Consider the following 53,465-nt stretch of genomic DNA (forward strand, 5'->3'; position numbering starts at 1 on the left):
TTCACCCTTTCTACATGTGCGTAGAAGATGACTCCAATGCCCACGGCGTTCTCCTTCTGAACTCCAATGCACAAGGTAGGAGGACATACAAATTCCCTAAATTTATTGCATATAGAAAGGCAGTAAATTAGTAAATATATAAAAAAAAACTGTTTTACTGATTACTTTTTCAGTGCAGTAAAAATGTAACTGACTGTTGCATAAGTGAGTGTTCAGTAATTGCTATAAAGTTTTCAAAAAGATTTCAACAGAATGACTGTTAAACAAGGTAAGGTATTTTCAGGGAAAATATATGATTAATTTTTTAAAAAATAGATGCGTGTACAGGGAAAGGAGAAGGTGGAAGAAATTTCCTCTGGGATTGGCATAACTGAATCAAATCAATTTAGGTTAGTCCTATATTCTGTCTGTGGAGAGTAGTTTTGTGCGTTGCCATGGCCACCTTACTGTGTTAATCCAATAGTATAATTTCAGAAAAGGGGAATCTTCACTCAGTCTATAAAATCAGTTTCCCCTGGCAGGCAATGACTTCCAATAAGAAGATTAAAATAGCATCTAGGAACCCTAAACACAAGCTTGTGGTTCCTTTTTATATAAATGAAACTGAGACAAATGAATCTGGGCACTCTAATCTGTGTGGGTTTCTGTGATTTATTGCTGCACTGTGCCAATCGGAAGATGCAGATTACAGAAGGACTGGCCAACTGGCCTGTGTGCTCATCTGATCACATGGCAAGGCACCAGGTAGTGACTTGCACGTGTGTCTACCTCTGCCTGGGGACACATTGAGGCACGGAGGAGCTCAGCATGCTTACACCTCATGATGCAGAGTTAATTTGTCCTGAGAATCTGTTTTTCTCTTTCAGATGTTTCTCTGAGCCCAAACCCATCCTTAACTTTCCGCACCATTGGAGGGGTCCTTGACTTCTATGTCTTCCTTGGGCCAACTCCCGAAAACGTGGTTCAGCAGTACACAGAGGTTAGTAGAAAGTGCTTATGGCACGTAGGGCAGTGCGGTGGAACAAATCCCATCGGTATCGGGTAGTACCAGCAGGTAGCTTGGCCAAAGCTTGGTCTCATTCTGGTTATACAAAGCAATAGCTGATGTGGTGAGGCAGGTGGGGACAAACCGCAGGAAAAAATCCTGTGAATACATTGACAATAAGAGGAAGACCAAGGTGAGCACAGCCTATTATCAAAAAGAAAATAACAGAGGATGTATAAAGATTGAAATACTTTTGCTGAAGCCCTCTCCCACATGGCTGTGCTCAGCTACTTAGCACAAATCATTTTAAACAAGGGGATAGCAGCTGACTTCTTGCGATGGGAATGGTAACTGCGTGTTCTTTGTATCTGCTGGGAATAGAGCACTGACTTAGTTTGCAGGAGATGAAAATTCAGTAGTAGGAATTACTTTCTTACTATAAGAGGAATCAAACACTTGAATGAACTGTTCGGGGAGGCTAGGGAATGTCCCCTGTCAGAAGTTGGTAAAAACAGGTTGGACAAACGGTAATATAGATTTGCCAGGAGTAATCTAGATTTGTCTAAGAGCCAGATGCTGATCTTGTGGTTATCTTTAGGTGCTTTCCAAACCTTCCTTTCGTTGGCACAATCATAGTATTATATAAACACTTACTCTATAATTCGAACTGAGCATTATTTTGAGGAAAAAAATAGAAATGCTGATAGGCATAAGGTTGCTAGGAACTTATCAAAAAACATTGAATGCTGTAGACAAGGGACATTCCTATCAGCACCTGGGCCACACTGTGCATTACTACAGCAGCTTCCCTATTGCTATGTCTTTTGTATTTTTCCAATGGGAGAGAGCTGTCTGTATCTATATATTTGGATTCTTATTGTGTGGCCCATTCTCAAACCATACGAACACCACCTATGACATAATCATCCAAAAATCCAGTATGGCTGATAGTTTTCTCCTTGCTTTTCATTTGGCATTCAGCTGAGGGAGCCAGACGGAGTTTCCAGCCCTTTTCCCCTTGTCGTCGCCTTGATTTGCATGAGTCAGAGAGTTTGTGAGGGGAGGAAACAATGACGAAGGGCCTAGTTAACATAATTAAAGCAGCTATTTTTTCCTCTTAACAATCTAAATCAGCAGTCATTTTTTGCTTCATTTGCATACCTAGAAAGAGCCCTCATGGTTGTTTTTGAGCTGGTCCAGCTTCTTCATTCTGGGTAGTTTGGGGCTACCAGGATCTTCTCACTGCCAGTGACAGGAGCAGGCAGGTGCTGGTTTGGAGGGAAGGCCACTAGATTTGGTGGGAAGGCCACCTGGTTCAGGTGCTGCGTGGTTTGCTCAGGGGTGTGGGCCTGAAGAATGAGAATGAGGGAAAAAACCAGGGATTATTTTAAATGCTTCTGTACCAGCGTACAGAAGCAGTCTCAGTCCATATGAAGAGACAGAAAAATGTTCTTGATCGTAGGTACCACATCTGTATTTTGGGTGCTCTTTTTTGTCATCCTGCTCCAGAAACCTGTAGCGATTGATGCAAAGCTCTGGTGTCTTTTTATAAACCCATTATTTACACTATAGGTGGTGAGTGCAAAAATTTTGTACATAGAAATGCATTTATGTATGTATGCGCATAAAGGGAGAGAGAGAGGTGACTAGGTGTCACATAAGAAACAGGATTGGAGCTTGGCTTTCTGTGGTTTTGTGTCCTGATGCCCCCTTCTGCCATCTCCACCCTAGGACCCTGTTCACAGGACCTGTGACAGAGCTAGGGATGCTGTCTGGCAGCAGGCTGCGTCTTGGCAGAGGATGGGGTGATGGATATTGGTGTGATTTGTGTCTCTTCTCTGCTCTGACACTGGTTTTTACAAAACTTGTGTGTGCCTCATGGTTTGGAGGTCTTGGATGAAAGTGCCCAAAGGTTTCAAAACCTGCTCAGAGTGGCTGCTACGCCAAGAGGTGATTTGTATTGTTCATGCTCTGCTTCAGTAGTGAGAGCAGGAGGGCATTAATGGGATGCAATGACTAGAAAGAGGTCCGTCCAAGCTCTGCTGGTCTCCCTTTTCCAAGCAGAGCTTCAGGTGGGAGGCTGCTGCTGGCCCTCCGTGTCCTGCAGCAGGAGCCATGGAGCTGTGACCCTCAAAGGTCCCGGTCCCTCTGCACGCCTTCCCCACCTGTCCAACCCTCAGCCCTGGTGCCACAGATCAACCAGCAAACGGGTTTTTGAACTTCCACATTGGCAACCAAGCCCAGAAAAGCCAAGCGACCCATCCACCTAGGCAGGGCTGTGATCTCTGCGATGAAAGCACTTATTTCAGGGAAGTCATTGCAGCAGCACAACGTAGGTGAGAGCCATCCCCATTTCTTTTCAAAGTCTTTCACTGGTGTTTGAAGGCAGCGTTTCTGCGGCTTAGCAGGTGGCCAGCAGCTGAAAATAAAATGAGAGAGTTCTCACTCCCCAGCTGATGAGTGCTGGCAGCTCGCTTTCCACCCCTGCCTCTCTGGAAATGGAGCTGGAGCAGAGAAAACAAGGTAAAGGGGAGCCAGTGGGCGTCTCCAAGCTAGACATGTCACATGCCGGGACAAAAAAATCCCCTGCTCTGTATTCTTCAAGCTTGTGCTCCACTCTCTAGGGAATCTTAAAGAATGCATGGTAGCAATTTCACGGTGAAATAATAACTTCTTCAGTAAACATCCTGAAATTCCCGGATCGCAAATGTTACAATTACCATATTATTAGTCTCTAGGGTAATGATTTGGCTTTTATGTACAAGATATGTGGGAAGGTGAAGCAGGCAGAAAAGGCTCTGTTTTTCAATTGTATTTTCTGTCACGCTGAGAAGACTCGCAGTGAGGTCACTGTCACCCCCAGGGGAAGGAGAGGGGCTGGCAGGGAGGAGTGTGACCCGTGCCTGGAAGGCAGCGCTCAGCAGCATCCCTCAGCTCTCCCAGCTGTTTGCATGGGTTTCCTCTGGGAAGCGGCATGTCAGGAGCTCCCAGCTCAGGGGCCTGCAGCTGGTGGGGCCAGGCTGCTCCCCGGGGACATGGTGCCTGTCTCCTACCCACACAAGCAGATGCACAAAGCCACTGCATGGGGCTTTTTGCAGGAACTACCCATTGCATCCCCTCCGGGGTGTCCCCACTGGCACCGTGGGGTGGACAGACACCAGCTTGGCAAGAGAGCTGTGCCTGGAGCAAAGTATTTTGCTCCAGGCACCTTCTCATGTATTTTATTCTCTTGCTTCAATACCATTTCCAGACCTGAGTGACCCTTCCCTGCCCCCCCATAATGCTTGTTTCTGCACAAGGTTTAACTGCTTAGCTCGACCTGGTGCTTTTATGCAGCTCTCTCCAAGGCAGTGAGTTAGGAAAGCCTTGTAATGAAGCTCCCTGCAGGGTCTCTGAAGGATGCGGACTTTCTCTGTGCACCTCTGTGGCTTGCTGCCAGCACCCAGGGGTGGCCCATGCACAGAGATGGGCCAGCCCCAATATCAGACCATCATTGCCAAATCTGGCGGCAGTTCAGGGCAGGGTAACAGTGCACAGCAGTAGAATATGAGCTCCGTAACAAGACACTCAGGAAAGTTCTAGTTTAATGAAAAGAACAAATACCAAGTTTAACAGCTTCTGGGTAGAGTGAAGACCATGAATTTGTTGTTTTATTGAAAATTATCCAATGACAAGTTTTAACAGAGCATACCGCATGACTCCCAGTTCTGTTTTGAGAGCAAATTGCTGCTTTACTTCCTCCTCACTGTCCTCATAGGGCAGTTCTGGGTGGAGGGGACCTCAGGAGGTCAATAGTCCAGCCTCCTACTTGAGAGCTAAATGGGGAGCCTGCTTGTTCAGCAGTCTCACAGCTGAATCCACGGGTCCCCCAGGAAAGACGAAGCAGCTGGTAGGTGTCCAGCAAAGAAAGAGGTTTGAAGACCTTGATGTCTAAAGCCCGTAAAATTTTTAGACTCTTGAGACTGTGAGCATCTTTGCAATTGTTCAGCTGTTGCAGTGCCTTTCTTCTTGCTTTCCTAAAACAGAGTTCAGCTTCTCTGCACAGGCTTTGGGTTCAGGTTACCTCTGCCTGACTGGGCACCCACAGCACTCACCTGCCTCCTCAGCTATGGGAGACGAGCTGGAGACAGACATCCAGGCCATAGGAGTACCTGTATGTAGCCATGTGTCACTATCCAAACACACCATTTCTGTGACTAAATCCAAAACATTAACCCAGCGTGGATTTTTATATTTTCCTCCTACGGTTTTCCCCCCAAAAATAAAATTAAAAAAAGAGGAAGTTTAAGCAAGTATCAGTCTCCAAGAGACATTTTATATGGCTAACTAGGGTGAAAGGGTTTAAAGTGCAACCTTCTGTGTTGCTCTTTGCCTGCACTGCTGCAGATCTCAGCTCCCTTGTAAGCATGGGAAGGAATACCTCCCTCTCTGGCCTCTGTGACAGACAGGGCACAACCCTTCAGCCATCCCTTTCACACCAGTCTTTGGTCATAATGTTAATGGGATCCTGGTTTGCTATTTAGCATTTATGACTTGGTTCACATCCTTGACTTGAGACGCCCGTGGTAGTAATGTTGTTTGGCCAATAACCCAAAGCAGGGTGTGCGAGCACAGGGAGAGTGTGTGTGGATCACCTGCCTTTAGCTGTTCACTGAGCTTTGCTCTCACTGAGGAGCACTTCCAGGGTACTTCCTAGATGTGTCTGCTCTCAGGTGCACCTGAAAAAAAAAAGTGCAAAAATTACATAAAGCCAAGTTATGCAAACCTGGAAAAAGTAACAGTGAATCTATTAAACAACACTTGGAGTTATTTGTGAACCAAGTGCAGGAGGAATCGAGGTAGGAAAAATACCATCTATTTTTTTTTCTCCTTCTGCACTACTGCATCTTTTTTTTTTCTCAGTTTGTATACTCCATATGTTTGCTGTTTCTGCATTTCTCATGTTTTCCTCCCTCAGTTCCCCCACCATACCTCATTTACCTTTTCTGATTCTATGTGAGCCAGTTTTGCCGAGCAGGCTTTCTCTGTGTACTGCATTTTATGATCATTTGTATGCAGACTGCAATCTATATGAATTAACTAGATCCTAAATATATATCAAATCCAACATGAGATTCAGGTTTGCAGAATTGCAGCTCTGCCTCTGCTGATCCATCTGCAAGGAGGTACCATATGCCAGTTACTTTATCAGGAAGCTTCAGGGGGATCCATTAGAGAGAGTCCACAGCATAATTGGAAAAAAGAACATTTGTTTTCCCAGCTGCCCTGTTTTCATCCTTCCTCTTCAAATGTTCTGTTCACTTCAATTATGCTCACCATAGCTGCGCCAGCCCTGCCAACCTGGGGAACTAATTGCTTTAAAAGTTAATATCTTGCTTGCAAGGTGGATTTTCTTCCATTTGTTCAACCGTAATCCCAAATTCCTCAGGGGATGCTGTCACAAAATGCTGCCTCGCCTCAGGGCAGCTCTGAGCCTGCAGGACCAGGGAATAGAGCACAGCCAAGCTGCAGCATCCCCCAGCGCTGGGGACAGGGCTGTGACCTCTGGAGGCACCTGCCTGCTGCCTTGGTGGCCACAGCTTCACCTCCAGCCCTGTCACCATCCACCTGGGCACTCAACACAGCACACGGGGTGGAAGTAAATCCCTGTCCAGCTCTTGAACTGGAAAACAGTGATGTCCCAAGCTCATTGGAGTGCATCCTAGGGGTATCCCCTCTCCAGAAGCAGCATGGGGCATTGCAAGGCTCCCGCTGCCTCTGAACCATCCCAGCCAGCTCAGGGGACAACTGGGATGCTGGTCTCTGTGCCATGCAGGCATCTTGCCAGGGCTCCGGGCTCTGCATCCAGCAGCAGGATTAATATTTATCAGCTGTTTTTCCCTCTTCCTCTTATCCAAAGGAAGAAGCCTGTGTGCAAAAGGTTTTATTTCATTAGGGAGTTCTTTTGTTTCGGTCTGTTTTTTTAACCTTGTTTCGAGAGGTCACCCTTTTTACAGTAGAGAAAGCGTGGGCAGAATGTGCATCTGCTTTTGGAGCACGAAGTGGTGGGGTTCATGGATCTCATCTGGCATCCTAACTGGGCTAAAACAAGCTTTGTTACCTCCATAGATAAATTTGTCCTTCATAAGACGAGTGCTGTCATGACAGAGGATCAGACTTCTTGCCCCGAGTCTTGCTGTGCTGTGCTGGACACCACGGTGCCAGACCACAGGGCATCCTGGAGATTGTCCCAAGCCATCACTCCCTGTCCAGCTCTCCACAGGAAACCCCAGCAGAGCTGGAAGGATGGTCTTGGGGATCAGATGCATATGCACACGCTGGAAATAACTAACAACAGGTGTAACCAGAGGAGACTGTACCATAATAGCACGTGGCTCTGCCACCGGTGTCCCCCGTGCATGGTTTGGGACCACCTTCATCTGCCGAGGGCCTCTCCTGGCAAGGGCACAGCAGCTGATACCTGCCCTTGCTTCTTTTCAAGGGCTTTCTCTCCAGCTGCATGTAGGTGTTGAGGAGGGTGACAGCAGGTAAATCCAGTGGAATAGGACGAGGAACAGGCAGACGGGGGAGATGCAGTGCTCAGCCACCACATCCCTGCTGGGAGGACTCAAACCGTTAACGGGTGGTTTAAAACACCCTCTGCTTTTCCAGGCATTTCTCCTCCACCTGTTTTTCTGTCCATTGCAGTATGCACATCCCACCGCTATGATCTGTGGCATCTTTTAGAGCAATCTAAAGACCAGCATTGCTGTCCCAGTACAGACTTTCTGGAGAAAACCCCATAGCAAGAGGCATCTCTACACATCGTGATGGCTGGAGAGCTTAGCCATGCAACTGACAGGGAGTGCCAGCACTGCTTCCTTTTAGTTAACTAAAGAAGATGGATTTTAGCTGCCAATATTCAAATTTTGTTCTTTTTCACTTCTTAGCATAATTACCTAACTATGGAGATTCACCAGGAAATAAGGGAGGAACGGTTATTTAGCCAAAGGGAGTCAATAGCTGTGACTGATAAATAACCATGGGTGCTTGCTAGCTACTTGATTTCCATGTGTTGCCTGCAACAATGTTGGAATTACTGAACAAAGTCTAATGTCATGGGTTCTAACTGTCTAAAATGGGAATAAGGACTTGGGGATATCGCCCCCACGAAACGCCGGTGTGTACCAATGAGGCAAGGGAAGGTTTCGGCATGTTTCTGGAACAGAACCGCGGGGTTTGTTCTCCGGCTGCCTGAGCAGCTCTCCCCAGGGAGCAGAGCAGGATGCCTCGTGCCCCTCTGCTCAAGTTTCCTCGTGCAATTTGCATCTGGATTATGTGGAGCCGGAAATCAAATATTTATAAAATCACAGTTAACTCATTACTTTGTGCTTCAGACGAGAATGTTGATGGAGTGAATGGTAACTCTGACCTTGGAGGGGTTTGGTGATGCCTGGCAACGCATCGCTGTGGGCCAGCAATATCAGCAGGCAGTCATAAGCAACTGGATTTCACCGGGGAGGTGTGCAAATAAAACTAAAACTTCAGAGAGCTCCAATAAACATTAGATGAGTTAGTTCAGCTGGATGTGACAACAGAAATTAGCCAAGCTGACATTGCTGCACAGCGTCAGAGATTTGCCATTTATTGACTGAAGAGTTGGGTCCACCAGAAGAAGCTTTATTTTAAAGCTCATTTTAAAGCAAAGTACATTGCACATTTTACAATAAAGTATATTCTACGGTGAGCTGTTTGAGAAAGTAAGGGGTATTTCAAGGCTGTGTGATATACGTGCTCTGATCTTTGTGGCTTAAATGAGCTGGGAGCCTCTCCTGGTATTTCAGGTTAATTTCTCTCCCCAGAATCTTCACCTCCCCCTTTGAACCTGTATTTTCCTCATTCCTGCCCTAGGCCATTGGACGCCCGCACATGCCCGCCTACTGGTCCCTGGGATTTCAGCTCTCCCGGTGGGGTTACGGCAACATTGATGTCTTAAAGGAAACCGTCAACCGCATGCACCGCTATGATATCCCCTATGTACGTATGAATTTTTCACTGTGTATGTTCATTTTAAAATCTGAAGTGGGATGAATACCATTATATTAGGGGAAATGTGGCTATCCTGTGAAGAGAATTGTAGAGTAAAAGGATGTTCATAGTCTTATGTAGTGGTTCCACAAGTCATATCTTTACAATAGTCAGAAGAATGTTTAAAATTGGCCTGAAACATGGGGTTTAAAGTGCTGCTCTTGGCTGCATTGCAGGTGATTTGGGTACAGGTTTGCTTTCCTGCTGAAACAACAATCAATTGGCAGTACCAGGTGCTGGCATTTTAAACATGAACTGTGGCAGTAATGACGCATACCACTGCCAAACAGTTGCTAACCTAGGTCTTCCACGTGTCCACTTTGTCCACTGCTGTCACATAAATTTATAGGAGCTGAATTTGGCCTCAGTTCTTTACAGTTATTATAGCCAAACACTTAGCTCTTGCTTCATAGGTTAGTTCCTTCCTAGGAACACAGTTACACATATTGATTTTCTGTATAAAATAAGTCAACGTTTGCTTTTAAAATGTTTAGGATGTCCAGCATCTTGACATCGACTACATGGAACGTCGCCTAGATTTTACCTATGACAAAGAGAATTTTGCAGGTCTGCCAGAGTACCTCCAAGAGCTGAAGAAAGCAGGAATGCACAACATCATTATTCTGGTAAATTAAATATGGTGTTAATTATTTCCCCATTTATAAGAACTATTTGCATCATAATGCTCATAGCAGTATCTAGGCACTAATGCATGCATGCTGTTGTAGCACATTTTCCATTTTTGTCATTTGTTGAGAAGAGCCAAACAATTTCTCAGACTTCACTTTTAAATGTGTTATGTTTATAAGATACCTGTGTGTACCAGTACCATCTCTATACCATAACATCAATTTGCTTTCACATTTTTCCACTTATTTATGATAAATTTTGCTTCTGCCCAGGACTGAGTTCAGGCAGAATTGCTTTAATGCAATTCTTTTTCTGAAAATGGGCAAATGAGTTTAGCATGCACACAGAAATAGCTGAACGGTGGAAAAAAAATCTCATAATCAATCTGGAGAGATGGTAATTATAAATCATGTTGCCTTATATTTACTTTTCATCTAAATTAATGTAAGAGAAGTTTGTTTGCATGAACATTTGTGGAAAATGTATGCTGAACCTGTAACCAGGTTCTGAAGTACAGAATCACAGAGAGGTTGTTGTTGCAAGGGGCCTCTGGAGGCCATCTGGTCTCCAGGACCAGCTCAAGCAGGGCCACCTGGAGCAGGTTGCCCAGGACCATGTCCAAGCAGCTTTGGAAGACCTCCAAAGAGGGAAACTCAAAGGAATTAATTTAGGCAGAAGTGAAAATCAGAGATTTCTATCTTCTTTTGTCATTTTTTCCAACAAAGATTGCTATTTTTCTCCAGCGAGTCCCCATAAATATCCTTTCACCGAAATTACTTTTTCTCACAGTAGATACAGTGAATGGCAGTAGTGGTGAGGAAACTGGAAGCCAGTAAATTAAATAGTAGTCCTTGATAGGTCCATAAGTTGTTGCTGTCATCATCATTGTAAATAACTAACCCATCTGTAGGTGAGCACATGTGCAGTCAGGACTAACTGCTCTTTCCAACTGCTATGCAGTTTGGGCTCCCTATATCCTCAACACCTCTCTAAAAATCATCTAATCCTGTAGAGGTCTAACATTAAATACCACCTGCTTATTTACTGATTTGCCTAAACAAGTCTGTGAGACATGAATACATGAGCAAAATACCTTGAATTTGAGGGGTAGCTTTTCCTGTGCACACTCTTGCCCTTCAGTAAATACACAGTAGTCACCTCTTTTTCATCACAGCCAGGATGTCTCCAGTTGTTTTGCAGATTAGGAAGCTACAGGCAAGCAGTCACAGTATAGTGGGTAAGGAATGTTATCTTCTTACTCGTGAATTTAACTTCAATGACACTTTTAAAACTCTTTCGGTTTCTCAGGTGGAGCATGCTAGAGCAGGGCAAGGAGCTGTTGCTGTATAAATCTAAGTTCAGTAATTATCCATTTGTGCAATAAGCCAACGGAAATCCTAATAGGAGTTCTTTCTTTCCCCTAAACTGTAAATAAAGACTGTATTGCACTCTAGGACTTTAGATAAGCTTGCAAGAAAAAAACAAAGGCAAATCCAGTTTGCCTTTCATTTTTGAAAAGCTAATGGGAACTACAGGTTGTATTGGTAGCGAAGATTTCTCTCTTTACTTTATTACAATTGCTGATGTTTCTGTCACATTATGACTGTTAGCTTTGGTTAGTGATGTCCATCATTCCTGTAAGTTGAGTCCGGGGCTGGAATGATATGAAGGGTTTCATTCCCAAGTGAGAGCAAAGCCGTGCTACCTGCAATCAAGGCAAGTGTAATCCAGTTTGATAAGGGAAGAGCAATTTTCTATTTAGATTCCCTTTGGGTAGTGACAGTAATGAGCGAGTTGCCCAAGTGCAGCAGATTGTTGCCTCCCTCTTGATGATTTCAGGAAATGTGCTCTGATTGCAGACACTTCATGTCATGTAAAAGCTCTAGTGAATGGATTGTGAATGGATTTGTGGGAGATGGGTGCAGTCCCTCAGCTTGGTATGGAGCATTACAGACCATTGTGGTCACAAGCAAAATGCAGATCATAGAGTCATCGAATGGCTTGGGTTGGAAGGGAACCTTAAAGATCATCTAGTCCAACCCCCTGCCATGGACAGGGATACCTCCCGCTAGACCAGGTTTCCCAAAGCCCTGTCCAACCCATCTGGAGAGTCAGCAGTACTAGCAATTACTGGTGGTCTGCCTGAGGCCGGGACCCCAAACTTAGCTGTGCCACCACCACCAGGGTGGCTGGTGCCTCGCCATCAGGAAGTCCGGTCCCCACACTAATGCTGAGAGCCCTCCATGCCCCTGTGGTCACCTTGATAGCAGCATGGCCCCATTATTGGAGTCTCTCAATGCAGTCTCAGCACTCCTCTCTCCTGGTGTCTTTTAGAGGCTGCCTCCATGTAAGGGAGATTTTGCCTCAGTGTGGCAGTACTTGGTTATCATTATTGAGCTGAGTAACATGCATACTTCAGCTGTGACTTATTCTGAGTCAGAACAAATGTATTGTTTAGAAACAAAGAAGGAATTTCTGAAAGTAAAAATGACTAGAATGTAAAATTATAAACATTATTCCTGAAGAGGAAATTTAATGAAAGACCTTGTATACCTTCCATTAAATCAAACTAAAAATGGAAACAGTTAGGAATGGTGAGTGTCAAATTTCTTAATAGTAATAATAAAAAAAGTCAATAGCAACATGCTTATGATTCAAAATATGGCATGAGTGCTTTAACATTTTCAAGTCCATCTCTGTGAGCTGTAGAAGCTAAAATTTCCACAGATAGATGAGATTTCTGGATGCGCATCAAAATCTATTTTTGAAGCTATAGGTGGAATTGCGCTGGTTTGGTTTAGTGCTGGGTGTCGCAGGTTTCAGAGCAGTCAGTCAGAAGTACGGATGATCTGCATCTCTTCTACAAGAGATGCTAAAAGATGAGCTAGGGAAGATTTAGCAGCAATACAGTTCCTTCCCCCATAGATTTGCCTGTGGATTGCAAAACCAGGGCTGGGAGGGTTTTGTTCCCTTTAGGACATTGCTAAACCTGCATAATAGATTAGATTTATGCACTGGAATAACCTTTCAGCTGAAGGAAACAAGAAGTTTGGATCAGGAGTAGCTAATTAAGTTGACTTCTTCCAGCCTTCAAGTCCCTTGAGAGCCATCTTTTCCACAATTATAAGATAATTACTGAAGATGGACAGTTTTCTCTTTTCCAAAGCTGAACTATTCAACAAGTTAAAAACATAATGGACACTTACACTCTTTAATTATGAAGCTGATGTTGGAGCTACGTAGTTAAAGCTGAACTGAATTTTGCATTTAAGGTGGGAATTAAGCAGAGGCTTTTATTTGGAAGAATACACTTTCTTCACCAGGGCTATAGCTGCCATAGGGCTTACAAGTAAATCAGCAATTAATTTAGGTGTTAAAATGAGCTTTAAAACATGCCCTTAAAGGAATTACCATTTGTGATTGTATATTTTTTGTCCTTATATATAGCAGTTACACTTCTATCAGCTATTAATTAAAATTCATTTTAATTATTGCACGTGATATAATGGAAGAATTATTTCAGTGGCATTACTCTCCATTGTGTGTCATAACTGAGAGTTTCTTTGCCTTAAGCAGAACCTGAGGGGATAACATTTTCTAAGAGAAAACGGAAGAATTCCCTTCTTCTAAAATGGCTGCAACCTTTCTTTGTTCTAAACAGCACAAGGCAGAGAGCTGCTCCCAATTAGGGGCATACTGCCAAGCACACTAACCTCCTTCAGTCCCAGTTGGCTGCTGAGCAGAGTTGAATAGAACCTCTTCACTGACATCTCAAAGTATTCCTGCCTTCAGGGCTTACTGGCATGGTGGGCCACCATCTTCCCCAGGAGCAGTTTAGGCTCCCTTTCAGTGAGCTCAGTGGTCACTGGTGGCTGACCTGGGGCAGGAAAGCTGGTGGTGTCCATGCCACTGGCAGCGATGGGAGGTGGTGAGTACCCCTGAGTGGTGACGGGGACAGGCGGGGTGAGCTGCAGGATGCACCTGCAGGGAACAGAGGAGTTTGGCCACTCTGGCTTCATGACTTGGGTTATTCTGCACCAGGCTGACATAAATACTCCTCGTCCAACATCAGATCTGAAGAGAGGGCTAACAAGGTTGGATGTGTCCCAGCTTCAAGCCCCTTGAGATGTTTTAGTTATACCAGAGGTGAGCTGCTGAAGCTAATGAAGCTGAAATGAAGATTGTCTTGGAGGGAATCCAGAGCTGCCCAAGTTTAGTGGCTTCAGAAGGGAGGAAAACAAAATCTGATGCCTCTTCAAAATCAGTTGAATATAGAAAGTCTCATAAAAAATAAACATGAGGGTATTTATTAATTTCACTTAATTTTGCCTTAAACAAAAAATATTCACATCTCTTTAACGACTTTTCCTAAATTATTATGTGCTCTCAACTCTTACTAAATTTTAGTGTTGTTTTCTTCCAATGTTACTGCAATCTGCATTAAGAACATCAAAATGTTCTCAAATGTAGAAATAGAAAAATTAACTGTTACTTCTGAGATCTTGATAAAGGAAGTGTAATCACTGCTTTCAGGATCCTTTCATAACTAAGGACGAAGAACCAGGTACTTACAGGCCATACGACCTTGGAGAGGAAATGGGAGTCTGGGTGAACAACTCTGATGGTGTAACTCCTGCTGTTGGACAGGTTGGTTTACTAAATTCTCTTATGCTTTTGATTAAATGGAGCTCCGAAGTGTTAAAGAAGCTGTGTAGCAGAAATAAGACAATAACCAGACATTTATACCTGTGAACTCTAGGCCTGGCCTCCCGGAGATTCAGTGTTTCCTGACTACACCAACCCCAGGACAGTCGAGTGGTGGACCCAGTTGTGTCTGGAGTTTAAGAATGTCCTTGACTATGATGGGATCTGGATTGTAAGTCTGATTACATATGCCTTCCCTTCTTTTCAAAACAGAAAATAAGGCTTTTGACGTGTCTTACTCTCTTTATTAAAGGATATGAATGAACCTTCCAATTTCTTACAAGGCCAGTTTCCTGGATGTGCTGATAATGATATCAATAACCCTCCTTACATTCCTAGTAAGTAAAGTTTTCTTGACAATCTTTTTTTGAAAAAGGCTAATTCTTAGGTACATTTTCCATCTTCTCATTTTTCAAGTGTACGGTTACAGATTCATTCAGGACGCAAATGTCTCAGCTTCAGTGGAGTACCAAGCATAAGAAACCTTCTGTCTCTGGGGCAGCCTTGTAACAAGGCAAGAAAAATGGCCTTCCCTGCTGTTCTCTGAGCAATGGGCCTGCACCGTAGAACGGGCAAGGTACCTGTAGACTATAACTCAGATGCAGATTTATGGAAAGAGTAACTCTTCTGCTTTAGCACCATCACTGCTAGTCTCAGCGCTGGGCAGTCCCTGCCTTTTCTACAACTGATAACAAGGAAGATTGCCTCTTCCTGATCCCTTAATTCAAAATATTTTCTTTCTCATAGGAAATAAATTTCCAGTCCCCTATTAGAAATTAGTTATAAGCTAAAAATAAGCTTTAAAGGCCCAAGCCTATGGGAGGCTGTTAGGAATGGGAACACCTCTTCTAGTAGCTCCGTTAATGGCATGCTCATTCTCCCCCATGAAGCCGTGAGTACTTACAATTAGTGCCAGTGCTCCTGGCAATTAATCCAGCCAACATTTCCCCAGGAAAGCCCTGCTGCCCAAGTAAGGCTAATATACGGCAGGAAGTTGAGACATAAATGAGTTATTGACAGTGAAATATTGGAAATGTCCCCTTTTTCTCTTCAGGCTGTTGTACTGTCATGTCAATTATTCATTTTATTTATTGAACCTAATTTCTCTTCAGTTTGAATACATGAGAAACTCAAACATAACAGAAGCATGACAAAATTATAAAAAGATTGTTAATTATTGAAACCAGAAGCAGAGCTTTAAATTAAGATTTAGATGTTCACTCTCATTATGGGAAAACTGTTGTAACTACAGTACACTAGCACTGTGGGTCTCGATCAAGTTGTCATTGACTGAGGTCCAGACACTCATGAGACTTTTTGGGACAAGAGGGAATAGCCTCAAGTTGCACCAGGGGAGGTTCAGGTTGGCAATTAGGATAAATTTCTTCTCAGAAAGAGTAGCTAGATATTGGAACATTGGAACGGGTTGCCCAGGGAGGTGGTGGAGTCACCGTCCCTGGGGGTGTTCAAGGAAAGGTTGGATGTGGTGCTTAGGGACATGGTTTAGTGGGCGACATTGGTGGTAGGGGGATGGTTGGACCAGATGATCTTGGAGGTCTTTCCAACCTTAATGACTCTATGATTCCATGATTTCCACCCCTGTCTAAAGTTCCCTATTTTTGCCAGCATTCAGAACTGCAAAAGGAGGTGTAAGCCTTTGGGGAAGAGGACCAGAAAAGCAGAGCTCCCTTCACCCTCAAAAATAAAGGAGTAAGGGATGGACCCACACAGAGTCTCCTGAGCTGTGAAAGTGAGCTTTGTGACACCTAGCATTGAAGTTTGAGCTGTTTTAGAGGAACTAATCAGACCTAGAGACCTAGATATCTAAGTGATGTGTAAGGACAATGGGAGATGCAGAAGACAGGGTTGTGTTTTGAGCCCAGTTTCTCTTTGGCTTGCCCATTCTTGTGCAACGATTCTCCTTCTACTTGCAGCTTGCGGTGTTGGTCTCTCTTGCAGGCAGGATTCTAAGGCATCTCTTCCAAAGTGCAGGAGAGCTGGTACCCAATGTTTTCACCCAGTGTTTAAGAGCTTTCTATTATATTCCACGTTATGCCAACACTGCACATGCCCTTGCTTGTCTGAGCCCCTAGCTGGTGTAGGTGTGAGGTCGGACCTAAGCAGCTCAGTCCAACAAGTCAGGACCTCCCGGGGGTCAGCACAGTTTTGGGGACTCACTCTTTCTCATGGGCAGCTGAGTCTGTACGAGTTCCACTCTCAGTGCCTCAGGTGTTTGGCAATGTAGCCTTCAGCCACCTTATCTAAATCATAACCGTGATTATCTGTACCTGCGGTTTGACCTTCTAAAAACAGATATCCTTCAAATCAATTTTCTATAAACCACTTAACAGTGGAGATTACTATGTACACTGTAAAATAATCAGTATTACTGAGGCAGAATGCAAAATATTCAGAATATGAAAGGAGCATGAAAGTATGATTCATGTGGCTGCATTTGCTTTCATATTCCACCTTAATTTTACAGGGCTAATAATTAAGTGTCACTGGGACATTAAGTGTAACTTTTCCCAGAACCGTAGTGTCTTCTTTAAAGCTGTACCAGTCAGGGTTGCTTGGAAATTGCCTATAAATGAAGCTATTTCTGAAGCAGATCAACAGCACTGGAGTCTTTGTGTCTAAAGATCCAAAGACAGGGATGCCAGCTTTGGTGGCTTGGCAGAGCAGACAGGTTAATGGGGTTTCAGGTACAGAGAAATGCACTTTGTAGTCATGAACTGCAAACATACAGCAAAGCGTGATTAGGCATTGAGGTTGCTTGCTCATGAAGAAGTATTTATCATAGTGCATGCACCCAATTAAGCATGCAAAAGAGAAATATTTGACAGTCTGTCTTTTTCTTTTTTTGGGGGGGTGGGAGGATTTTATAACATTCATCTCCACCTCTAAAAATAAATCCATTGTATAACCCAAATACCTGACCTGTCCAATTCCTGCTGAATTGCATATAGCAATTTCATGAAAGCTAGCTGCAGAGAACAAGAAACACATTTTTCCCACACCAAATGGGTCTTGCCAGCATCTCCTTAATGGGGGATCAAAAACCAGGCAGTATCTGTGCAGGCAATTCTTACTGCTTCCCCTTGGCTCAGCTGAACCAGAGCTGTGCCAGCAAGGTCAGGGCTGCCCCTGACCATTACTGAAGGCAAAAATATGCCACTGCCTCTGCTGCCTGTGACCTGCTCATGGAAGGAGTTTTTGTATAACCCATCTAGGTGCGAATATACCCATTATGATCTGTCCTTGCTCTCTTCTGCACAGCGTATCGGGCCATAGCAGATGGCCTGCTAAGGACTGCTGCATCTGATGCATTTTCCTCCCCTGTGCACCTCTGATGCTCCCCGCTCACTGCTGGTGATGCTGCCTGGGGCTGTGCCACTGGCCCTGCTGCCTTTTAAGTCTCAGGTTCCTCAGGGGAAGAAAGAGATCAGGCTTGATTAAGTATGAATTTTGCCACTGTGGGGCAGGGTCATGCTGCCTACCTGTGTCTGCATCTCAGTGGTCCACGAACCCAGGTCTTGTGATTTCACACAAACATAAAAGTTGCCTGGGCATCCGAATTTCTGGTGTTTGTTTGTTTGTTTTTGTTTTTTTCTGCTTTCGTTTGTTTGGTTTGTTTGTTTGGTTTGTTTGTTTGCTTTTCTTGCAACATTTTCACTCTTAAGTAAAATTTGTCACTACGTAGAAGAATGTGTGTGTATATTCTTAATTTAGCATGCAGAAGTTTTCTCTGTGGCTATTGCTGAATACACGATAGCTTTACAGATGTTCTGCATTACTGGACAGAAAACTTGAACCTCATTAACAGGGTTTACTCAGTTCCCTCACCCTCCTGAGGACATGTGTGCCTGTCTACAGGAAAGTATTCACAACTACATGCTAACGTCTAATCAGTGCAGATCCTGCAGTTCTTCAGCCTTTCCTCTTTCCAAATCCTTTGGTGTTTTCCCTCCTAAATGAGTAAAAACATGAAGAGATTTGAAATCTGATGCATATAATTTTACAACTTTTTTTTTGTCCTTCTCAGGCATTTCTGATCGTTCCCTGGCTCAAAAGACATTGTGCCCCGACTCCAAGACTTACCTGGGAGAGCACTACAACACACACTCTCTCTTTGGCTGGTCACAGACTGCACCAACTTTCCAGTGAGTTCTCTAAGTATTTCTACATGCAGATTTCAGGTGACTGGAATGCATTTTAAAAGCAGCTGAGGTACTTGGGAAACCTGCAATGGTATTTCATAAGAAACAGCCACGTTTCACTTTGCTGTTTGTCATTGAGTAAGAACAACTTCAAGAAAAGAGACTCTTGGCAGAGGAAGCAAAACCTTTTCCAATTTTCTTTTTCTCAGCTAAAATCAGGGTCTGCTTGTAGGGCTTAACTCTTCAACTGGTGCTTTTGTACAGCCAGAGCAAGTTGTTCCCATCCTGCGTTAGAGCTGCTCTCATACCAAAGCAGCCTTGTGTGGCACCAGGGGAATTTCTCCATCCCCTCACTACTGGAGGAGCTTGCGTGATTGCCAGGGAAGGATCTGTACCCAGCTCCCTGGCTGCTGCTGGAGCTGTCTCTGGTTGCTGGCAGGCAGCGTTTTGGCCTAGGGCTCTGTGGGTGCAGGAGGGCTGAGCTGCATTGCAGTAGGTTTGCTGTCGGCTACTGGAAAGCTGTCCCTTAGCAGCTGGGAAGCACTCAAAATGAGCTTACGCAGGCAGGCGTTGCTGCTGTCAGGCTAGAGTGACAGTGGAAAGCTAGCTGTTTGATTAAATCAAATGGGCAAATCACGCGTCTTCCAGCAGAGAGCAAAGACATGGATATGTTTAATGCCACAATGTAAGTGCCAAAGCAGGGGTCCTTGTGCTGGCTTATTTTAGCATTAAGCATGCATTTTCACCAGTTGTACATCCAGGGGAGTTGGCTAAGTGAGCCTATTTAAGGTGTCGATGCACTTGCAGCTCTGTGCCAAGCCTGGGGGAAGGGAGGCACCGGGAAAAAGCCAGCAGCAGTCTGCTAGCTCTTGTGTGCTGGGCTGAAGAGCAGCCCAGCTTTTCAGTGCTGGGCAGAAAGCCCTTGAGCCCTCAACCTTGCTGACTGCCCAGCCCAGCCAGGATGCATGGGACACAGAAAGATTTTGGGGCTTCTGCACCCTGACTTCCACTAAGATTCTCTCACCACAGGAGCCTCCACCAAGGTTACATTTCGTCCTCCCCCAAGGTGGTGAACCTTCCCTGTCCCTGTGCTGCTTATTTTGCTCAGCCAAACTTGCAGAGTCCTTCAAGGCTGGAGAACACCACCAAAAACACTAGCAGAGGCAGGATTTCCTGCAGAGCTGGGGAATTTGATGAAGAATTTTTCATACATATTCATTTGGGTTTCTTAAACGCATTTCTTTTCAAGGCTCTTTGTATACCATTTCTGCATCTGCTCTTCACAAATAATATAATAAATTAAATTACTGATGGGAATATTTAGCAAACCAGCATCAATTGTAGGGTATTGGCTGAAAACAAATGACAAGTTCATAATCGCATAAAAAACAATTCCAAGAATTATGCTAATGAAGCTAGAGAATAGGAAATGTGTCATCTGACCCATGTATGCAGTCAAATGGCTTGAATTTGGGTATGGTGAACTAGCAACAATCAGCTTGTGCATAGCTTGAGGCCAAGAACTATTCACACATAATATTCTGTAAATAATTTCAGTCAACAAATACATTTGAGAACATTAGGACCAGTTCAGCAAAGATTCATAATAGACTGAAATTTATTCAATAAATTATTTGTTGCAAATTGTTTGTGCAGCTCTGGATCACAGTTGAATTGATCCAATATTGCCCTCATTAGCACCTCCATTTGCAAACAGGGCCAAACTTGTGGTGCACAGCCAGAGGAAAGAACTTGTATGCAGGACACCAACGAAAAGGTTCAGGAAAAAGAGATTTCTGTCCCTGCAGTGCTCAAAAATGTCATTTAAACACACAACAGGGAGTCTTGTGCAGTTATTGGGCTCAATGGTGCCCCCACGTTACAGCACCAAGGAGGTCCTGTGTGAATTGCACCTCTTGCTGCATACAACCCATATGTTTACGCACGTATGAAAGACATTGAGTTGTTGTTGGTGGTGGTTGGTTGTTTTGTTGGGTTGGTGGTTTGGTTGGTTGTTATTTTGGTTGAAAGCAAGTGTTGAAGCATTTTAAAGGCTCTGTGCCATTACAGAACCAATGCCGAATGTTGGCCATTACAAGTATGAGTGAAAGAGCTCTTGCACAGATCTCATTAAGGGAGAAGGAGGTGGATGGTGGACAGCATGGTTTATATTTCAGGCTAAGATTTCCTAGAGAATCTATGGAGTTTTATTGCCCAAATCCTATTAAAGTAAAATTGAACCTGTGCTTGTGCAATCTATAGTGCTGCAATATGTAATCCCTCACAGAGATTATTCTATGTTGAGGAACTTTGTAATAGATTTGTTAATAAGGCATATTGCATCTCCTTGATTTTCTGGTGGTGCAGCAAAATTATTTCCAAAAAGAAAGGAAAAATTCATTACACCACTAATTCTGTAATGAAACCTCATAAATCAAACAATGACAGGAAATCAGAGGAAATACTATGGGAAAGGGGTGACATTTTGAAAGATTACGTTTGCTTTCTGTATTGATTTTTTTTTTAAAGATTTTAAAATGTTGATGTTATTTCTTTCTTTGTCTTTCTTTCTTTCTTTCTTTCTTTCTTTCTCTTTCTTTTTCTTTCTTTCCTTTCTTTCTTTCCTTTCTTTCTTTCCTTTCTTTCTTTTTCTTTCTCTCTCTCCCTCTTTCTCTTTCTCTCTCTCTCTCTCTTTCTCTCTCATTTTTCTCTTTCTTTTTCCCTTTCTCCCTTTCTCTCTTTCTTTCTTCTTTTCCCTAACTTTAAGTCCAGGATATTAGGACTTTATTTGCCAATAAAAATGTCTAGACAAATCTAACATAATATATATATATATAATTCTTGTTTTTAGGAAATGATAGGACACTAAATTAAATGAACTAATATAGAAAGGATTTTCTATTTTGAATGTTTACTTTGAGACAATGTTAATAATAAAATAAAAGCAAATTATGTTTTTGGAAAACTAGAAATACCTGAAACAGACTGTTTTGGGGATCATATAGATTTTAGTTGTTTACTTTGGCCACTGAGTAAAACTTTTCATTATTTATAGTTTTGGAGCCACATTTTCACATGGCCCAGACCACAGTAATAATTGTTTCAAGGATAACACTATCCAAGATAAAGCTGTGTTGGAAAGCTCAGTCTGATCGTATGACTCTTTTGTTTACCACTCCTATTTTTAATGATCTTGTTGCAATTTTTTGCAGTGCTGCCCAGCAGGCAACTGGCAAGCGGGCGTTTGTCCTGAGTCGGTCTACCTTCGTCGGCAGCGGGAAGCACGGGGGTCACTGGCTGGGTGACAACTTCTCCCAGTGGAAGGACATGCACTACTCTATCATTGGCATGCTGGAATTCAACCTCTTTGGCATCCCCTATGTGAGTCTGAAGTCCTTCGGGCAATTGCTGGCTCATACCTGATATCACTTTAAATTAAGTGAAATGTTTTCTGCAATAAGCTGCTTGAGATGGCTAGCAGTAATGGCCTGTATGGAGTAGGGAACTGCAGATTAAAAAAAACTAAATGTCATCAATCTTGGCTGGCTAAAGAGAAACAAAAATAGCACTGCCAACTTCAGATTAAATCACTGCGTGCCACCCCAAACAGATCTCTTTATATTACATGTTTTATGATTTGAGGTCCCTCTGTAAGTTTCAGATTTTGCAAGCTGGGATGCAGGATTTCTGTAATTATTGAAATATGTTCAGATCTTCCACACTGATTTTAATGCTCCAGGAGCCAATAAAATCTCCACCCCAGCAAAATTAGTGTCACTATATCCTGGAACATTCTTATGAAGTCATCAGAAACTGGTATCTCTTTCCAAAATTTATATTTATTAACAATCTTCTGTGGTTTCTCATTTTTGGGCCCCAGCAACAATTGCAAACACTTATGCTATGATATTTTCTCTCCAGATTGGTGCTGACATCTGTGGGTTTAACTACAACACTACCTACGAACTCTGCTTGCGCTGGATGCAGCTTGGCTCTTTCTACCCATTTTCCAGAAACCACAACGCAGAGGGAAACATGGTAAGTAAATGAAGTTATGCAGAGCTGTACTCTATGATTACTGTAGTGACGATGTTGATTTGTATTACTTCCTCATAAATTAACCTGCCATTCTCAGGAAAGCTTGAGCAGGTGATAGGGAATGATGTACTGAGAGCAGGAATTACGCTGTGAAGTGTAAATTTTTCCCATCCGTAAGGGAAAAATGGCTTAGAAACTGAAAAACATATAGTATCTAACATCTGAAAGTCCTGTAGAGGTAAGACTTATCCTCTCCATCTTTTACCTATTGAAGCCCAGGTTTTATATAAGGGTCAGTGAGTGCCAGTACATCTTCTTGCTCACTGGCTAACTTCAATTTTTGTTTCAGTACCCCTGCAACTTTAATGGTTATTACACAGAAGGGGAGAGAGGGCATCATACACCACACTTGCTATCTAAAAGTGAGTTTCAGACAAACGCCACAGTTAGAAACTCCAGACAAGCACGTGAGGACTCCAAGGACAGCCAGCAACAGCAACAGCGCTGTCAGCCAAGGAGAAACAGAGCCAATGAGCCCATGAGCAAGATGAAAAAGCGCGGCCCCAGATCAGAGCCGTGCGTTGGCTTCAACTTATCATATAGTCCTTTCAAGACTTATCCTAGATAGAAGGATCACGTTGTTTCTAACTACAATCAGTGTGAAGGTCTTGCAGCCTTTGTAAGCACACTGTGTTATCTGCAGCAATGATGAAAAGGTTCTGCTAGTTCAATAACTGCCTTTTTTGTTTCTCTTTGCTTTGTTTTGTTTCTTCTGTAAAGTGATCTGTGCAATGCTTGAGATCAGGTTGTTAGCTAACCTTCAATTTTCTTTACAGTTATGTCATCAAAATGTTGCAACATTTACATTCCTCAAAGAGACCTCTTCCTCTGCATGAAAGTATGATGTACATCCAGAAACAGGGCAAAAGCAGGAATAATAAGCTATTGTGTTGGCATTAAGAAAGTCAGGATTTACCCTATAGTCTATAATAATATCTGAGATATGCTGATATTTCTCCTGAGGAGAACAAATGGCTGTGGGGTTTTAGGTGCTGCTGTTGATAAATACTTTCTATTTACCTCTGTTCAATAAAATTAGAGATCCCTTATTTATATAGGTTCACTTGGCCTGTTGGGCATGCAAATGGGTCTGATCTGGGTGAATGGGTACTATTAATGTACACACAATTTAATAGGCAGGAAAAGTGACAGGAGCTGCAACTCAGCCGTGACTGAATGACAGAGGTAGCAGAAGACACATTGGGTTTTATTGCACCATTTAAACCCATTTAAAACATCGTGTTCCCTGACAGAAATGAACAAGGCATTTTGGGTGACTCAGCATCATCTAGCAAGTCTTTTTTGTTTTTCTTTTTTTCCTGAACTTAGGCAATATTTGTACAGTGTCAGACTTAAACTGATAAAAATACAGTGCAATTTTTGAAATAACAGATGGATGCTTCAGACCTCGGAGCCAGCAGGAAAGATTATTCTGATGTAAACATAATAGTGAAGAAACTTTACTTAAATATTGAGTTTAATTAATATTAAATTTAGTGTTAAAATAAAATCTTAAGTAGCCACTTTGCATAATCCACTGGGGATTTCAAATGGTTTAATTAATACATTTTTTTCACTGAAAAGCACCAGATAGTATAAAAAGCTTTGTTACTTCTGTTCCTTTTATGTTTCATTATCCTTGGAATTCATCACATATTCTTTGATTTTAATGAGAAAACTGAGTCTTACGGCAGAATTTTGTGCAGGTGGAAGGGAGCCAGGTGCCTTGCTGGTGGTCTTATTTTAGTGCTGGAGAAGTTGAGCTGGGAGGGATCAAAGGACACACTTTGTGGGAGTGGGAGACACACTCCCACTTTACACTCTTGGCCAAAAATAAGTATAAAATAACTACGCTTTTGCCTTTGTTTGGAGGGTGCTGGTCTTCCCTTTTTCCTCTGCCCTTCCTTCTCTGTCACAGAGGGCTGATGTGGTTCTTAACGCATCTTCTAGTTCACAAATCAGTACTTTTTCTACATAAACATTCACTTTCATGGGATTATGCTAGCAACAGCTTTCCTTAGGTTGCATGCAGGTTTCTCTGTTGAATTTGTATCCATCGTTATAATGCTCAGTGCAAAGCTTTTACTCAACAGGAGCAAGACCCAGCGTTTTTTGGAGAAGAGTTTGCCAAGATATCTCGAGCTACGCTCCGGATCAGATACTCCCTTCTGCCATACCTCTACACCTTGTTCTTCGAGTCTCATGTTCATGGCAACACAGTGGTACGATCACTGATGCACGAGTAAGTTCAGAGACTCTCTTTTTATTATTATTTTACTCAAAGAAGTAGTCGAGCTTCTGTGTACAAACTAGTTGACATCTGCCTGAAAATAGTGATAGTAATATCATTGCATGCTTGCTCTTAAAAAGAACAGTTCTACAATGAAGTCTAATCAAAATATATACAACAAAAATAACTTTATATATGTGATATGGATATACATTAAAATATAGCCTGTATTTGTTTCTACTGAAAAAGGAGTTAAGTAAGAAGAATTCTCAACATTTCTTGGTTTAGGCAAATTTGCAATCCTTTCTTTTAAAAGTAGGAGTCACATACCTGTATTTTCTGTATTTGAATTAAATCTATGAAATCTGTATTCTGGCCCAGAATATCAAGAAGGCCTCATACAGAGAAGGCTCCATTTTCCAATCATCCATGGCATTTGCATTTTCCAATTTAGCACTTGCATCTGCATGCTATGTATGAAACCTACATCTGTGCCACAAATTGCGTAGAGAAAATGGGGACAGAAATGTTCGAGTGTAGAAGCAGGTGCAAAGAGAAGATTAATAAACAGAGACTGAGAAAACCCTTGGAAAATGTGACCTCAGATTTTTTGAACAGCTTTTTTTTTTGCCTTTTTTTTTTCTTCCCTGTTTGGAAGAAGTAGGAATCAAAGCGAAGTCTAGTTTCCCCTTCAGCACATTTAATTAGCTTTTTACCTGCTTTTGGTAAACTTTTTATTTCAGAATACCTTATCCAAAGATGTGAGCAAAAGGAGAGCAAATAATGCACATGAAAGTCTATTGCTCAAAGCTCTGGCACAATTTAGTCTCATTGGTGCAGGTTACATCCCGGACTGTTTAATGTTCTTTTTCCCTTTAGGTTAAAAACATTTTGGTTAAAGGGTAAGGCATTTTTGCAAATTAAACTGAGATTACACTAAAGTGCAGAACATGCTAAAACAAAATGGTTATGCACAAAATCTATTTTGCCTACTCAGTGTAATGGCTAACTGATTAATTTTAAAGGTGATATCCTTCCTCTTCCTACTCTGCTACTTTATTTAACAGGGTAACATTTAGGAGAAGTTTTATAGGTATTTATGTCTTACAAGGGTTTTTATGCTATTTTAAGGATTTATTTTAGCAGTATTTTCGGTTAATCGGATTTATGTGAATATTGGAAATAACCAAGTTACTTTGGGCATTAATGTTCGATAATCTCTGCTAATATCAAATGATTTTGGTGATGTTAAGGCTGGCTGTCTGTCCACTCACAGTATATTTTATCTGTACTCTTTTGCGGCACGTCTACATTAGGAAATCTCCGAGTTTGCTTTGATTTCAGTTCTAGAGTAGTCTCAGATGCACCAGCTGAGACTCCTGTTGGGTGAAACTAAGTCAAAAGGTGCACTCCTGCCATTAATAGGAAGTTAGCTAGGATTACTGGAAATAAAACCTCTAAAATGCAGGTAGGCAGTGCAGAGATCAGGAGAACAGCACAAGCTGGCTTCCTACCCAGGTCCCATCCTAGCGGGCATGTCACTTGCTAATGTTGCCATAGCTAGATGCTAAAATTGCTTTAAAATAATTAATATTATTACTTATTTCTGGTTACTATTGTTACTTAATGAGTATTTCTTACTATTTCTAATTAATGCTTCTTTATTTAGTGTGCCTTCCCAAGTAAAGAATGTCACCCAGACGCTAACAAAGGGAGAAATGTGGGGTTTAGAGAAAGAGAACTGAAACAGATTTTTTGAGGTCCAGGTGATGGAATTTTACATCAAATCTTTCTCTTCCTTGTAACAAACACAAAGCTAAAAAACTGCACTAGCTTTTCAGGTGAAGCTGTTACGAGTTCACAAACCTCACCACGAAAACAACTGTAGCTGGGCAGGGAGTCTCCAAGCAATACCTACTTCATGTGGTCATTTCAGATTTCTCATTTCATTTCAAATGTTTAGGTGCTCATTTCAAACAACAAACAAGAACAGCATCCCAGGAGATGCCTATATGTCTTTGAAGTGTCTCACGCAGAGGCTTTCACTCAGTGAAACAGACGCTGGTAGCTTGGCTGTCCAAAAAGACCTGGGGGTGGTAATCCATTACTGTACTCCTGGGGGGAAAAGCTTTGCTTAATAGCCTACCGGGGGAAAATAAGACAGCAGAGAGGCTACTGCCTAACCATAGGAAGCATGTAGATGGAGTGAGGCGTATTTCATAGATCACAACTATGCTGTGCTTAATGGCTTATGTTTTCAAAATGGGAAAATTCATTTGTTTGCTGAATGTGTGCTCATGGTTGCTGTAATTGAAAAAGGAAATAGTGCTTAGATAGATGGTGAGATGCTCATTTCCAAGTGCAAGTAAGATGATCAGCTTCTCTGTTGTCATCATTTCTTAATCATTTTTTTCTCCTGAAATCTCCCACAACACAGTGTGTTGAAATAATACTCTGATTTTATTACAGTGAAATTAAAAATAGAGAGAAGTTGTTGAGAGGACAAAAAACCTAACACATTATATTTCAGAAATCTGAAAACCAGGTAATTCATCTAAAAACCCACCACATTGAAAATATTTACAAAGCATTATGTTGAAACTCAATAATACCCAAGATTAGGACATACAAAAGAGCTACTATTTTTTGATAGAAAAATAAACACAGAATAACTAGTGTCTTCACCTACTGAGGTTTCGATAGATGAGATGCTGAAGCATGCCTTCAAGGAGAATTTGTCCTGAGTTCCACATACTCTCCTAAACTTGCAATATTTTAGAAATCCGAGCACTGAAAGTATGTCTTTTAACTGCCGATGTATTTTTGCTGTTTTGGGTACCCCTACCAAGCAGGTAGGGTGTCAGAGCAGGCACTGACACTGAGCCACTCTGCTCCATAAAATAAAAACCTGCCTTTAGGCAGGGGCAGCACCAAGGTGTTGAACAGCCTCAGTTAAACAGAACACGGAAAATAAACTTTGGAACAGATTATTCTCTGAGGACGTAGGAATTATACACTAATGTGCAACAGCCAGTGTGAATTTGTCAAAAGCAAATTATGATTGCCTTTTCTGATGAGGCAACAGGGCTATTGAGTGGGAAAGGGAGGAAAGCAGGAGGTACAATGTAGCTTGATTTTAGGAGGGTTGAGCCACTGCTCTGTGTGACACTGTTATAAGCTAACTTGGAAATGATGATCTGCATGGATGTCCTAGGAGATAGGCTTACAAATGACTGGAAGCCTGTTCAGATTCTCAGAGATTTTATGTCGTATGAGCTGAGGTTCCTGAGAGGGGGGAGGATGTCTCCTTTTCGCCTGGGGCTTGTCAGTATTTTCATTAGCTGATGCAGGATGCAATAGAGAGCTCATCCCAGGCTGGCAGATGACCCAGGGTGAATGGGATTGCAAATGCATGTCTGGAGGATATGATCAGAATCAGAATGATCTTAATACATTGAATAAAATATACTGAAATCTCTAAGGTGCCATCCAGCCAAGACAGCTACAAAGTGCAATACGTATGAAGGTTGCTTGGTGTTTGTCCTGCAAAGGATTTCTAATGCAAATCTGTGAAGGGTGTAGGAAGCCATATCACAGAATCAGAGAATCTGCCAGAGCACGGCAGTGTTACTGTAATTTCTGAATCTCTGTCCAGCTTTTGGCACTCCCTCAGCCAGGAGAAATATGTGGTGGTGGTGAAGGATGCATTAAGGAAGCAGATTTCTTGTGGCAGCGAGTAATGTCGAAATATTCTGCAAGTTCTATAAAAATGTGAATTAACATGCCTCACTTTCCACGCTAGATTTACCTCTGATCAGCAGTCTCGTGGAATAGACACTGCCTTCCTTTGGGGACCTGCATTTATGGTTGCTCCTGTTCTTGAAGAGGCAAGTACTGCAATTAAAAAGCGCCATCATACTGGAATAAAATAAATGAACTCCGCTTAGGGCACTAGATGACATTCAGGGCATGTTTGCTCATATCCACCCGTTTCCTCCTTCCCCTGTCAAACCCTGCAGAAGGCATTTCAAAACAAGCCCGAGCAGCGCAGGGCTGCCCGGTGCTGGAGGTGGGAGGGTGAAGGCGAGGGCACGGCATTTCCCTGCCACTGTGAGCGCTGAACAGATGTCAGCAGGCTGGATGCTGCCCCTCGAGCGCTCCTACGCCTGTGCTGACAGATCCCTCCAAGGACACACAAGGCAATAATCGCCAGGCTAGGAAGAAACATGGAGGGACTGAAACAAACTGGTCTCCTTATTTACTGCTGTCCCATTGCGTTTTGGCGCTGCAGCATCTTAAGGGTTGTGCAAAGCGTTTACCAGCACCATGTGCACACACCACCCTTACAAAAATGATGACAATGATAGCTGATAATATGGCAGGCTTTAAAAGCCATCATTTCCCTATGGCTGTGCTGGCCACAGGTTAGGTCAGGGTAGCAGATGCTGTCGTGGGCCCCAGAATAGAGCTGCAGGGTGGGTTTGCTCTTGCTGCTCAGCTGGAGCAAAGGTGGGTTTCTCTCCTCACCCCGCTGCTGACTGCTAGCAGGGTGCAGCCTCAACGGAGCACCAGAACGATGTAGTTGTGCAGAGGCAAACATCTCCATGTGATGTATCCTGGAGCTGTTTGTGATCAGCATGCTGCCGGAATATCTGAGACATTTCCTACATGATGCTGATGATCAAACACGTAAGCAGGCTTCTGCTTGTCATTTTTTTAATGCAACCCTTGTGCCTATGTGAATTTAAAATGAAATTCTTATTTCTTCACATAAAACCATTCCGACTCCTCTGTGGCACTTCATTCGTCAGTCCTTCATCTTCAGACTCCCCCAGGTTTCTAATAGCTGGTGACTAACGTGGAGAATTCAAAGGGTCTCAGACCAGTAAGATGATGAAAAGATGTGGGAGAAACCTTCCCATAAAGAGAGGGTGACAAGCCAGGGGTTGCTTCCTGCAATGAAGTGAATGAAAATGAAGATGATGACTGCCTCGAACTGCAGCATGGCACCTGCTCACCTGGAGAAGGTGGGGCAGGACAGGTTTCCCTCTGCTCCTTGAGTCCAAGAGTGTGAGTGAGGGAGATTAATCAAAATGAAAACGGGAAATGTTCTTACACTGGCTGTTACTTAGGGACTCCTTAAAGCAAGGCTTATCAAGAGTCAGGCGGTGATTGCACGCTTCTCTGCACATCAGAATATCCAGAGTTGTTGTAGTAATGCTGAGAAAATCTAGGAAGAGGGACATCTTGACTTTATAGGGTTTCCTTTCAAGCTTTAAAGGTGTTATACACACTTAGCCAACCTTTAGTTGCTAAACAGACAGGGCGCAGCACCCCAGCCTTACTTGCTGCAGAATTACGACACCTTCCCTGAGCCATGCAGCACTGCCTGTTGTGGGAGACAGGTCACAGGACAGGACAAATTTCCAGGTTAGCAGTTGCTGTATTCTAATATGAGATTTGCATGTGTTAAAAAAGCAGCTATTTCTTAGTTCTTCTATTGGTTAATATGAAAAAAAAATCCCTAAAATGTCAAGTGGTAACTATGCCTTAGCTCTTCTCCTCCACCTTGACATTTCATGCTCCATCTCCTCCCAGGGGATAACCATAACTCTGCAAAGGGGCAGACGTCTGCTTTGAGACTCAAAACTAATCTGTTTGTGAGAACAAGCAACTCACGACCAAAAAAAAAAAAAAAAAGGAAATATGTTTTGATTCTGACTTTTCCTAGAGTGATTAATTCAAAGTGCCTTTAGTGTGATTTTATCCCTGCAATAATACGATGCAATGCATGCTGTAAAATAAAGTGCAGCAATTGTGCAATTAGCAGTGCATTAGATAATATAATTTATCCGCAACTTTAAGTGATTGCAAATAAGGCATATATCTGCATGTCCTGCGTGCAGACATTGCTCTTTGCCTGTTTTGGCAAGAGGGACGAAGCAGTGGTTGCCCTCACTGCCACTCCAGCCTGCTCTGTTGCCTGATGTGAAGTCCTGCCTTGCAATGCCGTAGCCCTCGCTGGCATCACTCAGATGTTATGTTTGCAAGACGTGGAGCGGTGTACCACGCTGAACTAACAACTTAACACTGACTTATCCCACAGACCTGTAGTAAAGCCCCCCAGATTGGGTAGGGTCATCTATTTTGCATCATAGATTGGCCAGCACGAGTCCGTTGCTGTGACAATAACTCAGCCTTAATATCCAAAATTTGATGCTGTTAGAGGATTGAGTGTACATCTATCCATGCACAAATATAATAAAGCTAATGTAATATCAGAAATGTAAAAAGAGAAGGACTTTAATCATTTTATAACAATTACAGGGAGCGAGATCTGTGGATGTGTATTTCCCTGAAGCAACGTGGTTTGACTACTACACTGTAAGTATTTCTAAAATTCAGTTTCTTACATTTTTACAGAACTTAAAATATTACAATTCCAGCAAAATGACTTTTAGCAACGTTCAGCAGTATTTTTACCTCAGCATCTGTGTTTAAGAAAACTAGAGCACAAAAAGTCAACACCAGCCTAGCTGGGAGAGTAAATTGCACAGCTTTCAGTAGCATTTTATTTGCTATTTTTGGTTTGTAAAGCTCTAAAGACACAGAGAACACAATTTTCAAGAGCAGCCTAGAAATTCACGAAATTGTCAAGATCTCTATTCTTTTTTTCTTCACCCTTATTGCATGCTTAAGTTATTATACCTATACCCTTACCTGTGTAGAAACAGAGACCTGAGCTGCGCTCCTGAGAACATGCTGCAACCTTTTTGTGCACAGTTTTGCACACGCATCATTTTGGACAGAAGGCATATGTACAGAGCAGCATGAGGCTCCCTTCCAGAAGATGCTTCAGGAGCTGCAGAGCAAGATGCTTTGTGGAAAAAAGCCATACTCCTCTAGATTCAGGGGCTGCAGGGTTCGACCTCTCCAATGCCATTCTCAGCGCTGCAGTTCCCAAAGTGCTCGGGTTTTGAGCTGTGCTCTGCTGAAATCTGCTGGATTAAACCAGCTCTGGCTTCAGGGGTAGTTAGTTAGGCTGATGTTAAAAGCTTTCAGAAACCTGAGCCCAGGAGCATCAGGCTGCTGCTAACTACCCTGAGCAGCACTGCCAGACAAGTGGGAACGACAGAGCAGCTCTCGGAGGAAATTCAGGCTTATTCTTCAATAGGCACTGCTCTGGGCATCTGCAGCATTTCACTGGTGTCCTCAGAGGGATGTTCATCCAGCTCTTTTCCTTTCTCCTCTCATAAGGCCATGGTTCAGTGGGGTCGAGCATTTTGCTCAGCCCTCCTTGCTGCAGTTCCCCCCAAGCCCACGTGCAGGGGCAGGCATGGGAGCATTGTCCTGGTGTCCCCTGCCTGTGGGGCGTCCCACACATCAGCAAAGAGCAGCTCCCAGCACCTGGCATGTGTTTGCTGGTGCTCGTCCAGAAGCAAGGCTGGATATTTACCATAAGTTATAATTACCCTTCACAGAGGGCAAGAGCCAAGCCCTCCTGTTACCTCCTCTGCACATAAACCTTGCCTACACCTGGTTTTGAGGGATTAAAGCAGAAAGAAATGATGCAGAGAATTTATGCTAGTTGTCTACACATATATGAATTTCACTCATTGAATCCCGTAATTACTTTTTGAAAGGGGAAGACTCGTCCTTAAAAGAGAAGAAAATCTACAGTTTACATTCCCCAATGATTATGAATCACTCACCTTACACTGAAATGTGACAGTTTCCATATGCATAAGAAAAGGAAGTGAAAGTTTCTTTTTCTTTTTGCTTCATGTCTTGATGAGTTTTTTTCCCCAGCATACAGAGTAATGATATCATTTTAAAAGACGATTTACTGTCTTTCATTCATGATGGCTGTATCTTCATGCATATGCATCACTGCAGGGGCTAGATTCTCTTCATGTTCAAAAAAGAAACTGGAATAATGCCCCTGAAATCTGCTTATTTTTTGGTGCATATTTAAACTGGTGTAATTAAGATGAAAATATACCCCTTGGTCTCCTTTCCAGTGATATATGGTGATAATGTTTAGTGCCTGCATTTGCATATAGTTTTTTAACTGTATTAATTTTTGTGGTAGGGTTACAAAGTGCCAAGTGCCTGGCGCGGGACGTATGCTACCGTCGCTGCCCCATTGAACAAGATCCCTCTGTTCATCCGTGGAGGCTACATTCTGCCAGAACAGGCTCCAGCCACCACAACTACCAAGAGGTAATATCGCGAGCCGTGTCTGTCCCCAAAAAACAGTGGTGTAGATCAGACTCATCACCACCAAAAAGCAATCAAAAAGAAAGAGCAGAAGAGAAGCTATCTGCAGCTCCCAGCTGCCATCCCAGCTGATAAGCACAGTATTTTTATCCCACTACTCGCTCGGTTGCGTTAGAAGTCACCCCGGAGATGACCCACGTCATCTCTCACATGGCCGAAACCCACACCTGGCTCTGCAGCTTTGCTAGGAGAAGCTCTTGCACCTCTCACGGCCACGTTGACCAGCTGCCAGCCGCTCGCAGTGAACATATGCTAGGGGAAGATGCAAACCTCTTGTCCTTGGGTGAATTTATCAAATGGCATGGGCAAGGTGGAGAGGCTCAAAGCTCTCTCGAGGAAGATTGTTTCCCCACACCAATGGGTAAAGGGCTGGCCTTGGGTCTGAACCAGACACCAACGTGAGCAGGGAAGGGAGGGAGCAGCACCATGCAGCGACCAGACTGAAGCACAGTGAAATAGCCTCAGTGACCAGCTGCCTCCCCAGCTGCCCAGTTGTCACACGTAAGGCCACTAAAGAAGGGGGAACTTGTCCACACAGGCACTTGAAAGGTGGGAACAGAGCAGGGTAAGGTTCTCATCGTAATTTCAAGAGCCATTTTAGGAAGCTAGGTAGTCATTTTTCCGTGTAACCTTTCTTGTAACCTTAAAATTAGAGTTAATTGTGTTCAGAAGTTTTTGTTAAATAACATGGAAGGGACAGTGGCCAGAAGTTCATACTGACATCTCTTGGTGTATTTGTCAACAGCCGCCTGAACCCATTTGGGCTCATTATTGCCCTGAATGAACAAGGAGAAGCTTCTGGGTCTCTCTTCTGGGATGATGGTGATTCGATCGGTGAGTCTGGGCCCCCTCTATGAAGCAGGGTCTACACGCAGGGCTGTCCTCAGGCCACCTTTTCAGCAGTGTAACGGCACTGACTGCTATTACAAAGAGCTGGAGAGCTTAGAGGTTGAACATTAGAGGTGAAAAGCAGAGTGCTCTTGAAGGCGGCGTTTCAGCACAAGAAAGGTGTGACATTGGTGACGGCTGCTCTGCTCGAGAGGGCAGTAGCTCGCTTCGTGAGGTCACACCGAGAGGAATAGAGGAGGAGATTAAATAACCCACAGTCCTCCGAGAGTGACATTAGCTGCTTGCCACAATTAGTGTGAACTGCTCATGGATTTTGCTGTTTTGATACTAATCCTCCTTGTTTTGTGTTTTAACAGATACTATTGAAAATGAGAACTACTTCTTGGCTAAATACACATACGGCGCAGTAAGTAGCAACGTACCAGGTACCCACAGACTTACAGGTAGCTCTACTATAGTGTAGCTGTTGTAAGGTGCTGATGTCTAACTTTCATCCAAATAACATTTTTTCATACAGCTCAGCCTTTGAAACTGGTAAGCTACCTAATGTTTTCGTTTGCAGGCAGCTACATTAATCCAACCATGAGCCTGCAGTTTTGTGTTTGCTTCATTGACTATCACAGTGACGCATCATTAACACCCGTGGTGTGATGTGAACCTGCAAATCCACTTTTTTAGCTCAGATATTTTTCCTGAGTTGCAGGTCCTGGGGATGAGGGACATTTTCCTTGCCTTCCTCCTGCAAGCACTTTTAGTCCGACGGGTAGGAGAGGGCTGTGTTCTCGCCTACAGGCTATCCTCACAACTTTTTAGCTGTGCTCACACGAAGCTTGTATTTTGTGGCCCAGAGAATTACATACTCTCCCTTCTTTAGCTTGCATCTCCTTGTCAGATGGCACGGAGATTGCTCCCACGGTCAGCATCCCGTGGAGTGATTCAGCAAGCTGCCAGCAACCTGCTGTGCCGTGCCGATGGATGCTTCATACAGCACAGGCACAGAGTCAGGGCTCCAATGCCTTTCACATGTGGTTCACTTCTCAGGCGTGTCTTGAGAAAGCTGAACAGAAAAACTCAGCAGTCTCGGCTTCATCTGAGAAAAACACTATAAAATAAACCTACTGGAAGCTCATTAAGTGTATGATAGTAAGTTGTGGGAGTTATTCAAAAAAAGCTGAACCTACTTCAGCAATCTATACAGATTATATTTCATCTGCAATTCCAGTGTTCACATGTACTGTAGCACAGTTCTCACACTGTGTGTTCCTGAAAGCACCAAAGTAGTCTATAGAAAATCTTCAGAAGAATAAAAAATTATATTAATGCTTATTGTGATATTGCTCTTAGAATGTGTGTTCTCCAGGAGTGAGAGCAAGTAAGAGGAAGCTGATGGGTTTTGTTATGTAGTCTTGTATATTCATGAGGTATTTTTCTGGAAGTAACACTGCATGTCTAGATTTAAATTTAATTTTTAATCTGTTTTCTTCTTGATTTATCATGAAAAAGTCTTCTAAGAAATGATATTTCAACTGCAAAAAGGAAGAAAAATCACTTTGACTTTCCGTAGTCTGTGTATAGCAATTTATTGCAGGGAGGCAATACAGAAAAACAATATCCAGTTTTATATTAAATTCTGATCTGTGCAAATTAGATTGTTGATTCACTGGCTCTTCCATTTCTCATTGCTCATCTTTGACTTCTGCCTGTAAATCCATAGCTGAAGTCCCTATCTGCATTCCAATAATCTCTAATGTCAGTTTTTTATTATGTGTTTATAAAGAAAAAAATCCATCTCAAACAGCAAATTGCAGAAGTATGAGAAATGTTTGAGAATCTTGGTGTATGTTGCACATTTCTATATTTTTAAAAAATTATGGATGAACAGTTTAATCATATTCACTTTTAGAAAAACACACAAATTTTGGTCCCTGAGAGATTTACTGGTAAGGTCTGACATCACAGCATTTACTCTGAATCCAGCGTAGAGTTCTGCAAAGGTACCAGCTGCAGGATTAGACCTTCTCTTTTATACTTTCATTCAAACAACCCAGAAGTACAAAGGAATTCAAGACCAGTGCAGGCACTTAAACCTTAGGGAATGATTCATGCTGCCTGCTCTCGGGCACTGCCTCACCGCGGTAGGTGTTTTAATTCACTTGACACCATTTTGACACGCATGATGGCCAAGTGATCTAAGTCAAGGTGCCCCGTATTATTAAACCTACTAGTTTAGAAAGATGTGAGCCAGATGTATAGGCTCCACTTTACTTCAGGGACAAGCAGGGAGAGCCAGAATCTCTGCCTCCGTGCCCAGAGCAGACAAGGTAGAGATGCTCAGACCGGGCCGAATGCCTTCAACTACACCAAAGGAACGGGGTGCATGGCTTGCTGTTTGCTGAAATGGGTTACCAAAGAGGGCTCTTGCCCAAGGAGATGGCAGCTTCTGAAAAAGTTTGCTAACCACTAGGTAACTGAATAGCCTGGGAGCAAGTTCTTTTAAAACTGGTCCAGTTTTCAGGGGGAAAACGTTTGGGGAAAAAAAAATACATAGGGGAAGCCCTGGCTTCTGGCCTTGGGTCCAGGACTTGCTTGTACTTTACATTTATAGGGCTTTAAGTGATATCCATAAGGTTCCTTGCTCCAAACTGAACCCGGAACCTTCCTGGGTGATTGCTGTAATCACACTAGGTGCTTGGGGAGGAGGGGGTCACTCATTGCCCTGGATCACCACCTCTCCTTCTCCCCAGGGCCTTGAAGGAGGGCAGATTGGGACCTGTCAGATGGACAGTGGCGTCTGCTGCAGAGTCCTCAGAGCTCGAGTGCAACCTCAGTTATTAACACAGTTGTAATCATTGGGCTGAGCATCATACTGAGCTTGCTGAGTCCATGAGACCACCTTGAGCTAGCTCACCTGCCTGGCCATGCTTGAGACAGAAATAAATCACTGTTGGGAGGTGGTCTGTCTCTACTGAATCTTCCCCTGTCAAATATGAGCCCATTCAGCAATGGGGGAAGGTACCATGTATAAGTACCCCAAGGCATTCTCCAGAGGCTTTTAGAGGTCTCTGCCCATTTGCTCCCCAGTAGCCAACACTCCTTATTTCAGACTAAATCAGCGTGCTGGGGATTAGCACTTATTTTTAGAGGGGATGCCCGAAGTAAGCAGTCTGAGCACAGCCCTAAGTTACAGATACTGTGATCTAGTTTCTGCTCCTCCTCCGGCCGTGCAATATTGAAATAACACAAGCTAATTTATGCAGAAGGTTCCGTCATGGGCTTCTCCTTGGCATATTTTTAAAAAGTCATGATTGCATAGCAATTCATTATTTCCTGAGCAGTATAATTCATCTTTATTTCCTTAACAACTTTGATCACATAACAAATGCAATAATTCCTCTTCATTGCTTGTATGGGAAATTACTGTTGCTGGTGATCCAAATGAATTTGTTTAATGACTTTGTATGTCCTCTTGGTTCATCCCTAAATACAAGATATATAGTAGGTAGGAAGTATAACAAACAACGCCCTGTGGACATACTGTGCTCCTTCACTGTCCTTAAAGCCAGGGTATGTATATCAGAGAAGATTATTAGCAGGAGTTTTGGAGATGTGGGATGTAAAACAGTGGCAACATATCTAGCAGCTGATGTCTGTGGAAGATGCTACCCATTTAAAGCAGTTAGTTGCAGATGTTAATCAAATCTGCCTCAAGGTCACTAATTGAATCTCTGTATCTGGATTTTGGGTTTGCATACGCCATTGTACCCTGCAAATGGGTACAAGAACTGAATTTGCATTGATCACGAGTAGAAAAACTGGCCCAAGAAGATGCCAAATGAATGTTGTAGAAGCAATTGTGTTTCTTATTTTGTTAGTTTATGATGATACACAAAACCTTTCTTATGTGAAGATTAATGTGAGTGTTGTTTTTACTTTATGTTCTCAGATTGTATTGTCTACATTGGAAGGCTTTCTGTACGTTGGCTGACAAAACTGAGACTACAACAGTCACAGTACCAGTAAGTCAACTCCAAAGAGTTGTGATGGTCCTAAAATTTCCTCTGTGGCCTTTTGCAGGGCAACCTGAAGACAGAAATACTTAAAAACGGCTACCGCGGGGCTGACTCTCTGAGGTACAACAAAATAACAATTCTGGGCCTGAAACTGAAACCTCACGCTGTCACTCTGAATGGAAGAGCCATCCGTAGAGATGCCTTCTCCTATGAGCTGAATGGGGTAAGAGCTGCGCTGAGGGATTATGAAAAGTCTAGGGGGCATGGGAAGAGTCAGTGAGTAGCAGTTTTTCATCCAGACCCTTTATGTTTCCAAGCATAAGCAGGCATTTATTCTTGGTACAACAGTCTGAGTTTTAGGAAAAAGAAAAAAATCAAGAGAAAGAGCTGTTACAGGAAACTTTCATCTTTGCTATTGCACACACAGTCTCTCTTCCTCTCTGTCACTCAATGTCTGCCACTCACACAAGTTTTTTAAGCTAACGAAATAATGGAAAGAAGACACATTTCCACAAACTGAGAGAAGTTAGCTGTTTTATGGACATTGTTATCATTCTGATAAATGAGAAGACCTGACAAAGATATTTATCAGCTACTGAAAAGAAATGGTAGAGATATTTTTGTACAAGTACTTAGTGTCCAAAAATGAATGCACTGTAGCTGGCTCTAATGAGCATCTCCCTGTTGTCAGAGGAAAGAAAGGCAAATCTCTGCCAGATGTTTGAATTCCTAAGGAAACTATTAAAGCAGCGAGACACCAGTTGCAGTTTCACTGTCTGAAAGTAGGAAGCCACCTGTCCAACGTCATTGTCCCAGGTCCGAATGCATGACTTGCTTGTACCGTGCTGCTCCTTTAGCACCTGCAAGGAGACACCCCATGGGGATGGACTGGACATCCCTAATACACAGCAGTCACAGACTCAGTGGTCACGATTTTGTTTTCCACATCAGAATAGACAAAAAGAGCAGCACTGGCTCTTGTTACTTGTCCCTTACATGCCACCAAGCTGAAGTGGGTCTTGCACCACATGTGTGCATGTGTTACTCACATCTGAGCACTGGTCTGCACCCAAGGAACTCCCAACACTAACGCTCTAAAACACTAACCACTAGCTCATCATTCAGTCAAAGGTACATAGCTGAGGCAAAAAGCAGTGGATATCACGTCTTTTGTTACTCTGCCTACTCGGCCTAACGATTTAAGTTTATTTGCAACCAAAGTGGGATCCCCATTATATGCACCTGGTTCTAACATTTACTTTATTGAAGAAATCTGTAAAGGAAGAAAATTGCTGAGAATAAATTTCTGCCATGGAGAATCATAAAAAAAATAAACTCACTTTCAGAGACGATGTCATAAATAAGAGTAATCAGTGTTGCCTCAAGGGAAGAAATTGTTTAACAGCCAAACTGCCTCTAAGCAAGCTGAAAGCAACATAAATGTGGCAGGGTAAAGAAAACACTCCATTGAGATATGCCTGAAGGCACCAATCTCAGAAATCCAGAAGATAACTGCATGCTAACAGCAGAACATAAAAAGATGATCAAGAAAGAGTAAAAAGCTTGTCACAAAAGTATCATCTAAAACTTGATCAAAGCACAAAAGATGATCTCTGTGGCTTAAGAACCATTTCAGATAACAGGGAAAAAAGCTACCAGACTGCTGTAGTAGGTCCAAACTGCACAAAATTTACTTAAGTCAGACAGTAACCTAAACCAGCTAAATATATTCCTCTCACAACTGTACGAGATTCAGCCAAACCTCTCCCACCATTTCTTTACAGCTGTTTTAATGCCATTACCTATAATCCTCTCTTGTGTTAGACATTCTATTAAAAAAAAAAAAAGCGTTAGCAGCCAGGGTTTGGATCTTGAAAACTTACAACCCATGTAATTAAAAAAATAATGAATTCTAAAGGGCAAATTTGCCACTTTCTCACAGGCTTAATGAGATTACATACCGCATAATAGTTTAACAAGCACAAAGACTACAGTCTGTTTGAAGGGATATAGCAGAAAGTAACTTCTACTATATTGCTTTTGGTTTACAGAAAGCAAAATTGCCTAAAAGCAGTGCTTAAGTGCATAATTGAGCCATAGTTATTTGTATATAAATAGAAGCAGTTTGCTTAGTAATAAGCCACTTCTTTCTCTCCAGTTCATGCAGTGCTACCCTGACATGTGTAATATCCCAGAATCTTCCTATTATTAGGACTGTTTATCTTTTTTTTCCCGCTGGAGCGCTGTACCCTAAGAGCCTCAGACACTCCCCTGCAACTGCAGCAGGGATGCTGGAGGAGTTCTTCTGTGGACCAGGCTCATGTTGAAAACAAAATGATCTGTGCATAGGAAGATTCTCCTTTTTCTCTGCTGGGAAGCAGCAGCACAGTCTGGGGCAGCCTTTCTGTCTGCTCTGTGCTTTTTGGTTAATGTTTGGGTGGAGTTGCAGTATTTCTGTCTGGATCTGGCTCTGGATTTGAGTAAAAGGCAAATCATTCAAGAAGTGGATTTTCTGCTTACCACGTAGTGGTGGAGGACTGTTTTTGAGGAATTATGAAAATATAACACACTGAAGAAGTGATCTGAGCATCGACTGTTAGAGTCCTATTAACATCAATATGTGGAAGGGCAAAGAAATAGTTAAGAGATTCAAACGGATATCATGCATTTTAAGAGATTATTGGTTGTGAAACATAAAGATAAAACTGAAGTGCTAAAAATGGAAATTACATAGCATAAAATACAACAAATTTAACACTGGACAGAGAGCAGGATAGATATTGTATCTATAATTTCATATTTAATTCATGTTATTAATTAATTTTAAGATGTTGTTGAATTTCTAAAAGGGATGTTGAATTGGATACTGGAGTAGAAAAATGCATACTGCCAACAAGTCAGTCTTTTCTACCAAGTGTTGTTAAGGGAATCATAAAGGACTAAGCTCCCTTCTTGTTTTGAAGTTGGTCTTTACTATGTTCACACAAAGTTATTGACTATTTTTGTGTCTTTTTTTTCACAGAAACTCACTCTATGGATTTCTGCCCCACTTACTCAGCCTCTCAACATCGCAGTTTACTAAAATGTTCAGAAAACACTGATATCCTTGGCCCTCAGACATTGATCTTTGGTTTTATGTAAAGAAGCATTTAGTCATTAAAGTGTTGCTTACACACCTGATGACTGCTCTTTTCCTATGTAATATTTGCAATTCAGTATTCATCAAATAAAATTATCAATAGTAGTTAATGAATATCACCATAAACAAACAGTACACTGAACATCTGGACAGCCAGCCCAATTCACATAGCCCTGCTCTGGGGGAAGCAATGTGGGTCTGTCAGGAACATCTATGGGAAACACAGCTCACCATGAGCTGGGGTCACACAGGTCTGCTTTGCAATTCAGCTGTTTCTGGCTGCAGAATGATCTCCCAAGACCATGAGAAGCACCATCTCATGGTATCTAGAGCCACTGTTATTTCCATGTATAATAGTATAATAGCCATTTACTGGTTCTCCTTCAACATACACCAGGAGAGATGCACATTATGGCGAGGCTGGGGCTTCAGGAACTCAACAGTTCACACCCTTTTAGCTCTGAGCTAAAGCACTGTTTTTACCTTTGTTGATATTTATCTATAAGAAACCTGAGTCACAATTTGCAGCTGTAAGAGCTTTAATAGGAAACAGGTATTCTAGTAAGGAGTTTGGGAAGGGACTGGCATCCAGTGTAGGCTGCTAGGACCAGCTCTCCCTCTCCCAGCAGTTAAGCTCCTTTCAGAGCATTGTAGGCAGGGTAATCCTTCATTGCAGGCTTCTTAAGATGACTCTTCCTGTTCCTATCTCCCACTATTGCAAAAAGTACAGAAAACCCCACTGCTGGTGGAAATGCTTGGTCTGCTCCCAGAGCCGGATTCCAAAATTCTGCAGTGGAAGGTCTCCGCCACAGTCTGCCATCCCTTAAAATTATCAACCACTGTTTCCTTTTCAGTGGGAAACTGTTCACCAATCTACTACACTTACTACACTTTCAGACATATGATCTGATTTTTTATTTGTTTATTTCTATGGGTGGTCCTTTGGGGACCCAGGATTTGTACTTGATGGTCCTTGTGGGTCCCTTCCAACTTGGATATTCTACGATTCTCTGATTCTACTAACGCTAGTGAAAGTCTTTTAACAGGAATTTCTGATTTTCTCAATTATCAGTCCTAGACCACTCCACGTCAAAGATTTCACCCAGGTCAGGTGTTTTTACCAGAACGCATTTCTTCTGAATTAGCCAGGCCCGCAGTATAGAAGTAAATTCCCCTGGTTTATGCTAGCTGCAGGAAGACAAACACAGTTGTGTCTGACTGGTAAAAGGTTGCTTTCTCAAAGAGGGCTGGGTCTTGCAGACAAAATTTAAGGCCTGGGTCTCACCAGAACTTTTGTTGGCTGCAGCAAGGTCTGCTGTGAAACGTCTGTTCTGCACAGTGCAGAGAAAGCAGCTCACTCATCAGCTCTTGTGGGAAGGAGCTGGGGAAGACGCTACACAAAGGCATAGCTGAATTGGAAGGGCAGAACATGGGTTGTGGAGTGAAAGCTGATCTGAGGCGATGGATTTGACAACCATCCTCCTTGCACAGGACTATAAAACATAGTAGTAGTACTTGCTGCATAACCTGTGGACCCAGAGGACCTTGTCTGTGCTGTGTGACACAGCTCTGCACCAGAGTGCTCAGAGCAGCTTGACACGGATGGCTTTACAGTGTAGGATAGATGGGGAAAAGTAAAGCAGACCCATCCTGTGCAGAATCCAACCACTCATGTTTGGTCTGTGCAAAGATTGCATCAGAGATGTACCCACCTCTGCTCCCAGGTTTCCCCCCAAACTGAAAAAAAAACCACCAGGCTGAGGATGTTAGCTCCTTACCATGGCAAAATGCAGAGACAGAGCTAATGCTGAACACCACAGAAAGCAGACTTGTCAGCAGCCTGCCTGGGGGTGGTGGTGATGTTTTGGGTTGTTTTGGGGTGTGTGTGTGTTTTAGTGAGGAGGATTTGTCTCTAATCTGCCTCACAGTGTGGGGAAAAGGTGACAAATGGTGAGAGAGGAGCCTGGTGTGGGAGCTTGAGCGCTGATGTGGCTGAATAGGAGAGATGTCACCTCCACAGAGCCCTAGCTGGATCACCGTCTGAAGGCAGCTGATACTCACAGGTTTTCTGTGAAATCAGTGACTAACCCTGCAATTTCATATACTTCTTAATGAAATAAGAGCAGAAAAAATGCACTCCTACCAGCATCAATATGCTGTTCAGGCTTGTATTACAGCCTGGACCTTATTTCTTTGTTACCTCGCTCCTTGTAGCGTCAGTGAACACAACAGGAAATCACCAGTCTGTAATACATCTACCCTGGGCTCTGATTTCACACGTTTATTTCATAAAAGTAAGCAAGACAGCCCTTGGTAGGCATTTGTATGAGAGACATCAAAGAAAAATGGTGTTGCTGTGTGTGTGTATGCATGCATTTATCCTCTCTTAGCATTGTTCTGCAGGTGTAATTTTAGATCTACTTTCTTTTCCTTTTTTTTTTTTAAGTTCTGGTTATATTTCATGTTCTTCCCATCCTGACAATTTCTTTTTGTTTTTGAGAAAAGGATAAACTTATTGACAAAAAATATGGAGCAGGTGCTACAAGAGATATGAACTGGATCCAAGAAGCTATAGCCAAATATTTTATCGTCTTTTTAGATTAGATTAGATTAAACATGAACTTTCCCAAGTGTTGGTCTAGGTAGAGTAAATTTATTACAGATACAGATCTTCAGTGGAGAAGAAGATCTGTATCAATTTCTCTGGCTAGGATTTAGAAGTGTCTGTAGTCAGCTTCTTTCTCCAGCCTGCCTTTGTTAGCTATAAAATGCACCAGCCAAGTCCTTCAGAACCTGAAGGAGTTGAAATGTAAAGGGAAAACCTTAATTTGTATTTCAAAACCCAGTTAATTGCAGGCTCGTTCCATATGAAACCATAAAGCAAACACCGAAAATCAATAGCCAGTGTACGCTGACAACTAAGAGTATGCCATTACGCTTCACTTCTGCACAGAAAGAAGAAGCAAACATCCTCCATACTACTTCATGTATGTTTACAATTTTTTATTTACAGTGAGCAATTTTAAACTTCATCTCAAAGGATCCTGCTGCTAATTTTTGCTAAACCTTCATACTAATTTTGTATAACATGAAAAAAATGGCTGTAGACTGAACAAGTTACACCAAGAAAAGTAGCACAAAGTAAATGAAGGAGACATGCACTGAGGGCTCTGTTCAGAGACAAAATAAAAATAAAATAAAACAAACAAACAAAAACACTTTTTAATGTGTTCACATGTAGTATTTTATGTCTTGGAATAAAGAAAGTAAAAAAGCATATGGGACATTGCTAGAGCAAAGAGATATTGAAAAAGATTTGGAATTCTGTTGACCACCTGAGAATGAGTTCCCAATGCAACCTCTCTTTTAGAGATTGCTCTACCTCTTATTTTTTTAATCAAAAAAGAGGTAGAGCAGTCCCAGGTATACAGATAAGTAAAAGCAGAGATGTCATAGTTCATTTGTATGTTGTACTGGTACCATCTTGCTGGAACGCTGTGTCCCGTCCTGGTGTCAGAAATTCATGCAAGATACTGAAACAAAAAAGAAAGAAAAGATGATGCAGATCAAAACCACAAAAACATCTGAAGGACTAGCAAATGGGTCTTCCAAAGAGAGCACAAAGGAGCTCTGCTTTAGGGCCAAAAGAGATCTGTGGCCCATGAGAGTCTCCCTGTAACCACAGGGGCGGAAACCTGGTGACAGAAGCTCTTTAAACTAGCAAAGGTAAGATTCGATGTCTTATAATGAAACCAGACAAATTTCAAGGCTGACATTTAACTGTTGGAACAGCTTGTCATAAGCTGTGGTGAATCTTCCTGGGGCAGAGGTTTTTAAATGAGAAGTGAATGCTTTTCTGAAAGAAATACTCTTGCTCAATAATTCAGGATTTTTTTAACCGTATCCTTAGCCCGTGTCATACCAACTGATCACAGCAATCACTCTTGGCTTTGCAATTATGAATAATGAAAGGGGTGTTTTGTAGGTTTTCGCAAAACATTAAAATTTCCATGACAAGTCAGTGCTTTTGGAGGTCTCCACACAGTTAGAAAGATCACAAAGTGCCATTGATACAATCAGTTCATTGGTAAGTTTTGATGTGTAATGTATTCGGACTGTTTAACTTATTCTTTAGGTTCTGCTACTTATTTTCTCCTGTCTCCAGGTGTTCCCAGAATCTGCTTGGAAGTTAAAGCAGTTCGGAGCCATCTTATACAGGGATTTCTTGCCACGCAGATGGCCTGGGGCAGGCTGGCAAGCCACGCTTGACCACTGGTGTGACAGAGGAAGGTGAGCGTGAGGCCCAGGTACACCAGGCCTGAGGTGCGGTGGCAGGGTGGACATGGGGATGGTCACACAGCAGTGCTCAGCACCACGACCCAAGTGAGAACGCAGCCTCCCGGGGACGTCCCCAGGCACAAGATCCCACCAGGATGGAAGGCCTGGACCTGAAGTGGCACCTTGGCTTCCCTGCTGCCAGACCTGCGGGTGCAGGGGGCTGGAGATTTGGGCTCCCATCACTGTGCTCACACCAAAATGCAAATGGGTTAAAAACTATAGGGGTTAAACCTTGTTGCAGATGTAAAATGCTGCTTCTGAAAGCCCTAGCAATGCTCCTGGGTCATGCCTTGGCTGGGTCAGCCACTGTCTCTGTCAGCATCTCAAAGAGAAAAAATGTACATCAGAGTTTTCTGGTATCCTCCCATTTGAGATCGCCCCATAAACTGAGGAGGGCCTGTGAAACCTGGGCAGATACTCCTGTTTAAACAGCAAGGCTGGGGTTCCCCAGCTGCTCCTGTGCCCTGCCCTGGCTGCTGTGCTCGAGGCTGGGTGAGAGCCGTGAGGAGGGGAGGAAGGCGGCCTTCCTTCCCTCAGGGCAACCAAACGGTCAGCTGGAGCAGCTCTGGGAGCACAGAAGGGGACCCAGCCAGCAGGAACACGGCCTGGGAGCTATTCTGAGCTGCACCGAGCCTGGGGCAGGTGGGAAGGCTTTTCCTAGTGACCCAGAAGGGATTAGGTAGACCTTATAGCAGTAACTGGGTCTCCAGAGGTTGTCGCAGAGTGGCATTACAGAGAAAGGCTCACAGAAAGGAGTGAGCAGAACCCTGTGATCACCTGGAGCGTGCCACTGACCTTGTACAAACTCCTGCAGATCCAGGGATTGTTTGGTGCGTGAAGGAGCTCCCTGTCAAATGGAAAAGTGCTGTGAAATACAACTCTTCTCATTTATGTTACCATGCTTGGTGACAAAGCAAGGACCGCCGAGCACTGGGTATTCTGGGATGCTACCAAACGCACTCGTGGCTGCAGCAGAAAGGCTGCTCAATATTTACTCCTATTCTTTGCCATACTTTTACTCTTTGATATCCCTTCAATTCCTTTCATCTTCAGGAGTGATTAGACTACAAGATGTCCATCAAGTCAGACATTTATTTCAAGGGGCACCTGTGATCTCTGAATAACCAATAACAAAACAGTCATGAGAAATATCCTGTCAGCTGCCTTCTCCAGAGCCTGTCTTCATCCCGAGGTGATCACAGGGATCTGCTCAGCCTTCCCATGGTTTCCTGCTCTAAGTCTATCTGAGCCTCTTCCTTTAAATGTTGGCCCTGATGACCATCCTGTCCAAACAGTAATAGCATCATTTTGGGGTATTTTCCTTCTATAGCCCACATCTCAGATTAGTAATGCTTCTATGGTATGCTCTTATGCCATGGCAGTATTCCAATCATCCCTAAAAGGTCTCTAAATGTCTAGGTTAAAAACCTATTTTTAAGCCGGGATAAAATATTGGTCTTTTTAAATAAAAATTCAGAAGAAGCAAAAAGGAAAGCAACACAATTCTCTGCCCTTTGAAAAGGTGTTGATATTTTTTTTTCACCGCTTGATTGTGCATACTGGAGAATAATTCTGTGAAAGCTGGGATAAAAAGCATGGCAATTACTGGGTCTATATATATGCACATGTAAAATATATAAAACTTTGCACAAAAATTTAAGATACATGCAATGTTCCTCTCTTTTTTTTCGACTGGAAAAGTCTGAAAGGATAACTGTTATGAGCCTTTGCCAAGTTGGTAAAGACAAAAGAGTGCTTCCTTCTGCGCTGGTGCAGCCTCACCTCGAGTACTGTGTGCAATTCTGGGCACCACAGTACAAAAAGGATGTAAAACTGTTGGAGAGTGTCCAGAGGAGGGCGATGAAGATGGTGAAGGGCCTAGAGGGGAAGACATATGAGGAGCGGCTGAGGTCACTGGGCCTGTTCAGCCTGGAGAAGAGGAGGCTGAGGGGGGACCTCATCGCAGTCTACAGCTTCCTCGCGAGGGGGTGTGGAGAGGCAGGTGACCTATTCTCTGTTATCACCAGTGATAGGACCGACAGGAATGGTGTCAGACTGAGGCAGGGGAGGTTTAGGCTAGACATCAGGAAGAGGTTCTTCACCGAGAGGGTGGTCGCACACTGGAACAGGCTCCCCAGGGAAGTAGTCACTGCACCAAGCCTGTCTGAATTTAAGAAGCGTTTGGACTGTGCACTTAGACACATGGTCTAAACTTTTGGGTAGACCTGTGCGGTGCCAGGAGTTGGACTCGATGATCTTTATGGGTCCCTTCCAACTCGGGATATTCTATGATTCTATGATAGGTTTTTAGATCAAGGAGCCAGAGGCACTGTACTTTATGGCAGAGGAGAAACAATTTTATTTTCTTATTTTTAGTAATGCATAAAAGAAAATAATATAGTGCACAAACTACGCAGCACTTCATTGTTTCTTAATGCTTCATGTGATCATAAAGGTTCAGAGGCTAGAAAAGGAGAAGGCGTTAGAAAAACTCCAACCCACAATGTCTAGAATTAATATGTAGATGAAAAGCTAAGGAAGTAAAAACAGTGCTTACTGGGGGAGGCCTGGAGCTGTTTTGCCTATCTGAGACAGATGCTTTCCGTTTTTCAGCTTCTAAGGGGAACTTCAAACCATGAAGCAACAATTGGTAGATGACTGTTATGTCTTCAAGAGCTCTTTCATATGTGGATGAACCTGCTTTTGTGTAAACTTCTTAGACAAATGTATTTTTTTTAATGTATTATAAGTGCTTCTGAATTTCCTTCTTAGTGAATCACCTGCAGTTACACATTTGAGGCTTGTTTTGAAAAAGTAGCTATTTATATATTCATAAAATATACTTGCACGTTAAATGTTCATGTTAAGCTGGCAATAACATTAGAATAACAGGATGTTTTATTTAGGATTTAAAAGGGGATTATGAAACCAAGGTTATATAAAATATCTGCATGAATTCTTAATTTCGAATTGTCTGAAGGGTTAAATTTGATATTTTGGGTCATCTACAGAATTGTTAGTGACTCCTCTGCAGGTGATGTATATGACAAGGGTGCACCTATATCAGCACTGTAGTTCAGATGAGGACCCATTCACTGCACGTGAGTCCAGGAGCATGCAAAGGGAATTTCTTTCACCCCAAGCTAAACCAGAACAGGTGCTCCAGGATAGCACACAGTGGACTCCAAACATCAAGGAGCATTCAGGCTACATGGAATTATATCCACCATAAAGCATGTAGGGTAGACGTTGGCTCTTCAGTCCCTAGCCTTTCACTCTGCATTGTATTGCTTTCTAAGGCAGACATCAGCTTCAAGAACAAGTTTAGCCCAGGAGCTCATAAAGCTTGAAAATTCAGTTTGCAGTTTTCCTCACAAATTAATAAAAATGGTGGGGGATGGAGAAGAGGAAAAAAATCAGAAAAAAAAATATTTACAGAGAAGTTTGGGGTATTTGTTTTTGTCTGAGCTCACCCTTGCCCACTGGGAAGGACTGATAAAATGCTCTGCCTTTTTCCCTTCAGAAACCTCATCTATAATAGAAATATGAAAAACTGTCAGCCCAGCTGCTGGAGAGGTGGTGTGAGCCCAGATCTCCCAACGGAGTGTTAAAATACTCCTACTTCACACAGCATTCCTCCGTCTTCTTTATGAGCTTAGCCTGCTAATGGTAATTTCTCTGGGATAGCATATCAACTTCTATGATTCCTAATTTTATGTTTATAAGACTATTATGGTACTTTGTTTTGAAGTGCAGAGGTCAAACCAGCAACTGCTAAAACTCTGCTCTGTGAAGGATATCCTTTTAAACATGACTTCAACTTTTGCTTTGATGATGCTCACAGGTTTGTAAAATTTAAGCTGCTGTACGCATTACAGGTACTGGTGGCATAGTTTCATTAACCTACTTCAGATATTCTTTAATAGCCTTTTGTTTTGCTGTGTTAGGATTTCAAGCAGAGCAGATTATCTCTCACTTTTGCCTACTTTGCTGTTCCTTCTTTCACTGTTCCAGATCGCACCCTTTAATTGTAAATCCTGTGAGGCAGGAGACTGTTGTTTATTTGGCTCTGTGTTCTTAATAGAGCCATTATTAAACATAATAAGTATATCTCCTGCTGAACCTTAAAAAGCAATAATTATCTTATTATAAGTAGATCTCAAAATCCACTCCTTCAAGCCAAATGCTTTCTCCACGCTTTCTTCTTTTTCCACCTCTAGAAAATAGAAGATGCTAATTTAGAGACAGTAAGAAATTAATCTTCCCTGTAGTTGTTATTATCACTGACATAATTACAATGACTTTTATGTGGTAGTTCCTATGCAACCGATGCTTGCATATGTTTAACAAGTCAAACCTATTACAGTTGCTTTTCTTAATGCTATTTGTTCTGTACCATTTAGGACTAGAAACCGCTATGGGCTTATTGGTACATGCTAAACTTTCTTTGGTCTTATTGAATACAGGAAATGAAGAAAAAGGGAGTGAGATTTTTCCTGCTTAAATTTAAATTTAGGTATCTGCAGCACAGGCGTGGAGATGTCATGGCTAGCATTTGCTGGGGCTTGTTGGTCACGGCAGGCACCTGGCCAGCCAGCCCCAGGTGCACACCTGCTCTGTGGACGTCTGATCCCAGATGGGATGATTTCCATCCCTGGAGTTTCCACTGCTTCTAAGTGGCAGCTGTTCAGATCACTGGGCACTGGACTGCAATCGGATTGCCAAACTGACTGATTGCTCTTCCCTACTGGAGTACAGGAAGGAGGGCTCCTTCCTGAGAGGGTCCTGTGCTTCCCAGGAACCAGTCCCTGGAAGTCCCCAGGCAAACTGGCTTTGCAGAGCAGGTGAGTGGGCCACAGTCTTCCATACACGGTCTTTCATTACAAAATGCATGGAAAGATAGAGATCGCAACACCGAAAAAGCAATGACAAGGATAAAGTAGCTTACTTTACACTAGCTTTAGAGTCATCTCTGTCTTCCGAAGTTCTTTGGAAAAGGAGCTTTTAAATAAAAGTAATCTGAATAAGTGAAGAACAAGGCAAATTGTTAAAGCGCCAAATCTGGGAGATACTTGCATCCCGTAGGTATGACAGCAATGCCCGTCTCTCTGGTTTGGTTCAGCTAAGTGCTCACTAAGACTACTGCAGGGTGCAGATTAAAGGTCAGCTGTAATGTTTTGTAGGGTAACTGGCTCCTTAATCTTGCTCTGACAATCAGACAAAAATAGGCAAGCGATCAGTTTTACTGATGTGGCCTAACAAGGTTGCTCTTCCCCTGTTGCTTCGGTCCTGCAGTGAATGTTACACGTAGAAAAACCCCGATGCTGTAACTACTTTACTGATGCTGCTGAAAACCATCTCTAGGACTACTTCTTGCAGAGCTAATACTCCACAGGAGAAGAACCCCACAGTCTAAAGCTTTATTTAAAGGGATATAAAGCGATGCTGTTTGTTGTGTTAACTACAAGCATGGGGAAGCACAAGCATTTGTGCTTTTTTTCAGTGCTTTGATAATCAATTGTGTTTTTTTTTTTCAGTTCTTGGATAAGCCTGAAGCTGTGGAGAGAAGTGTGGCTGTCTTTGGGAGCAGCAGGCTTTTGTGCAGAATGTGCCCTCCCTAAGCACCTGTAGGACAAGAGGAGCTGCTGCCTATAGCAGCCAACATGTCACACCTTAACAGACTTAGAATTCATGAGCATTTTGTAACATTTAGAGCATTTTTGTTAAAGTCAGCTAAGGTATAGGGTTGAGAGAAGCTTGGGTAATTCTACAAATTTACAGTAAATTGATAAAGTAGAGAGAGTTGACAGGGAAACCCAAGGAGAGGGACTGAAGGTTTCTCTCAGACACTACCTGGGGACTCTCCTCGCTGTGGCGATGACTCCACCGCATTCCTGTGCACCACCAAGCCTTCCCTAAGAGCAAAGAGACACTTCGGGGAATGCTCTGTGAAATAATTCAGTGAAACTCCAGAGCAAGCTGCAGCCGAGGGAGCTGAGCAGCCGCCGTGCCTGCTGGTGACGGGGAGGAGCAGCCTGTGCAGCCCGCACAGCTGGCAGGAGCACAGCTGGCCGAGCTGCGGTGAGGGGGACGAGCAGCCACCTGCTGCTGCGAGGTCCGGGGGACAGAAATCCTTTCTGGCTCCTCCCGAAACAGAGCAGTGACCCTTGGAGCTAGTGCAGCACCAGCCACGCTCTGTCTTTTGGGAGACCAGCTTGACAGCCCGTAATCAGGTGAAAAGTGGGGCATGGCTGAAGGAGGAGGGCTGCGGCTGGTGGCATGGAGTGAAGCCAGTGTTTTATGTGTTGCAGATTGTTACTCACCAATCCTTTAAAACTTACTATTATTATCATGTGTGCAAAATATTGTTTGCCCAGGGGAAAAAAAATCCTGTCTTAAGTGTCTGGGGAAGGGGCTGTAGGCGCCGTCTCCTATTGTACCGCACTACAAATTCTTTACAGCTGCTGTCCATCCTGTCTCCAGTTCCACACCTGAAATTCTGCTCTCTAAAACAAAGCTCTGCATATTATGTGCATGACCTGTACCTTTGCTTCTTAGAGGAATGTTAGCATTTAGTTGCATTTTACCGCTATTCCAGGGAACCCGATTTACCATAAAATCCCAATCACTTGATAGGACTACTCTTTTTTTCCTTATTAATGGTCTCCATTATGTTTTATCTGTGAAGTTTCCTAGTAAATGATAAATGCATTGAACAGCACTGATCCCCAAACACGCCATTATAAATGTTCTTTAGAATTATTTTCTGAGTCATAATCTTTTTTGCATGTGCTGCATTCATTTTGTATAGTGCTAATTTTTAATCAACACATCATTTGGTGAGAAATTATATCAAATCTTTTAGTGAAATCTGGATATATTACATTACATTGTCCCCATTCACTGATTTTATCAATAGAAGTAATTATCTGGCATTTTTTGTTTTCTGTGTGATCTGTGTTGCCCATCCTCTGCAGTTATCTTTAAAATTCACATGTTGAACCTTAGCCTAATTTAATCTCTTTGAGGCAGGAACAATTCCAGTGCTAAGACAGTGCAGAGCACAAAGGGAATTCAGAGAACTACTAATAATAACTGTATGCTGATTATTCTTCAGCACTCTGCTGTGATCTAGTTGTTTCATACTTATTGCATTACTTTAGACAGGAAAGGATTTTAAGTACAAAGTCCAGAAAAGACTTTGGTACCTAAAAGTTACTTCTTGAAGTGTCTATATCATAGGATTCTGCTCCTGAAGAGAGTTTTGAAGCCTCTGTTAGAAGTCCACACTTCTTAAACGGAGCATAGAGACACCTGGAAAAGACAAGCTATTTAGAATTAGCTTATAAGAAATACTGAAAACAAGGCTGTGTTTGAGATCCCACCGCTCTCCACGACAGAAGAGTTTTGCTGCATGTTGCACTACCCCAGAATATTTGGTATCTCAAGGACAGAATAAGGTTCACCTTTCCTGTAAATCATGAAATGCATCTTTCTCTCCTGTCTTCTGGGTACAAGTGCGGTGATTTGAAACTGAAATATATCCATTATCTTCCTGAGCCTGGAAGCTCAAATCCACATCTTGTGTCACAGGGCTGTGTTGAGACATCAAGCTGTTTTGAAAGAGGCGGTGGCTGCATGCTGAGAGCAGGAGGTTGGACTAGATGAAACGCAGAGGTCACTTCCAACCTAAATGATCGTATGATTCTGCGATCAGAACAGCACGTTGCCACTTTTTGGACAATGTGAAATGGTGATTTTCCTGCTAAGTTAGCTATCATGCTGAGATGGCCTCACGATGTAAAGCTGTATTTCAGGTTTCTGTTAGATTTAAAGTTGGACAGACAGCTACTGCGGTAAGTAAAATAAAAGTTACTGAGTTTAAAAGGTCAGATTAAGCTTTAGATAAGAATAAAGAATACCTAACTTGCTTCATGTAGATTCTCTACTAGGAAGGACTATTAATTCATGGCTA

General features: G+C 42.7%; 1 protein-coding gene across 1 annotated transcript; it reads left to right on the forward strand.

Annotated features, from left to right (window-relative positions):
* Positions 1–8,102: 8,102 nt before the first annotated feature.
* On the forward strand, positions 8,103–38,293 carry LOC118249411 (sucrase-isomaltase, intestinal-like). Its single transcript, XM_035549315.2, has 16 exons — positions 8,103–8,201; positions 8,876–9,001; positions 9,547–9,678; positions 14,216–14,329; positions 14,442–14,558; positions 14,640–14,724; positions 18,432–18,549; positions 21,759–21,927; positions 22,468–22,584; positions 24,738–24,886; positions 28,677–28,761; positions 31,202–31,258; positions 32,967–33,097; positions 33,900–33,988; positions 34,360–34,409; positions 38,078–38,293. Exons 1-16 carry the CDS (start codon positions 8,103–8,105, stop codon positions 38,291–38,293), a joined length of 1,854 nt encoding a protein of 617 aa, XP_035405208.2.
* The last annotated feature ends 15,172 nt before the right edge of the window (positions 38,294–53,465 follow it).

The sequence above is a fragment of the Cygnus atratus genome, chromosome 1 (assembly GCF_013377495.2).
Source record: "Cygnus atratus isolate AKBS03 ecotype Queensland, Australia chromosome 1, CAtr_DNAZoo_HiC_assembly, whole genome shotgun sequence".
Taxonomy (NCBI): Eukaryota; Metazoa; Chordata; class Aves; order Anseriformes; family Anatidae; genus Cygnus; species Cygnus atratus.

Excerpts from the sequence above, each read along its gene's own strand:
- LOC118249411 (XM_035549315.2), top strand. The coding sequence starts at position 8,103 with ATGGGAATAAGGACTTGGGGATATCGCCCCCACGAAACGCCGGTGTGT. Across the intron at positions 24,887-28,676 it reads GTACGATCACTGATGCACGA|ATTTACCTCTGATCAGCAGT; the intron begins GTAAGTTCAGAG and ends TTTCCACGCTAG. Across the intron at positions 33,098-33,899 it reads GCCACCACAACTACCAAGAG|CCGCCTGAACCCATTTGGGC; the intron begins GTAATATCGCGA and ends ATTTGTCAACAG.